At 32.0% G+C, this 65,760-nt stretch overlaps 4 protein-coding genes across 12 annotated transcripts; 3 read left to right on the forward strand and 1 right to left on the reverse strand.

The window, feature by feature from the left end:
- LOC109356740 (putative FBD-associated F-box protein At5g22720) lies at positions 9,387-35,902 on the forward strand. Of its 3 annotated transcripts, none has more exons than XM_019600240.1 (4): positions 9,387-9,545; positions 10,175-11,386; positions 11,558-11,753; positions 35,409-35,902. In XM_019600240.1, the coding sequence occupies exons 2-3, from the start codon at positions 10,286-10,288 to the stop codon at positions 11,732-11,734; spliced, it is 1,278 nt and encodes a 425-aa protein (XP_019455785.1). In that variant the 5' UTR covers positions 9,387-9,545; positions 10,175-10,285; the 3' UTR covers positions 11,735-11,753; positions 35,409-35,902. The 3 variants fall into 3 exon arrangements, with proteins under 3 accessions (XP_019455785.1, XP_019455783.1, XP_019455786.1); XM_019600238.1 differs by lacking the exon at positions 35,409-35,902 and adding an exon at positions 13,415-13,590 and having other exon boundaries at positions 11,558-11,737; XM_019600241.1 differs by lacking the exon at positions 35,409-35,902 and adding an exon at positions 12,865-13,076 and having other exon boundaries at positions 11,558-11,737.
- Positions 15,969-22,439, forward strand: LOC109356741 (putative hydrolase C777.06c). Of its 3 annotated transcripts, XM_019600242.1 has the most exons (13): positions 15,969-16,125; positions 16,530-16,532; positions 17,091-17,218; positions 17,323-17,435; positions 18,147-18,188; positions 18,720-18,775; positions 18,907-18,983; positions 20,341-20,460; positions 20,885-20,961; positions 21,072-21,135; positions 21,250-21,300; positions 21,378-21,426; positions 21,990-22,439. In XM_019600242.1, exons 1-13 carry the CDS (start codon positions 15,984-15,986, stop codon positions 22,106-22,108), a joined length of 1,041 nt encoding a protein of 346 aa, XP_019455787.1. In that variant the 5' UTR covers positions 15,969-15,983; the 3' UTR covers positions 22,109-22,439. The 3 variants fall into 3 exon arrangements, with proteins under 3 accessions (XP_019455787.1, XP_019455789.1, XP_019455788.1); XM_019600244.1 differs by lacking the exon at positions 16,530-16,532 and having other exon boundaries at positions 15,969-16,113; positions 21,990-22,437; XM_019600243.1 differs by lacking the exon at positions 16,530-16,532 and having other exon boundaries at positions 21,990-22,435.
- LOC109356739 (receptor-like serine/threonine-protein kinase ALE2) lies at positions 34,089-40,810 on the forward strand. 3 transcript variants are annotated; one of them, XM_019600237.1, is made up of 9 exons: positions 34,089-34,432; positions 36,191-36,442; positions 36,550-36,643; positions 36,816-36,847; positions 36,961-37,332; positions 37,454-37,735; positions 37,835-38,227; positions 38,709-38,952; positions 39,822-40,810. In XM_019600237.1, the coding sequence occupies exons 1-9, from the start codon at positions 34,357-34,359 to the stop codon at positions 40,462-40,464; spliced, it is 2,388 nt and encodes a 795-aa protein (XP_019455782.1). In that variant the 5' UTR covers positions 34,089-34,356; the 3' UTR covers positions 40,465-40,810. The 3 variants fall into 3 exon arrangements, with proteins under 3 accessions (XP_019455782.1, XP_019455780.1, XP_019455781.1); XM_019600235.1 differs by having other exon boundaries at positions 36,550-36,639; positions 36,740-36,847; XM_019600236.1 differs by having other exon boundaries at positions 36,194-36,442; positions 36,550-36,639; positions 36,740-36,847.
- On the reverse strand, positions 42,709-53,182 carry LOC109357175 (protein ROOT HAIR DEFECTIVE 3). 3 transcript variants are annotated; one of them, XM_019600950.1, is made up of 23 exons: positions 53,077-53,181; positions 51,471-51,620; positions 51,199-51,265; positions 51,006-51,108; positions 49,192-49,262; positions 48,959-49,022; positions 48,803-48,868; positions 48,643-48,690; positions 48,492-48,554; positions 48,323-48,379; positions 47,921-48,079; positions 47,770-47,838; positions 47,588-47,679; positions 46,882-46,960; positions 46,452-46,617; positions 46,041-46,165; positions 45,387-45,649; positions 45,206-45,302; positions 44,966-45,127; positions 44,619-44,723; positions 44,107-44,201; positions 43,824-43,920; positions 42,709-43,420 (listed from the first exon to the last, which is right to left on the reverse strand). In XM_019600950.1, the coding sequence occupies exons 1-23, from the start codon at positions 53,078-53,080 to the stop codon at positions 43,193-43,195; spliced, it is 2,430 nt and encodes an 809-aa protein (XP_019456495.1). In that variant the 5' UTR covers positions 53,081-53,181; the 3' UTR covers positions 42,709-43,192. The 3 variants fall into 3 exon arrangements, with proteins under 3 accessions (XP_019456495.1, XP_019456497.1, XP_019456498.1); XM_019600952.1 differs by having other exon boundaries at positions 43,278-43,420; positions 43,820-43,920; positions 53,077-53,182; XM_019600953.1 differs by lacking the exon at positions 43,824-43,920 and having other exon boundaries at positions 43,278-43,420; positions 53,077-53,182.

Below are 65,760 nucleotides of genomic sequence, written 5' to 3' on the forward strand. Positions count from 1 at the left end.
TATATATATATATATATATATATAATATGTGCATTAATGTCTTACTGTTAGACATTGACTTTTATCACTTTACAATTTTGAAATTTGTAGAAGTATATGTATAAGGTATATGTGGGTTAAGTCGTTTTTTTCTTTTGTACATATGCAATACGGAATTCATGACCTTGTATATATATTGTGAATTAAAATGTACATATATTTATATGTAATTGTTTTCAGCTTGAGGTTGTTGTGATGTTTGGAATTACTGATTAAAGTTAATATATATATATATATATATATTATAATGATTACGTATATGTTTTAAGATATGCATGATCATATCTGATTTGGAAATTTTTTATAATGATTTGCGTATATCTTTTTATGTTTTTCAGTGGATCTACTTTGTATTTCATTAATATTGCATCCATTTTTATACGTTGATATATATGTAACATATTTTTTTATATGGAATTATATTGTGGGATTAGATTTGTTAATCATATCAGATATCAAATCTGAAGGTTTTAATTCCAATATTATATTTTTGTAACAGACTCATATTATTTACCTTTTGTTTGGTAATTAATTTTTGAATTAATTGATGCAATATGTTGCCAATGTAACCTATATTATGGAAATTAATTAAAAGTACACAGATAAATATGAGATTATTTATGCGAATTATGTTCGACCCAAAGGAAGACACAATTTGACCAAATAATAACATATGTGTGATGATAAATATGTAACAATTATAAAGTTATTTCATGTGAGTAATAATCAGTCCAAAAAAACTATTGTTTGACATAACTAATTGTTAATATTTGATCATTATGTTGGGAGTAACACTTACAAATTAATTTCTCTATCAAAAGACTAGAAATTGATGTTGTGCTAGGTATCTTGAGATGTGTCTATTATGTGAACATGTCTTATTTTATATATATTACCTGACTTGTTTGCTTACATGGTTACAACAGTTCATGGTTTGCTGCATTGGTTGGTGGTTGATTACATTATTAAGTGGTTGCTATTGTTGAAGCATTGTTTATGTTTGGACATTGTACCCAACCATGTTTAGTCATGTATAAAATGATAATATTTTTTTATTAGAAAATTCAAAAGGACCATCATTGGAATTTGAAGTGCAGATCCTTGTGATGGTAATGATGCAATTCTATCAATATGCAGTGGATATATGTATTTGTATGTGGATATAAATAATATTTGTTTTGGATTAAGTGTTGAATCAAACTCAACTAAATAGTTTTTCTTTTGGAAAATAAAATTTTTAACATTTTAAGTGAACCTATTAAATAATAAGTCGCCAAAGTGACATCTTTTTTGTGAATTGTTCATAATAAATGTCAAACTCTAGTGCATATATGTATCCGTGCAAGTATTAATTGAGCCAAAGGAAGATTATTATTTGGCCGGATTATATATACACATGTGATAGTAAACATGTGATTACTATAAGATTGCATATGTGAATGATAATGAGTCCAAAGAAGAGTTTATTATTTGACATGTATTATGATTAATGTTTGACCATTATAAACAAGAGTACCATTAGTGATTGATATAAAATATCAAGCCTATTGTATGTTTGCATATTATGCGAATATTTGGCCAAAATTACAAACATACTTGTAGCAATAAATATGTGATAATCATATGGCTTTCCATATGAATAGTAAGTCGGTCCAATGAAAAACTTATTGTTTGACAAGACTAATTATCAATGTTTGATTACTATATTGAGTGTACACTTACAAGTTAAAATTTTTGTCTGAAGACTGAACATTAATGTTGTGTTAGGTAACTCGTGTTGTACCTCGTCATCATTTGAATTTAAGTATTAAACTTGAATGTGAGTTTAATTGCAATAATGATTGCAATTATGTTGTTCTTTTACTAGTGATGCAAATATTTCTGCTCAAATTAAGAACACATCATTGCTGAATGAGTCAAACTTTAAGGTCTGTAAGGAAACCGTAGAAATTATTCTCGACTATATGGATTTAGATTGACACTTCAGGTGGAAAAATTCATTTTTACTACAGAAATTCTCGATGAGGATAAAATTTATGAAGGAGAACACTCTAACTGAATATGCCTGATGATCATGAAACGCTCTATTCTAGATGCGTTTCAGGGCTCAATTTTTTAGGGTTAGAGTGGAAGGAAGTTCCTTGAAGAAATAGAACCATACTTTGCTAGAAATAAAAAAGGTGGAGATGGGTAACCTTTCGGCTAAACTCATCTCCGTGAAGTATAATGGCAAAGGGAATATAAGAGAGTATATTATGGAGATGTCTAATCTTCCATCAAAACTCAAGTCACTTAAGTTAGAGCTTGGTGATGACTTGCTCGTGTACTTGGTTTTGATCTCGCTTCTTGCACGCTTTGGGAAATTCAAAGTGAGTTGTAACACTTAGAAAGACAAATGGTATCTCAGTGAGTTTATACCTTACTATGTGCTAGAGAAATAGAGACTGCAGAGAGATAAGACTGAAAATGGTCATTTGACTATAACCTCTTAGAATAAGAAAACAAAGAACAATAAGGATGTTGCGAAAGGGCTATTTATGTTTTTTCTTAGAGAATGTGGAATTGTTTCGTAATACACTATGTCAGGCAAACCTAGCATGAAGGGTGTTGTTGAGTGATGAAACCGAACTCTTAAAGATATGGTGAGAAGTATGGTTAGTCAATCTTCCTTACTAGAGTCTCGTTGGGGGAGCCTTAAAGACCACAACTTACATCCTTAATAGGGTGTCAAGTAAAGCAATTAACAAAACCTCATATGAGCTTTGGAGTAATAAAAGACTAAGCTTAAAACACTTGCACATTTGATGTTGTCCAGCTGAGGCGCAATCTTATAGGCGCATGAAAGAAAACTGGACTCAAGAATAATTAGCTGCTACTTTGTTGACTATGTTGACCGCCCTCGAGGTTATAAATTTTATGTTTTAACTTCAAGACTTTTTTTGAGACGGGAAATGAAAGATTTCTTGAGGAAGTTGATTTTGGGAGGAAGAGAACATAAGGAATGTTGTCTTTGAGGAATAACCTGTCACTAATGGTGAACAAATTCTTGTGCCTATTACCATTCAAGGAACATATTCGGTAATAAAAGATAATTTTCAGAGTATTGTTCCTGACAATATTCTTGAACAAGACAACAATGAAGTTCTCCCTCAAGTACCTATGACACAAATTCAACAACCTCAAGAAGTAGAAGTATCATTAAGGAGATCCACTAGAGAGTGGTGAAGTGCAATTCATGATGATTATATTGTATTTATTTAAGAACATGAGGATGATATCAGGTTAATAGAGGATGATCCATTGAACTTCTGTCAAGTCATGAAAAGTTCTAACTCTTAAAAGTGGATTGATGCTATGAAGAATGAAATGAAGTCTATGCATGATAATGACGTTTGAGATCTTGTCAAATTACCTGAAGGTGCGAAAAATATTGGTTGCAAATGGATATTTAAAACCAAGAGGAATTCGAAGGATAATATTGACAGATATAAAGCTCGTCTAGTTGTTAAAGGATACACTTAGAAAGAAGACATTGATTATTAAAAAAACCTTTTCTCCAGTATATTCAAATGATTCTTTTTGAATAATATTGGCACTAGTAGCTCATTTTGATTTAGAGCTATATCATATGGATGTTAAGACTGCATTTCTAAATGGTGACATTAAAGAAACGATCTATATGGTGCAACCAGAAATCATTGTGTCAATTGGGTCAAAGTCTATGGTATGCAAATTAAAGAAATTCATCTATGGAATCACAAGTTTCATCAAGTTATTACATCGTACAGTTTTGAGGCAAATAAAGTTGATGATTGCGTGTAGCACAAGTTCAGTGGGACTATTGCATGAGACCAAAATATTTCTAACGAAGAATTTTAAAATGAAAGATCTTGGGGGAGCTTCTATTGTATTAGGTATTCATATACTAAGAGATCGCTCTCAAGGTATCCTAAGGTTGTCACAAAAACGCTATATAGATAAAGTCATAGATAGATTTGACATGGAAAAAAATAAATCATGGGATATCCCTATAGCTAAGGGAGACAAATTTAGTCTCGAACAGTGCTCCAAAAATGACATTGAAAGATACGAGATGCAAAAGATTATTTATGCATATACAGTATGAAGTATTATGTATGCTCAAGTTTGTACATGTCCCGACATAACATTTGTCGTGTAAGTTTTGAGAAGATATATGAGCAATTTTGTAATGCATCACTAGAAGGGAGTCAAATGTGTCATGTGTTACTTAAAGAGAATAAAAGAGTACATGTTCAATTATCGGATGTTTGAGAATTTAGAGATCATGGGTACTCTGACTCTTTTTTTTTTGTGTCTAGACAATAGACACTCCACATCTGGATATGGGTTTTATCTTGGCTGAAGGTGTTATCTCTTAGAAGTCTGCTAAACATATGCTCATAGCTCCTTCAATCATGGTTGTGAAGTTCATGGTTTGTTTTGAAACATTAGATCATGACATATGATTGCGAAAATTTTGTCATTGGCTTACATGTGGTTGATGATACTAAAATACCACCGAGAATTTGTTGTGATAGTAAGTCTGTGATTCTTTACTCCAACAATAATAGGAGTTCTGTAAAGTCAAAATTTATTGATATCAAGTTTCCGGTTGTTAAAGAAAGTATTCAAAATAGACGAATTTCCATAGAACATATAGGGACAAATTTTATGCTAGCTAATTCACCGACTAAGGGTTTGGTACCTAAAGTCTTTCATGAGCATATTGCTCATATGAGTGTTGTTCCTTAGATCACCTTAGATCACCTTAGTTCAGTGGGAGTCTATATGTTTTATGATATACTTTAGACGTCATATATAATTTTATGCATAATAAAGTTGATGGTTTATTATTCTATTTAGTATTGATAAAACCGTACCAGAACTCTTACTAGTATGGGATGGTTCTTGTACTGGATATGCACTAGATCTAGTAGAAACTGGCCAAAACTGACCGATATTCCTCAAAACCGGTGAACGGGCCGAGTTGGTACTAAACCGGTCGGTTGTGCATTTAAAAAACGAGCTTTCCACGTTCGCCGCCGCATTTGCTACGTCTGGTTGTGCATTTCATAAAACTCAATCATTTTTGTTTTTGTTTAGATTATTTTGATGGATTTTTAGATTTGAAGAATTTGGAGGGAGATAGAAGAAGAAGAAAAAGTGAGAGAAGGGAGAGAGGTTGTGGAGAAAAAATGAAAAAAATGAAAAGGAGAAAGTGAGAGAAAGAAGATAGAGGGAAATTGGGAAAGGATGAAAAGAATAAAAAGAGAGAGAAGCTGGGAAAGGATGAGAAGAAGTGAGGGAAAGAAAAAGGTTACGTTATGATATGTGTTTTATGTTTACACATGGGGATTGTGATTGGAGGAAGTGAATTTTTTTTATTATCATCTTGATTTTATTTTGCTAGAGATTAGATTATAAATTGGATTTGGTTTGGTTTTGAGGGGATTGATGAAAAACAATGTTATCATATTACAATATTTTTTACCTAAGTTATCTACACATTTTAAGAAATCAATAAATGATATAAAATAAAAATGTGTATATAGTATTAGTGAAAAAGATTTTTAAATATGAGAAAATGTATGTACTCTTAGTACAAAAGTTTTATACAATGTAAGTATATTATTCACCATATTATGGGTTTACATATATATAAATATAAGCAAATATGTCTGGTTTAACCAGCATGTGGTTTAATTACTGAACTATGGGTTGAAACACTATATCATTATATCAGTACTCTGACCGGTTTGATAACTGATACAGTTTTAATAACACGATTCTATTTTGAACGTGTATTGTAACTATTGTGTTGCAATTAAAGACTTTGGATGGATCTCACTAAAGAATAAGGAAGGACTAGCTGGAAATAGATATGTTTGAGATCACATTACATGAAATTTCCATGTCACTCATCTATATTTGATCTAATACACTAAGTATATTAATATGATGATCATCGTGGTCGAGTCACGTTTGAATGTGATGAAGGTCATGGTGATTCCATAGTTGATTTATGAGATGGACCAGATTGTATTAAGAAGAAGTCTAAATATAAATATCATACAGATGTGTGCCTAAAGAATATGTGATATAATTGTTCCAAGAAAAATATGAAGCCCAAGTGAGAGATTGTTAGAAATTCATAATTTCTAATTAAGGTGACATCATATATTTAATATAATTATATTGCCTATTTATTTTCGGTTATAAAACAAGTGATTTAATTAATGACAACTTAAAAGACTTATGAAACTGATAACGAATATGGGTTTAATGAGTGAATACCCAAACGGTTGGGCTATAGGGGATAATGAGAACTCTATAAGTTAACACATGAGGAACAATCATGGTTCCCAATACATCAAATTATAAATAGTTTTCACCTCTCCCCATTATAGAGAAAATGAAGGTCCCAAAATGAATTAAGTATTAGGTTAAGGAAGACCATCATACCAAAACTTTCTCAAAATGTATATTAAAGGAGTAGATCATAGAACATATATTCTGATATGATATTGTATCATTATTTTATATATATGTACGAGAATCATGAGATTCAAGATCCTATGATTAGTAGTTCACCAATCATAAGGAAATTCCAACAAAACACATTCTAAGTATGCTTGTACTCACAAACTCTTAAAGCATATAGTTGATGAAAATCTCAAATCAAACAAAATTTTGAATGTAGCACCATAGTGATTAGCATGAATTAGGATAAATCTCTATTTTTCACTTATCTTTCCCAATTTCTTTGGTTCAAGTATGTATGTCTTTTAATTTTATCAATATTTATTCTTGTTAGTTACACTTAGTTATCAATATTTATCAAACCATGATTGAATATATGTAAATATGATATGTTGAGATTTTCTCCAACCAAGTTTTTCTCTTAATTAATTTCTTTCCAAAACCATAAAATAACCAATAAGTTAACTCGTGACCCTATATTTTTTCTAAATTTTTATTCATAAAAAAAATATGAGTTTTATACATTGTCAATATATTATTCATATATAATCATAATTGAATATTCAAAAAAATAATTTAAATAAATTATAATTATGTATAAATCTTTTCAATAATATTACTCAATTTTTACTTTGCATGCTAAAGCTCAATAAGTGAATGTTACTTAACGTAAGTAATAGTGCAAATGTCAATTTGGAAAAGACAAAAAATTAAGAAATATGGATGAATATCAAAATTTGATAATGTTATCACTGAAATGTAGATCAAACTCTTTTTTATATTTACTTAACAACTTTTTTAGTTTGTTGAGTTTGTTTTTGTGGATCCAGTTGATTAATATGATGACTATAATATATAATAATAATTATTATTATTATTATTATTATTTAAATTCAATATCAAGCCCATTTAAGAATAATTAATTTTTTATAGTTAAGATTTATAGTGTTTTTATTTTGGATTACTTTATAATAATTTTGTCATTTTTTATTCTTTTTCTGCAATTGACCATAATTTACAAAAATGGTAATAAATTTTATTTACGTCTTGAAAAAAAAAAAAGATTTGTTGGGCAACTCAATCACCCACATTAGTTTGGATTTGACACTTTAAAATTGATTAATAGTTAGTGAGGTTCTCCCAACCTAAGTATTAGTGAGGTTATCCCAACCAAAAATGACAAAAATGTATTTTTTACGGTATAATATTTATGTACTGTTAACATAAAAATTTATCTATAGTTATTATATTATTCATTATTTATTTATTTCAATTTTATTTAAAAGTCAATCATAATTAAATATAAATAATAAATTTTACAATAATAATATAAAAAACATTTATGCTGTATTGTTTACATTTTTTTCTCCTTTTCTTAATTCAACTTGATTACAACCCATCTCCCATTCTCATCTAGAACAACAAAGAAAAAATAGAAATGAAATCCTAACGTTGTATACCTAACATGTGCCTTAAAAGTATAAAAACATAAATATATTTATTTTCCATTTTAATTTTGGTTTCAACAAGATTTTCATATATAAATAGTAAATATTTAATTTTATCCCTCATATGCTAGAACACATATTTCTTTTCCATTTTAAATTTGGTGTCAACTTTCAACAAGTTTTTTATATATAAAAATAGTAAATATTTAATTTATTCTCTCATTTTTTTGACCTAATATAATTCTTCAAACAATTTGACCTTGAAAGTTATCATACCCTAAATATTTCTTTTGTGAGTCAAGTTAATTCTTGAAAATTTTCGCTTTACTCAATTTAATCCAATTTTATATAATTAAATTGCCACATTAAGAAAATTTTAAGGTTCTAGATTGTTTGACAAAAATATCTTTAGACTATTTGATAATTTTTTGTATTGAATCCAATTATGTTGAATGAAAACTTTTAGGGGCGAAATTAATTCCTTTCTATATTAAAAACAATCCTATCACCCACTTTGATATTTTATTCATAGACATAAAAGGGTGTTTTTTTATTAATATTTTATTCAATTCTTCACGTTCTTCCAGAGGCATCCGTAATTTTGGTAAGAAAATGATAAATATTTCAATAGTAAAATTTACATTTTATAATAATAAAATACACGAGTTAATAAAGAATATAATATTTTTGTATTATTAATATAATTTTTTTATAAGATGAGTATATTATTATATATGTATATATATATATATTATTTGTATTATATTTTTATAGAGTCAATATTTGTTAAAATATATAAATGATAGATAATGCATTCTTATTTAAATAATTCTTATACTATTCATGGATAAACTAATTTCTCTAAAAATAATAATAATTTCAATAATTTTGTTTTTTTAAAGGAGTCAAAATAATCACTAAAAATTATGCAGGATGTATAATTAAACCAACTAGATAATGCATAAAGTATAGAAACTTTATCATCAAACTTATTATATATATAATTGATAATTGATTTTTTAATATAAATTTATAATTAATTAAAATTAACCAATAAGGAATTTGCAACAAATACTGATATTATTATTATTTTTTAATATGATTATTTCCTTAAAAAAAATATATGACTTAAATTAAAAAACAAATCATCAAACTTGAGTAAAATATCATTCAAATTATAAAAAGATTTAATGACTAATAACTTAATTCCTTGATGATTTTTTCTATCAACTAAAATCTCGAACAAACGTAATATACATCTAGAATACCACGTTAAGTCTCGTAAATGAATATCATTCTAAATAAAAAAATTAATTTTTTAAACCTAAATAAAAGTGTAACTTTTACTTGAAATGTAAGAAGAGAAAAATGGTAGAAATTAAAAAGAGATAAGGAAATTATTAAGAGAGAGAAAGAAACACTATGATATGAAAAATGAGACATTAAACTATTGACTAAGAAGAACTTGGTCTGAGACTCTGTATCTTCCTCTTTCAAGATTTTCAACGCTTGTAGTCATCATCAACGTGATCATCATCTAACATATAACTCAATTAGGTGAAAAATTCATATCTTTTTTCAATTTCCCATTATTATTATTTCCCATTTTTTTAATTCCTAATATGTTAGGGTGTGTTCTTTTTGTGATTTTTTCAACCATGGAATGGTAAAGTTGTGTACTTGATTATTACCCATCATCTGAAATTGTTTTTCTTAGGAATTTTATTAATGGGGTTTGGTTTTTATATAAGTTTAGCATGTTTTTTTATTGTCTTAGGATTTTGTTTGTTCTTAGGATTTGGAAATTTTGGTAAAGGTGAGATTTTGGAACATGTGTAAAAGGAGATACTAATTAGTCAATGAGGGTGCCAGCTTGTAGTTGTTGTCCCTAGCACGGTTTTAAATCTGGGTCCGCGTACTGATATGTTGAGGTTTTGAGAGTGGCCGAAATCATATTGGGATCACAATGGTGGCCACATGACCACATCGTTCACATTTAGCCGTAATTGTCTGAAACATCAGGATTTTCGGAGTTTTCAAAACCGCTACTGTAACCACTATTCAAAACCGTGGTCCTTATTTTTCAAGGGATAATTGTGGTTCTTAGATATGGATAGGAAAACATTTCTTATCCTAATATACTGATCTGTTTTTTCATATTATTTTCCATTTTCATGCTTTGCCAGATTCAACATAGAGGACTACTGCTGCTTATAATCACGGGATTATTTCGAATTTCGAGAGTGAAAATTTGACGGGGATGTGATCGACAGCTTAGTTAAGTGCTGTGAAGCGGGATGACTAAGGTTGAGTTTAGGGAATCTGGTCTAGTCGTGAAGAAGATGAAAAAAATAAATTTGGCTCCAGAAAATGTTGATTATTGTAAATCTGCAGATTACCAAGATAGACTTGGTGATTTACCAGATTGCCTTATACATCACATTTTGTCCTTTGTGGAAACAAAGGATGCAATTCGAACTTCTGTTTTATCAAAAAGGTGGAGGCATCTTTGGGCTTCAGTTACCTGCCTGAACTTTAGCAGCAAATCATTCGCTCGGCTGGTTGAATTCAAGAAATTTGTGCTGTGGGTCCTATCCCATCGCGATTCATCCCAGGTCAAAGTTCTTATTTACTCTCGCTTTGGGGTAGATTATGCAACAGATCAATATCTATTGAATAAGGTTATTGAATATGCAGCATCACATGGTGTTGAAGAAATCAGAATCAATCTTCGGGCAAAAACTTGTGGTAGTCCACCCGTTGAAATCCCTTTGGCTTTATTTGCTTGTCAATCCTTGAAAATGCTCGAGTTCAAAGATTGCCATCCTACAAATGTATCCTTCCCTTTTGGTTGCAAATCATTGGAAACATTGCATTTGGAACGTTTCTCAATGCATCCGGCTGCAGCTAACTTTTCAAATCCATTTGCAAGTTTAGCGGAACTTTTTGGTTTTACGACATTGACAACTTTGCACTTAAACAGCTTCAGTATGTGTTATACCGGGATTGACTCTCTAGATCCTTTTGGCAATTGCGTCAATTTGAAGACTTTGCACTTAAGCGAAATGTCCTTTCAGTCTGATCTGAACCCGAAGGATTTCGTGATATCTGCTCCCCAACTCAAGAACTTGAGTCTAATGTGCAACCGCTTCAAATGCAAGATTGTAGTTGCTTCACCACAGCTTACAAATTTCAGCTACTTATATTCTACACGTTGTTCCTTCCTTGAGTTTACTCTTCCTTCCATGGATGGCTTGACCATTGATATTCATGAACTACATGATCAGTTGGAAAAGTCTCCTCATAAGAAGAGGCGGGACACGTTACATGGCTTGGTCAACATGTTACGGGGACATCGCAATTCTGAAGCAGTTAAACTATCCTTCTGCACCGTTGCGGTATAGAGAAATTTGTGTTGTTTTATCCGTATCTGCACATGAGTATAGGTTTATGTGAATTGTGCATGACATATTTCTCTGAGAGTATAGGTTTATGTTTTTGAATACTTTAGTCGAATATAGTTTGGTTTCTCTAACATATTTCTATTCTTTTGAACTTTTCATTTTCAGGTTACCTGTGGGACTGCAGTCTCGTTAAAACCCGAATCTTTGTCTTTTAGTAAATTGAAATTATTGAATTTTGGAGTTGGATCGACATATAAAATCTTCATCAATAACCTTGACCATATTGCTGCCTACTTCCGCAATTGCTCTCAGCATGCAGACTTTGAGGTTGTGACTATTTAGAAGGTAATCACAAATCCCTGTCTTTTTATAATTAGATATCCTCCCCTTTATTATAATTGGTTATTCGAACTTATTTCTTATGCTAATTATATTTCAATGATTGGGTATAGTTTGTAATTAGTATATAATGGATAATACTCAATTCCATTGACTATTTCCGTGTTCTACAAGTCTTGCATTTACTTGCTCATATAGTTCTTTTGTCACTGAAGAGTTTGGACTTTGAGACAAAGACAAATATTCATCGCCTTTAATTTTTGTTTTGATTTACTAATTTTTTTATTTTTTCCTCTTCTCATGTTCATAAAGTTCGATGAATCATTTAAAATGCTCGCTATATGCATCATGTTTCCTAGTTTTTTCTCAATCTGGTAGAGAATGAGAAGATGCAACTCTTTGGGTGCTATAAACCAAACTGAAACTGAACCATACAACAACAACAATAAGAATAACAACCAAGCCTCTATCCTACTAGGTGGGTCAGCTATATGGATCGAACGATGCCATAATGCTCTATCATAAATCATGTTCATTGACAAAACATTGAGCTCTAAGTCTTTTTTTACACCAACCAATGCACACATGTTGTTCATCTCATCTTTATTACTTTTGGAATGGTGAAGTTATTTTATTTTAGAAAAAAACAATGCAGTTTATGGTTTTAACCAAACCAGATAAGAAAAGAAAGACAGAACTTAACTTCTATCAAATCCTTGACTGTTGGGTCGTTACTCTCGCAAACAAAGGGAAGAAGCATAACCCCATCCCTGTGAGCAGCATCTTGATTGCGATGCGCCAGAATGCTGCGACGAGGGAATTTTATCATGTTATTGATTTTGGTGAATGTTTAGGAGCATTAATTTAGAGATTAATGTTTTTTCAACGAACGTGACTTTTGATAGAGTATTATGGCGTCGTTTAATCCATGTAGTCAACCTCACCTAATGAACTAAAGACTTGGTTGTTGTTATTATTTCGGAGCCTTACAGTAGTAACTACTAACTAGTAATGTAGTGTTGTGTGGCTAACTGCAATAAAACTCCTTAGCTAATGGATAATGAACTCTTATAACTGTAGGTTTAAGCCAAATTTTACATATCACTAAACCTTTGTTCATTGCTCTTATGCAGTGCTTGGGGCTATATTATGATTCATTGCAGTAATGGTTATGCTCAATTTTTATTAGTTAGTGGACTATAGTAGGTATACATATTTTGTGATAGACAATGTTTTTGATGGAGAGAGGAGGGGGAAATTGTGCAACTGTAAGAGTTTGAACCCAGGTACTCACACTTTATGTCCGGTAGCTCTACCAACCGAGCTACATCACGGGGACATAATGGATATATATTTTTTGGTTGACTTGTATCAATGAGGTCATTGATAATGAAGTGTAATATCTATGCATTGTAATTGTAAAGATTCATACATAGTTAGTACATCATCCAGCATTCAATTGGATTACTTTTTTTGAAAAGCCGACGATGATTAAATATAAATGTAGATGATACAATAACTGTGTATAGAATTCATATACTATCAGTTTATACATTTTTTTTCTCTTGATAATAATTCCTTTAGTTGATTTTTTTGGAGTTTGATTATAGATTTCAATTTAAAGATCTTTCTAAATTACATTACATGATTTAAATTAGTAATATTTTTTATTTTGTTCTTTAGATTTTGAAGGACAATTTGCACAGGAGGTTTGTTGATGCTGAAGTGGAAGTTAACCCAATACTTGGATATTTATAAAGTAAACAATGATTAGTAATTGATATGTTTTGAATGGGAGAGGATTGGGGTATACTTGTATATTTTTGACGCCATGATATACAATGAAATAGAAATTTGAAGACTTCTTTCACAAAGTCTTATCTTGATTCTCATTTTATGAGCTGAAAAAAGAAGAAAAAGTGGCTGAATACATGGATCATTATTTATTTATTTTGAGTAAAGATCTATTCTACTCCCAATATTAGTTAGATATATGTTAGCATTGTGTACCAAAAGATTTGGATAAAAATACCCTTAATCTTGTGTTGTAACAAGTTTTAATGAAACAAGTGTTCTTGTAAATTAACTTCTCTCACCTCATACCCCTAAACTTCAATCCTCCTCCTCATTTGAGTGACTCTCAAATTTCAAAACCCTAATTGGAGAAAGAGCCCATAATGCAGTGGTATTCAACAGGATTTTTTTTAACAAGGTTTGCATATTGCGTTTAGAGATGGTAAAACGGGCATTGCCCGTCGGTGTGCCCGCATAGTCCGTATTTTTTTGCGGGTAGGGCATAAATTTTTTGTCCATTTGTCTGTTTCATCCGGCCCGTTTGGTCCGCCAAGTTTGCGGACATTCCTGTTGGGCATGCGGGCGGCCCATAAACATAATTTAAAGAAAAAAGTAAGAAAATTTTAGATTAGTAATGATGTAATGTGATTTTTAATCCCTAAAAAAAATTGTAATCTAATGTAATTTGTCGAACGTCATATAAAATATCAAAAAAATTATTAATTTTTTATCTTCAACTACTTTATTTAATTTAATTTCATTTATTATATGAATTTTTTATTTTTTTTAATTATTTAACAATGCATGTGGGCTGCCCGTTAACCCGTTTTAAAATGGGCAGGGCATTGAATTTTGTCCGTTAACTAATGCGAGCATGCCTGCGCCCGCTTAAATTTTTGCGGGTGCGGGCTAAATGGGTTGGGCGGCCCGTTTTGCCATCTCAAATTGTGTTTATTTCCCTCGTAGCATTGAATAGTTACCAAAATATTATTAGAAAATAATTATTATAAGTTCTAAAACACTTATGAGTCCAAGACAAATATGGTGATTACAATTGATGTAAGTTATAATAAAGAACTTGAATTCAATATATAACATTAGTTTCTTTCATTCATTTCAAAACTAGACAATGTCTGGTCTTCATGCAGTAATATTTTTTAAGCTTCCCAACAATCATCACCTTGATTGAAATCTACTCAAGAATCTTCATATTAACGAATATTCTGCTCCTCTATCCTCACGAGACTTCCTCCACATATCATGCATTCTCCAATTTGGAGTAAGCCTTTGTCAAGTATCATTGGTGATGCTACTGAGAGCCCAACTCCCAAGCTTGTAGTGCAACTTTTTGTATCACTGTCCATGGAACATGTTGTCTAACTCTCTATTATTAGGAAGTGTTTCGATATTATGGAACCTTTACACCAAAGTTAACCAACAACCTCCCTCTTTAATACTAAGCCCAACTAACCCTTAAAGCTTCATTGGAAAGTCTCAACTGATACACGCATTGTCTATTCCGATAATCATAGTTCAAAAGAACTATCATACTCCACCTTAAAGAGTATACACACAACATACACTTTGCACTAATGTTAATTAATGTTTATTCGACACCCTTACATTCAAGCCAATGTATTTTCACATTCTGCATCTCTAAAGAATGCATGTGTTACGTCGTACATCGAACCCAGCCAATGCCCAAGTGCTCTTGTGGACCAACTAGCAATTAATATCCTTTTACATGACACCGCAACAACACCATAAAGATTTAGTATTTCTCTTCTCATATGAGATGACCCTCTCCGCCAACAAGAGAGACATGGTTAGCAATTGCTTGAGTGTTTGATGCTTCATGTGAGTCCCAATCCAAAAAATGGATTTCTAGATCCAATACGGTTGTGGTACCCCCACGATCCCGCCATGTTTCCTTTTTCTTCAAATTATCTACTTTATCATTGTGTAGTGCCTTATATAGAAATTGTCCAGACAACACGTCATCCACTCTCCTTTGCCATGACCCATAGTTATTAGCTCCATTGAACCTCTCGACCATGAATATGATGTTTGGGTTAATATTCATTTACCAATTGACTCTAATACTAATTTTTGGTGCAATAGAAGCAATTGTTGTATAGTGTTTGTCACAAGTAATTAAATAAATGTCAATAAATATAAGAGAATTTGTTAGGTGTACATACTTTCTAAGAGTAGTGAGCGACTACCAAAATATTATAAGCTCTGTGATTCTAATTGGTGCCACCTATAACAAGGACTTTAATCTCAATATATAACATTGGTTCCCCTTCTTCATCCAAATACTAAAAAATATAAAATTTCATATAATAATATATTTCTTCCATTTGAAACATTTAAAAATACATGAATTTGTATAAAAACTGCATAATGATAATATTGTTGGTATTTGTTTATTTCCTTTGTGAATCCCTCGTTATCAATGGTTGTCGCTTCCATTCGTGTTTCTTCATCTCTCATCCATTTGTTTCCACACCGTTCTCCATTTTCATGGCGTTGCTCTAACCCTTCAATCTCATTCTCCACCTTTACACTTTCTCCCATCCACTCTCGTTTCCGTTCATGTAACTAACTCCTATCACTTCTATTCTTTTACTTTTCTATTAGACTGTAATATCTATCTACTGTTATTGTCTGCATAGAGATTTATATATAAAGACTTATATACAGTCTATTATTCGTTTGTATTACTCTTTTAAAATGATGATTAAAACTCATACACCGCCTATGGATATTTTGTTTTTCTCTTTCTATCATGCTTAATTAAAATGCTTACACTTTTTATATTTGAATCTACCCTATGCCTTGGATTGGAACATGTCGAAATTATTGGTCTCATTATTGTTGAAAATACACAAATGTCCTATGCTACATTTGGGTAGGCAGTTCATCACTTTTACATTATATTTATATGACTTTCTTTATGACGAATCCGGTATCTGGTAGGTGATAGGGTGAATTTCAGTAGCTTGTAACTAGGGTGAGAAAAAAAAAAGGGTTGTCCAGTACACAAGGCTACTGGGGCCTGGGGAGAGTATATGTATGTTGTCTAACCTTTGCAGGCAGAGAGACAGGATTTGAACTCGTGATATGGTCAGTGTAGGTTGTAGGTAGGGTAAATGAGAGAATTATGTAACTATGAGATGGACACTCTAAACAATTAGAAACGAATGCATTAATGGGAAGGTTATGATAACACCTAGAGTAGAAAAGACGATTGAGTATTGTCTTTGATGGTTTGGGCATGTGTAGAAAATATTTGTAGCGGCCTCAATAAGTAGAGTAAATCAGATGGAGGGTATTCCAATTGTTAGGAAAAAAATATAGCCATAACTACAAACAAACATTTAGCTTTAAATGATTTATCAATATGCAGAACTTTTGAATTTGGTAGGAGTTATAGACTTATATGACATGATGGGTCCTTTGATCCATGTAGTGGATCTCATCTTATATAAAAATGTTTGGTTACTGTTGCTTTAATTTTGGAATTTGATTAAATTCGTGTTGATTTTCCAATTCACCACAGCTTCTGCCAATGGAAATGTTGGGCTAGAATTGCCTGCTGATCAAGCAGAAGTTATATTTATAGGGACTGGAACCAGTGAAGGGGTTCCCCGAGTTAGCTGTTTGACCAATCCTCTTAAAAAATGTCTGGTACGTACTAATTCCGCGAGTAAAGTGATTGGAGTATGCAATTGAATGGTTTGAGTTTGTTGAAAATGTATGTTGAGGGAAGTTTGGTTTTATGGATGTTGCAGATCTGTTCAAAAGCTGCTGAACCGGGTAACAAGAATAGGAGACTTAACACAAGCATCCTCATTCGTCATCCAACCTCCACAGGATCACACAATATTCTTATTGATGCCGGAAAGTACGTTTTAAATTTCCATTTGTGTTGCAATTATGTTATATTAGGATGAACTTTTTTCGTTTCGTTTTGATGTTAGTCGAATTTTTTGATCGTTTTAAGTTTGTCCCGCTATAGAAATGAGAGTTTATTTTCTTTTTTTGAACTTTTCAAAACTCTTATGGAACATGGTGAACAAATGAAGTACACACTATAGATGATTTATTAAGTTACTGAGCACAGCAGGATGTTATGCCTTCAACTCGTACTCGGTCAAGTCTGTAGCTGTATGTGTTACCACTTTCTAGTATAATCTTTACATATTGAAGAAGCCAAAAATGGATACATCAACAATTGAAGAAATTTCACTGTATATCACAGTTTATGTCTAAGAAAATCCTTCAATGAATTGAAGTACTGAATTGGTAGCATGTATATGGATAAGTATGGTATGCATCTTGGTGATTGGGTCATTGTAGGATTGTGGGTGTGAATTTCTGTTATCTCTTTTGAAGATAGTCTTGCATGTGTGCATGTTAAGTCTGAGTTGTCTAGTCATGATTTCATATAAGCTGCATTTGACTTTGAAATAGTAATGCTTAAACCATGGATATACCGAAGTTTTGATAACTATGAGATGAGATTCTCGGCCATAAGTTTGGTTTCAAGGCATACATATATACGATATGTGCTTGCTGCATTTGGGTGCTGATGACCATTTTTTACTGGTTGCAGATTTTTCTATCAAAGCGCTCTCCGGTGGTTTCCTGCATTTGGGTTAGTTCACCTGTTCAATATTTAGCTGTCTTTTACGATGTCATTTGAGTTGGCTTCTTTGTTTTTCCATATTTTCTAATTCATTATACGGTAAAAGAAATGTTACACGATTAATAAAAAGGGTAGGGAACTAGGTGTTATAGAACATTTGAATGATATATGCAGATTGGGAAAAGATACTTGCACAAACTATGGTAGTATAATGGAATCTACACAATTTGGACCATTCATAAAAGGTTACAGTGGACCTGGTTGTTGTCCAGTGGCTTGCGTGGGATTATGTGAGGAGGATGTTACTGTGTTTGTGTGAGTCCGGCCAAGTATCCTTACTCATGCGAAATAAAGAAGAATTAGCAAATATTTGGAATGTGTCTTAGAAGACTTGACTTGTACATCTTTTCCCCACATAGTATTAGTAGCATTTCATTGTTGTTTTTAATGCTTTATGAAATAGACAATGTTCTTACAAGTATTCTTGTATTTTTTCTTCTTTGTTTTTTGTCTCTCTGTAACTAGTTGTATTTCTGTCAGGATAAGAACACTTGACGCGGTTATTATTACTCATTCACATGCTGATGCAATTGGAGGTCTCTGACATTAATACTTTATAATATTCTTTGGATGAATAAGATCAATATAACAAGTATAATGCTTGTTTGAAATAATAATAAGTCTTACTGGTCCTATTGATTTAACTCTGCTCATATCTTCTCACCAGGTCTCGATGATCTTAGAGATTGGACAAATAATGTTCAGCCTAATATTCCAATATACGTAGCCAAGCGTGACTTCGAGGTTCTCTCCAGTGCTTCTCTTCTAAAATCAAAATTGTCAATTTTACTTTCCACTTGCTATCTTTATGTGTATGCCTCAGTTTTAGTAAATGCTTAAGGGTGGAAAGGCCTCCTATATCTACTGTCCATATTAAAAAAATCAAATCATACTTTGCTGAAATCATGAGAAATCATCATACTTTGATGGTTTATGTTGCAAATTTGAACAAAGAGAGCCTGGCTAAACACTAACCTATTCTGAGAGGTACTGGTAAATGTTTGATGTTTTGGCCAGGACTTCCCAAGGAAGGAATATAATTTTATTTAGTTATATTCTACTCAATGCCACCAAGAAAAACCATAGGTGAAATGATTAAGAAAAACTTAGGGTCCATTTTCAAGTTAAGTTTTGGAAGGGAAGGAAGAGAAATGGAAGGCTTCAAAGCCATGAAATACACTTGTGAGATGGCTCTGAAACCTTCTCTTTCTTTCGAAAACCCAACTCGCAAATGAACCCTTAGAGATTAATGCTTTGTCAATGAACATGATTTATGATAGAGCATTTATAGCGTCGTTCTATTCATATAGTTGGTTGGCCCACCTAGTGGGATAAAGGCTTGGTTGTTGTTGTACATTCTACTTAATGCTAATGAATCTCTGCATTTTCTTCCTAATTAACACCACATAAACTAATTTTGAATTGAAAGTGAAAAAAATTAAATAGTAAATAGGAGGTATTTTGGTTAAAATTTGAGAAGGATAAAATAGGTGGATTTTTTTATGCACACCTTTGCTAACTTACAGAAAAAAGCATTTGTACTGAGACCTAAAATAGCTTTCTGTTTTCAGAAATCTTTTTCTTAGCAAATGAAATCTTTTTCTTCTGGTATAGTCTGAAGGACAGAAATTTTTGTTTTGGATCATCCTGTCAAGTGTCTCCGTAGGTGACGTCTTTTCTAATATCATGATGCAACAATTTTTTCACTATGTGATATTCTGAAATCGTACCCGAGAAGGAAGCTGCCCATTCTGCATTCTAGTCATTATTGTCTCTTGAGAATCTACTGCACTTTTAAGATCATTGCCATTATTTAGATCACTGCAGTAGGAAAAATAATGAATTCTTTATGCAAACTTTTGAACCTCATTCTTCTCAGCTCGATTTCTTGAAGTTTACTTCTCGTCATCTGTGCTGCGAATGTGAAATTCCTCTTGATATCAGTCATAGCTTTATTCTGGAGGGAAAGAGAGAATTAAAAGCTTTGTAGCTTCCCCTTTTAATGATCACCTGACCCGTTCACCATTTTTACTTGAACGAGTAACTATCGAGATATGTTTCCTTGTGATTTTATCAATGTATTCATTACTGAAATATGCAGGTGATGACGAAGACCCATTATTATTTAGTAGATACAAGTGTTATCATACCTGGTGCTGCAGTGTCAGAGTTGCAATTCAATATCATATCTGAAGAACCATTTGTTGTGCATGGATTGAAGGTCAATACTATTAAACAGTATTTAAAGTTTGAATTGGGTGCTTTAATTACTTTTTTCTGTTCACTAAATCTATTATCTTTGTTGGGCATCGCCTGCCTTACTGTCTCGGGAATGGTTTAAATATTTGTTGAGCTACTCCTCCCATTGCCAATTGGTTTTGAGATGGAACTTTAACATGGTATCAAAGCCATAGCCCAACCTCTCTCCAGTTGTCATGGTCATGGACCAAAAAATGCCTTTTAATTATGGGTCAAAGTAACCCTTTGCCTGGTCAGACTGACTTCTGTGAAGTGGGCTTGTTCAGAAGTAATCTCGTTGTCTCGAGAATGGTTTAAATATCTGTTGGGTTACTCATCTCATTGACAATTGGTTTTGAGATGAAACCTTAACAATCTCATTTTCTTTTGTTATTATTGTTCTTCAGCTGACCCCCTTACCAGTGTGGCATGGCAAAGGTTATCGGTCTCTTGGTTTTCGATTTGGTAATATATGTTACATTAGGTAATGTTTCTAACTTAATTAGTAGTGTAAAAAGAGTCTGATTCTATTATAATTCATTGTAGCTTTTACTGAAGTATATGTAAGAGCTGATCTTGTGTCTAATTTTGCAGTGATGTTAGTGATATTCCTGAAGAAACTTATCCACTTTTGATGGACTGTGAAATTCTAATCATGGTGATTCAACCTTTCCATCTTTCTATCATGCCACAAACATGCTTCATTTTTTCACGAAAAAACTAAAAGTATGATGTACAATTTCTCTTTCGCTCATAAGGTGTGATTCTACAGGATGCTTTGAGGCCGGATCGCTCTACCGCAACACATTTTGGACTTCCGAGGGTAATTAATATTACTATCTTTGACATTTGTTAAACTTTTCTTGGACAAATGAAGTTTATTCTGATCTTCCATTTCAGGCCTTAGAGGAAGTGCGAAAAATTCGACCCAAGAGGACACTTTTCACTGGTGAGTTTAGCTTACACCTCCTTTTTAGCATAAAGCTTCCTCTAGTTTTCTGCCTTGTTTTTCTTGATGCAACACAAAACTTCACTTCATTGTTCACATTTAGGAATCATGATGAATCACTCTAAGCTCACACATGCACACATATTTGAATGGTCAAAATTAAAAAATAAATGCGTGTAACTTTTTAAGTGACTATGCAACTATTAAATAACTTTTAATCTTTGTTATCCATTATGATTGTATCGTTAAGATTCATTATTCTCATTTCTCACAACAAAATGTTCCAACCAGAATAACTCTCACATATATACATATATGTGTGTCTAGAGTTTAAGTTCTTCTTCCATCAATAGCAAAATGTTTCATAAAGAGGGTGCGTTTACTGCAACAGTAAGGTATCAAATTCTAGAAATAGCTTCTCCGCTTGCAGAGAGTAAGGTTACGTACATCTACCCTCTCCAGACCCCCCACTAAGTGGGAGCCTTGTGCACTAAGGTATCACCATTTTTAGTAAAATGTTTCATAAAATTAAGTTTTGATTTCTCCTTATTGGCAATTTGAAGGTATGATGCATTTGATGGATCATGAAGAAGTGAATAACTATCTTTCAACACTAATGGAGTCTGAGGGCCTTGATGTACAGCTGAGTTATGATGGGCTTCGTGTACCAATCAAACTCTAGATTGTATACAGCTTTTACAAAAATATCATTCTTTCCTCATAGAAAACTAATTTTATTAAATAAACATTTAAATGAATGTGATTACAAGTTCTTTAACTGATAACAAACGGGTGATTGATTCAAGTGATACATGTTTGTTTTCCCTTAAGCAAAAGTACGAGTTCAAGTCTTGCATGTGGAGAAAACTCATGCTAGGAGAGTTAGCCACATTATATTGTGAATGTTCCAGACTCTGAACAACATGATTGTCTCATGTGGAGGATACTTGTGGCTAAAAAAAAGTTCTTTGACAACAAATCAAGTTCATTATGCAGCTTGCAGTATCTATTCTACCAAGAAATATTAATACTATATTTGAGAAATTGAGTGTGAAGGGTTATGGATTTTTTAAGTAGTAAAAGGATGTGAACTATCTTTTCCTTGTTCAAGTGAAAGTGGATGAAATGAAATTAACTTTAAAGTCAAATATTGTCAATTTTTTAGAGTTTAATATATGTGTATCATCTGTGTAAAGATTTTTACATTGATTTAGATTATTTTTATCTGACAGTTAATAATGACTAATATATAAGTGATGAATGATATGTTGATAGAGGAAAAAGCAGTTGCACCATCAGTATATATATATTAAATATTTTTTTATTAATATTTTCATCCTTTAATGTGTCCATGGCTTACAAGGGTAGATGGTACTTTTATTACTTTTTAGGGCATTCCGTTGGATCTACCCCAATTTGGAAGTGAAAGAATTTGGGGGTTAGGAGGGTGGATTTATTCCCTCTTTTCTATTCAAAGCATATATCAGTTCAGATTTTTACACGCAATGAAAGAGTTAGTAGTTTTTTTTTTGGGAACGTTTAATAGTTGTTGTTAGAGTAAATTACCTAGGGTTACTTTAGTTTTAATGAAGTTATATAAATCATTTTTTTACTTTTTACCTATACAAAAAACCTCTATTTTATATACATATATTATATTAACTATCCTGTATGAGAAATAAATGTCATTTTAAATAAAAAATGATGATAATTGTAATTAAGTTAAACAAAATATGATATATTATGGAGATAAATTCAAATAGTATACCAGTGAATACATTTTCTTTACTTTTTGTACAAAACAATAATTTTAAATAGATATTGTTTAAATCACTCTTATAATATATTGTAAGAAAACACAAAATAATGAAAATGTATTGACTCATATAATATTTGGACTTGTTTCGACAACAATTTATATTTTGTTTAACTTAATTATACTTATTACTATTTTTGTTTAAAAGATCACACTTATTTCTTATGCATGGATAATGAGTGTAATAATGTATATAATTTAGGGGTTTTTTGTATGTGTAAAAAATGGAGGGATAATTTATATAATTTCATCAAAATTTAGGGGATGTAAATGTAATTTACTATTTTTTTTTTAATGTAGTTGATACTTGATAGTGTAAAATTAACTATATCAATAATTTCATAAAGACCATTTAAAGTTTTTTTGGGTGTAATTTAGGATATTATCTCATTCAATGAGTAATGAATTAATTTTTTTAGAATGTGTAGCTGTTTTTTTAATAAAAATACTATCAAAAATCTAACTCTTGACATTTTACTCTAGTTGGTGATCTAAGAAAGTCTTATACAACTAAACTAATACCTTATTAGTTAAAACCATCTTTTTAAGTTATGATGTTATCCTTTGGTTTTTGGAGATTACTTTCTAGTAATTGTTGCAATGATTAAAGTTAGCTACATGTACTAGTGATATTGGTACCCCAATCATATTAGAATAACTGTAAAAAAAAATCAACTCATATTAACTCAATTAATACTCTTATCTAACTCATATGCCTCGGAATCTCTCTTCTGTGTTGCTTCACATTTCTCTTTCTTTATTTAATTCACATTATCTTGTTTGGATAACTCATTTGTAATTGAGTTTGTAGATGTATAAGATTTATCTTGTTTCCTGTTATTTAAGTTGATAATTTTTGTCCTCGAAATTTATGTTATTATTAGACTTTTTATAAAAAATTGTGCACATTGTTTTTTATTAAGACTTCAAGAGTACATTTCCCATTATTATTTTCACAACTCAACAACACAAATTGGAAATGCCAAGAAAAGTTTTTTATATGAAAAGTTCATAAAAAACAAAACCAACAAAAAAGTCTATTGTGTAATTCTTGAGTGTTTATGCTTACTTACTTATCTGATGAAAATCTGCACCTATTCTCACAACCCCAGAAATAGAAATAAGACCTTTTATGGAAATGAAATCCTAAAATCTAGAAATAAAGTTCAGATAAAAAATATCATGTTTAGCTCAGAAAGAGTGAAAACTGAGAAGTTTTGACCCAAAGAAAGGGGAACAAGTTCCTATGAAAGTTTGTTATTATTAGGCTAGATATAATAACAATGTGAATTGAATAAAAAAAGAGGAATGTGAAGCAACATAGAAGAGATTCAGAAATATAAAGATTAGATGTGACTTAATAGTGTTAACTAAGTTAATGTAGAATTAGAATTATTTATAAGTGTCTTAATATGATTGAGCTCAAGTACTAACGTCCCAAAAATTACTCCAATAGCAATGCCTAAAAATGGGTAAAAACAAATTTGACTAATATAATATGAACATATTTTCCTTATATTCAATTTTTTTTCGGGATATCACGTTAAGTAACCTAAATTACGGAAAAATCAACAATTGTTACCTAATGGTAACCAAAAACCATGTGGAGTAATTCTTTCTCGAAAATAACTGAAAATGTTTGTATGAAAACAAAGCAGAATCAAATCTTATCTAAACTGAAAATATATAAAGTAAACTGATTTATTCAGCATATTAAAAGTATTATACACGGATACCCTCTTCAAAAGCAAAATAGAAATGGAAATGATTGCTAGTGACTAGCTCCAATGTTAGCGGGTGCGCTAGGACACTCGTTGGGGTCCTCCTCCGTCTCAGAATCAGAGGAGAGGTCTACTACCTCAATGAAGTCTTTTATACAAACTAACTCCATACAATCCTCCTCTTCGGCTTCCAGTTCCTTTTCTTCGGCCTCCATCTCCTCTTCCGGGTCATTGGACGAACCCTGCAACCCACTTCCCGCTTTGCATCTGCTTGAAGATCGGACATCGCCTATTGAGCAGCTCTCCTCCCCGGTAAGAAATTGAGCGCATCGTCCCAACTCCGTCTCCTAATAGTTGGCTCTACAGTAGTGGGTCCGTGAGGAATTACAGACTGAATGGATGGTGCAGCAGGTGCTAGTCTACGAGTAGGTAAAGTGAAAGAAGCATCCAAGTCCGCATTATGTAAGGGGAAGCGCATCGTAGAGCCATCACAAACCATCTCCAGCTCTAAGGCATAAGGGCCTGTGTAGGTGTATCGGTGTCCATCACTACTTCATGTCCCCTCCTGGAACATCAAGAGTCGGTAGCTCCAAATCCTCGCGGCACGGTCCACCTGAACGAGAATGCGAACCGAAGATAAGGAGAAAGAAAAGGGAGTAAGATATCTAATGAATATTATTCATTGACGGCGTTGAATTACACAAAATATCACATCCAGATAGACACACATAATATACACAATATATTTCGCATACATAAATGCAGATGATGAATGATATTATATCTCAAACTATGCGAATCAATTTGGGAACCAGACACAATCATCTGAGCCATGGTATACACTTCACACCTAAGCTATGACTATTGCGTAAGCAATCAAACAATCAAAAACAGTCAAAATTATTGTATGTCTCTCGCTCAAGCGAGAGATTGTCGCTCAAGTGACGAACTCATCAAAACAAACTTAATTCTCTGCCTGGCTCTTGCCCAAGCGAGGAACTGTCGCTCAAGCGACAAATCCATTAAAAATTGGTCGAAATCCATGTCTGGTCCTCGCCCGGGCGAGTGACTGTCGCCTAGGCGCCAAAACCTCCCAGAACAGGAAAAACACACTACCTGGCCCTCACCCAAGCGAGGGGAGTCTAGTTGCCAGAACTACTTCCTCGCCCTTTTGGGCCACCAGATCGAAAATTTACATTGTTTCCGATCCCTACGTGTTTTAGTTTCTCGAGTGGTGTTCCTTCATGGATAACTACCACAATTCTTAATATTTTAATCTATCCTAGGGCATACAACTTAAGAAATCATGCGTACTTAATCTAGGCACACAATCATTTGGTTAAGTACGAGTTTCTAAAAAGAAAAACAAATATAACTCCCAACTTTTGAGGTAGTTGGGAGATCCGAGTGTCATATTCAGACACCACTATATCATAATGTATTCTCCCTCACCTTGGGTTGTAGAGTGATTGATCTCCTTTAAGTGAATTGGTAGTTTGTCCGACTTCAAATGCCTTGAAATTAAACACAAAAACCAATTAGTGATTTACGAGTTAAATCTTTTACTGGCTAACTTTAAGGTAAAGACATCATGTAATCTATTTTAAGACATGTGAGACTTTCATCTATCCGTTCCAAGATTCATATTCTTGAACCATTCTTTTTCCTTGGAAGTCTCTTTCATGATTCCCATCGTGTTCATGGTCATTTCAACACCTTCTTTCCAAGAATTGATCTCATACTCAAAATGACATTTTAAATCAAAACATCCTTTGATTTCATATTCATCCTCTTTCATCAAAATCAACAACATGCATATACTTAAACACTAAAAAAACCCCATGAACAACCAAATATTATGGTTTCAAAATAACGATTTTCTAAATTCACGATTTTCTAAATTCCATGGTTGAAAATGTTCGTAACATGCGTATAAACACCATACTAAAATCTCGTAAATAATTAACGGTTAGATTCTAAGAGATAAAGAACGAAAAAGAATGAATGCTTACCTTAGAGTTTTTTTAGAATCAAAGTGAAGAAGAAGAAGAGTGAAATGGCAAGGGTTTCTCTAAGTTAGAGGGGACTCTTTTAAAGATAATGAATCTGATTTAGGGAAGGGAAAACCAAAGGTTTTCAAAATAGTACATTGTGTAATGGGTAGATGAAGTGTTTAATGAGTTTTGTGTAATAGATGAGTATTTTTGTTTGCTTGCCAAGCAAGTTTCACTCATGAAAGTGAAGTGACCTCTTTGGTGAAACATTCGTGATTAAACAATGCCCGAGTATTGTCGGCTAATACTCGGGTGGATATTAGAAATCTTTCGATTTCGGCTTACGATCAGAACTTTGAAACACTGAATTCAGAGTGAAAAATATTTAGAAATGCGTCATGGACAAACTTGAGGTCTATCTTGACTCGAAGTAATATTTCGAAGCCAACGGCGCACTCATAATTTGATTTTGAGCTACATAACTTAAAAACACGTTATTGGGCCGAATTTGGGCCCGACAGCAGCTCAAAAACTTTATGTCACAAAAATTTACCACAAAATAGGAATCCACAAAAAAAGACTAACACTCAACTATGATTTAGCCTAAATCATTACCGATTAATTTCTAAACTAATTCTTATTGAAATAAATAATTAATACAACATACATCGAAAATTCATGTGTTATAACTATGTCTAAGTTTAGTACTTGTTGGAAACGAGACTAACACAGACCGGATCAACCCAAATTTTCATTAAAAAAGTTTAGTACTTGTTGGAAACAAGACTAACACTCCAAACCCAATATGGTAGCAAATATAGAAACACCAATAAAGTTATAAACTTTTTTAATGAAAATTTGCAATAAGGAAGCAAGTGCTCAAAACTTGAATATCAATTTCAAACAATAATATTAGAGAAAATAATATATTTATTGAAGTTTTATATATTATCAATTTATCATCTATCATTCATTTTAACTATAATTGACTATTCAAAAAATAGTATAAATAAATAATGAATAATGTACTCATTTTATATAATTTTTTATACTAATATATATTACACTCATAATATTAATCTAGAGTATTGAACTTTTGTTGGGAGCATTAGCTCTTGTTTCTCATCCTTAGTACTGGACAACCGGATGGGGATCACCTGTCCCAGACGGTGTATCATTCTGATTGATATTGGACATGGAGTGATACACCGTTTAGAACATGTGATCTTCATTCATGGACCACCACCATCGTTTCATACATAAAAATAGACATTTCATGATATTGTATGTTTTTATTTTATTTTTAAAGAAGAAGCCATACAATGTTAAATACAAGAAATGGATCATGAAATTGTTTGTGGTGATCTCTTGACAACCTTGGACAATCCAACAGATGGTGAAATTCATGATACCTTACATATAGTATACCAAATTCAATTACGATATGTCATGCATCGATCGAGTTCGTCGTAAAGGAAATCTTATAATAGTAACATAAATAGTATACATTGACTTGGTATGAAAAACATATGCATGTATATAGAAAATGTATTTTACTATAAGGTACTAATATTAATTCTCTTTTTTCCTAGAAAAATGACACTCTTGGAATTATATTTGTAGATGAGTTCATATGACTTAAACACTTACCTACATCTAAGCTCTAATGTGGATGTAATTGGTGTATAGAATGTTTTGATTGCTAGTTAAAATTGACTTTTAACCTCAATTATGAACTAAAAGTTGAATCCAACGATGTTAAAAACATAAAGAGTCGATGGTTCAACAACTGAAATCTTAAATCGACAAACAACTCAATTATGTTTAAGAATCAATGTCTAAAGTTATCAAACAACCTCACTTACTAACTTTTCATAAAGATGACTTCAAAGAATTTGGTGTACATCAATTTTTTTTTGAAGTGTCTCATATATTTAGTTGGATGGATATCTATTGAACTCTCTACCATCTTGTTCAGCTTCTTAATCGGTATGTGGGGGTGAACAATTGATGTGCTATTAATATGTGTCACTTCATGTGCCATGAGTTGTCATTAGTTGAAAAATGTATTTGAATTAATAGCACATGAAGTGACACATATTAATAACACATCAAGTAACACAAATTGTGAGATATAAGATGTAATTAGGTAAGTGACATACGACAAAAAAGATATTGATAATTTAAATTTCTGAAATACTTTCTATTGAAATTTAATTATGGTTTTTTTATAAGTAAATTTTGTTAATGAACAAGAAAGAAGTACAACTTAAAGACCAATATACAAAACAACTAAATAAGAGAGATATTATGAAGGACCACTCTTATAAAGCCCACCCCATAAAAATAAAATGAAAGAGAACAAAACTAAAACCCTAAAAATAGAGAAGATACATTAACAATAGCACTCTGAACTAAGGATCATATTAGAATTTCATTCGAACCAAGATATATTTGAGACTTGTGTCTTCCTCTAATTCAAATCTAGGAGTGGGATTTAATATCATCCAAGAGCTTCTCCAAATGTACTTCCTTATTGTTGAAGATCACAACATCCTACTATTCTAACGAGACCAGATTCCAACCATTCAAATTACCGAAAAAACTTATGTAATCCTGCTTGAAAGGGTGAACGTGTTGTAGAAAGTGTTCGTTACCATTAGTTTTGGATACATAATACTCATAGCAGTGCATCTATAAGTTTCTAAGTACACACCATAAATACTATTACGGATCCTCTTCAAGATAAATAAGTTATTGTTTTTCTTTTATTTTTAAAGATACACATGTCATTTTATTATAAACAAATACATAAAAATGTCATAACATATAAATTGTTTTTATATTTAATATCATCTGTTTTTTTTTTCAATATAGAAGAGAATCCTTATTCCATAAATACATCATTCTATCTCCATTTCTAACATAACCAACATAACTTTTTACATGTTTGATCCAAATAGGGTAAGTTCCTAGTTAATAATTTTTCTACTCCCACCACCAAGTTAATTGAATTGGAAGTTTGGAACCGTAGAATCCAAAATTACTATTACCAACAAATTGGTAGCATAATTTTGGTGAAGACAAACGGAAATACAATTGTTAAGGTGTTCGTCTAGTAATATAAGATTTCGTTAGATTCTTAAAATGATCAAAAAGTCAAGATTTAATTCTTAAGAATAATACTTGTTGTGAGGGGTCGTCAAATACTCTAAAATAAATTAGTTCATTAAGAGATGAGAGAATACTTTTGATAGGAAATAAAAATTAGATTTGAAAAGTCAAACGTGGAAATCGGTCTGACAAAAATATCACATTTTTAGACATCATATTTCAGAAAAATGTGCTTTAAATTTATTTTTTTAACAAATGCCACCTTAGTATAAATTGTCGGAAGAAAAAAATATAGATTTTTGAAGGTTAGGTTGAAGAGTATAATATTTATGTAAAATGTAAATATTTATATACAATTAGTATATTATCTATAATTCATTTGTATTATTCTAAAAATTAACGATGACTCAATATAAGTAATAAATGATGTATTGACAATGTATAAAACTTGTACAGTTTCAGTAGTATTTTTTTATCTATTTTGAGTTGGTAGAAACATTGAGTGAATTAAGTGATTTATTATGATTCAAATGCTAACTTAGACTTTGTCATTTTTGAATTGGATAGCAAAATGACCGACACTAGTGAAAGAGATTGTGTATGACCGACACTATATCTTAAAAAACCAAGCTACCAAATCTTGTAGTGTCTATGGTGGGACACTTCATCAAATCGATTACATTGTGTTTTTTTAATTTTTTTATTGGTACGTTCTTATATATTAAGGCTTGCAAAAATGTTATACTTCTATACTAAAAATGATTTTCTACTAATTTTAATTCTCAATATTAAAATTTGAGACCTCAATATTGTTAGTAATTTTTATATCCACATTATACTCAATTGAGATTGTGTTGATCTCCATAATCATATCAACTAATAATTAACTTGTAATATTGAGTATGAATAATGCCGTCCTATTGGAATATAAAGTAGTGCATTAGATTATATCATACTATATTTGAGTATATTAGGTTATATCAAATTCAAAAATATTTTTTAATTATAAGATATTCACACCATAACTATGGTAATATAAGATGCATTGCCCACAATTGTAACAACCAAAATCATAATACAATCATAACTCCAATTTAAAATAAAAGTTTTAACAATATTGTTAGGACTAGGAATCTAGGATAATGATAATTAAATGGAAACTTATTGTCATTTATTAAAAAGAAGTATTATTGCATTTTGTGTTTAACTATTTATAACATAATGAATACTTTCTATTTAAATAAAAAATAATAATTTTGTCGTCTTATCTTTAGCTCTGAAAGCTTGTGATAAGAAAACCCTTACATTTTTTTTAATAATATTAGGTAATTACTTGTGTCATTTGCATGTTAAGTAAACTAAGAGAAATTATAGATTCTTTTTGGTGTTTAGTTGACACATTATTGATGATGAATAATGTTATAATGACTATGTAGTGAGTAGTGAGAGTCTGACCTAGACAAAATTCTTATCAATTTGATGCTTATGGAACAATTAAAATGTCCAATTTTGGCAGTGTGACATGTTAATTGACATTAATAGCAATATCTAAGGAAAATAACATAATCATGTCGAACATAAAAATATCAAAGAAAAATCTTTAGCTGTCCTTATTAGTAAAAGAACCTATGCAGATATTTTTAGAATATTAAATATTATTCGTTGTTCATATCTTAATTTTCATTGAATGTAAAATAAAAATAATACACACAAATAGTGAGACTTAGTGTATAGATATCAAACTCTAACTCCATACAAAAATAAGTAAATTATGATTTGATTTGTCATAAAGTTATATTTAGGGATGATCCTACCCGTTTACTCAGTTTGGCCCGATCATAATCGGACTCAAATAGATTGGGTTTTATTGGGTCTAGGTCAAATTTGGGTTCAAAAGTTAGACACAAACAATATTTAGAGTCAGGTAGGAGACAGACATGACTCCTCTCATGGTCACTTATTTATCTTATCATGTTTGTATATATTTCTATTCAATATATATAAAATAATGACATCTCTTTTGTTGAAAATACCACTGATTCTTAAAAAAAAATTACCATATATACATGATTAACAATATATATATGTCAAATTACATATCCATAATAACAAGTAAAATATTTAAAAGATTTTATCTAAAAGATATATACATTATATTTAATCGGTTCTAGAATTGAGTTCAGGTTCGAAAGTTGTCATAATAGATATTTAGGATGAGGTTAGCTTCAGGTTTAAGACCGAGCCTAAATTCAAAAAAATAATTTTACAGTAGGATAAAATACAAACCTTACTTGACTGGTCTAGCTATATCCATCTTTGGTTTGATGCCATTATTTGTTTTGTGATAATCTTTTGTCACTATCATGTGAGTAATATCCAACAACATATTGATGGTTCATCAGCATAAAAAATGGATATTTTCTATTTTAATTATAAAGACTATTATTCCCTTGTGTGCACTTGATCTTGTTTCGTTTAGTATAACTTTTATTGAAAGTTTAATTTAGAGATAATTTCAACAACTACATAGTAATGGCTACTTGGTACAGTATTGATATGACAAATTTAATGTGGTAACCAATAGGATGAATTTCATTAAATAATTTATAGTGATAATTGAGAGAAACATATAAATTTGGTGAACACAATATTTTAAAAAATGTATTTATGTTATATTCATATCCAATATCGATATGTATACAATACCTATATGTATAGTTATATATATATATATATATACTTAAGAAATATCTCTTGTTTTTCTTTTATTTATTCCAATACTTTTGACAATTTTTAAAATATATTTCTCTCCCCTATATTCAATATATGTGCCATCAAACAATAATTTGGTAAATATACTTTTGATTTGTAGACTTTGTAGTAGAGAATAAAATATTTGATCACATTTATCAGAATATAACTTATCTCTTTCAACTACTAAAAGTATAATATATGTATTATCTTATTTAGTTTTAGATATATTTTTGTAAAAAATAATTTATTATGATACATATAATGATTTTATTGGCTAGAGGAGATAACTTATATCCTTGTAAATACATTATTCTCATTGTATAAAATGGAGACTTTTTTCAATTGTACCAAAAATATTTTGATTAATAATCTTGCATACAAACAAGAATAGGGTATGGTATAGATATAAACTATACTATCTTGTTATGACCAGAAAAATGAGAAAAAGATATTACATTGAATCTTATTACATAGATAAAAGTTTTTACGTGGTTCTAGTTATCTTTTACTTTCAAATTTCACAATAAAAGTAATATAAATAAACAATGTATATAAATATTTACATACAATATATATATATATATATTACATTTTTTAGCAAAAAAAATTGATATCTAAATCTTATTATATCTTAAATTTTAAAAGTTTACAATATATACGTAGAAAAAAAATGTATGCGCTAATAGGATATGAGTTTTATATGCTGTTGCATCATTTAATATTCATATTCAATCATAATTGTCTCTTTAAAAGAAGTAATATAAATAAATAACAAATAATACAATAATTATATATAATCTTTAGATTCACAATGCATAGATATTATACTCTTTCAGTTATTTTGGGTTGTACCATAAGCTTGTGGTATTAAGTATTTGTGATTCACATCATCATGTGCCTTAGTCTATGATATCTAATCCCAATACCGGATCATGTTTTGGGTGAATTATTTGTTACGTATACACAAAACAAAGTCAAGCTTTCATCTATTATTTCAACAAAAATACATTACTTTATGCCCTTTATTTATAAGCATAATAACTCTCAATCAATCAAGTACATTAACACATGTCTCCAATAGGAACACTCGTCCATTATCCCGACTCATGTCCTAAATCATGTCTCGCACTAATAATAAAGTAAAAAATAGAAAAAGTAATAAACAACTTAATTTTTATTGACATAACATATTTTAATTAATATGGAACTCGATTTGAGACATGGTTTGAAACATTAGATTGTTGTTACTCCAACCCCACTAACTCTCATACTTGAGAGTTATTGTGCTTAGCTACTTTACACTTTAAAGTGAACTAGGGTGTTGCTTTTTGTGTTCTTAGATTCTTTGTCAAAGAACAATGAAACCTATCCTTATACAATTCTAAATCACATGTCTTTCAACTCCTAGAAGATCTCTAGTTCTAAAAAAAGGAAGGAAATTTTTTTCAGCATATGTTGTTGTTTCAACAAAATTCTCTTAACATTAAGTTGAGACTTTTTCATATTTGATCTACTATTTCTTTTGGTGGATATGGGTTTGAAGCTTATTTTTCTGTTAATTTTGCTACATTTAGTTGACAGTACTCAACAGCTTCATGAAAATGCAGGTATGACCATAATTCAGGTTTTATGTGATTGTTTTAACAAAGGAAATGTATGATTCAATTATGCAGCTGTTAAACTATTGATATAAGAAAAAAAAAAATGTATTCGCTGACCGCATCATCCACCATTCATATTTAATTATTATCGGCTCTTCAAAATAAGTAATCTAAATGAATGGTGGATGATGTACTGATTGTGCAATGTTGTTAAGAATTCATGTTTGATTGAGAAAATGAAGACATTGGAAACTCATTCTAAACTTACTATGAGTGTGCTATAGTGGTTATATATATAGTTTAGAAGTTGTTACAGTGTACACATAGTACTATACCTATTTTGATGTCTATAATTATTGCTCATAATGTTGTATCATGATTTTGTACAAGTTCACTTCCTCACTATGGAGTTCAAATATACATTTCTATTCCTAAGGTCTTGTGAACAATTTACTTCACCAAATTTTGGGTCTAGCCATGTTATTGGTAAATTCAAATTTGATATATCTGGTATATATTAGAGACTAGTAAGAAGCATGAATATATTGAGACATGTAGAGAACAAATAAGGCAACAACAAAATGATGCGTTAGATTACTGGGTAGAGAACAAAATGAATATATCAACTATAAGACCTGTAATGTTATATGAGACTGAATTTTGGGTGATAATATGTCAAGAAGAGAATAGACTTTATATAGCAGAGATGAAAATGATGTATTAGATTATTGGACACACTAGACAAGGTAAGATTAGAAATGAATGCATTTGGTAGAAAGTTGTAGAAAAGATAGTAGAATCGCACCTTAGATGGTTTGGACATGTGTGGAGGAGACTGCTATAAGCCCCATAAAGAGAGTATATCAAAAGGAGGCTACTCCAATTCCTAGAGAAAGAGAGAGACCAAAAAAAATCATAAGAAAATGATTAAGAAAGACTTACAAATCAATGCTTTATTGATGAACAATAATTTATGATAGAGCATTCTGCCATCGATTGATCTATGTAGCCGACCCACCTAGTTAACTAAAGGCTTGGTAGTTGTTGTTGATGAGGTTAAATATTAAAAATGCCTAGTTACTTCTGTATCAAGGTCCAAATGAAATCCCAACTGGCCATAGCTGTTGTTCAAACTTCATGATAACAGAAAAAGTATCAGATAAATTAATTGAGCACTTAATCTGAGTAATTTAGCTTTCCATGTAACTAGTTATACCCTCAGGACATGAATAAGGACTATACAATCAATGATATAGATTAAATGGATAATCATTTGAAGCACCTCCACAAAACAATCCCTTAATCTATATACAAATGGATGCAGCTGGGGTATTTTGTATTAACTTATTTTATAGTTGATAACCTCCAATAGTGTTTTAGATTGTGGTTGAAGTCATGGTTGCGGTTACTACGATTGTGGTTATTATAGTCGTTGCAATGTGGATTGCGGTCGTTGTGGTGTGAATTATTTTTTTATTAAAAAAATATTTTTGAATTCGATGTGGCCTGATGCAGTCCAATGCAACCTAAATGCGGTCCAATGTGGCCCAAATGCAGCCTGATGCGGCCCAAATGCGGTCTGATATAGTCCAATGCGGCCATATCATGGTGATTCAGCGTCACACCACAATGTGGTTGTGGTGTTCACCACAATGCGGTTGCGGTCGCATCATGTGATGTGATCCACAGTTTGAATCACTAACCTCCAACATAGGAAATTCCATTCCCTTAATGATCCTAAACTAACATTTACTTTTTCACCAGTAGCCCCTAATCTGCACCATTCCAAAGGCAGAAGCCATTTTAGTATTGCACTTTCACCATCAAAACCATCTTCTGAAGTTCCTACAAGTATTGCTTTTCCACCTTCCAAGTCAATTCCAAAAACTTCTTCAAAAGAATGGACACATAGTTCTGTGGACTCTCCAATATCACATCATAAGCATCACTATATCAGTAGAATGTTCAAACACTCAACTCCAGCACCAATGCAGCCTCCTACGTACACCAATCAAGGTTTGAAAGAGCTTAAATAAAATTCTTACACAAGTATATTACCCTTGTTGTCATTAAAATATCCAAGTTAATTTCATTTCTTCTGTAAACTTGTCATGAAAATGTAGGTCCTTCAGTCTTCCAATCACAATCACCTTTCTTTTCGCCAAAGAGCCGGGATTTCCATGCACCTGCACCATCACCAGCAGTTTTATCAGGCAAGTTGATTAGGACAAAATGCTGATTTTTGTCTAAGCTTTTAATTGTAATCATATATTTAGCCTACTTTAGTTGTTGATTATATCATTTTTTCATTAGTGCCTTCTCCTTCACCGAAAATTTCACCTCTAAGTTCATCACTAAAGAAGATAAAGGCTCCACCACCAGCATATGCTTTGGTTATTCCACCTCCACCTCCTAATAAGGGTAATCTAAACTAAAACCTTGCAACTATATTAGCTTATAGGGTCATTTAAGGTACATTTTTGAAGTTGTTCTTTCTTTTTCAATAATCTCGAAAATGTTATATGATGTTGTAGATTGCTTATCAATGACTTGCTCAGAGCCCTTGACATATACACCTCCCGGATCTCCGTGTGGTTGTGTGTGGCCCCTTCAAGTTAAACTCTGTATTAACATTGCAATATACAAGTTTTTTCCTTTGGTTTCAAAGCTTGCTGAGGAAGTTGCAGCCAGTGTTTTGTTAAACCATAGCCAAGTTCGCATCGTTGGAGCCGATGTAGCTAAACAGCAACTAGAGAAAACCAATGTTCTTATTAACATGGTACCTAAAGGAGTAAAATTTGATCATACCACAGCATTTTTAATATCTAAGAAGTTCTGGCACAGGGAGATTCTCATAGATGATTCCCTCTTTGGTGCTTATGAAGTACTCTATGTTCAATATCCAGGTAATACATTGATAATGATTTTGTCAAGATTTTTATGCTATAAGTTAATTTATGCAGTATACTTGGATTCACTAGTAAAATTTTCTCCATCAAGATTTAACCTTTTGGATAACACATGCAGGTCTTCCACCAACTCCATCAAGTGTTTCTAGTATGGATGACGGGCCAAATCCGGGCCGAAACAACAACGGTGCTATGATGAAACCCTTGGGAGTAGATGTCTCAAGGAAGAAAAAAGAAGGGAGTAATGGAAGAATTGTTTTTGTAATTGTACTATCATCTATCACTGCTTTTGTTCTATTCATTGGACTTGTCTGGCTTTGTCTATTGAAATGCGGTTCCCGTGTTCTTAAATCGGAACAAGCTCCAGAAGTTTTAATCTCATCCTCTTCCAAAATATCAGGTTAGTCCAATTACCAACTCTGTCTATTTTTTCTTTACTATTCGATTGTTCGCTCGTTCCAGTTCGCCGTAAATATGTAACTAAGTTTCCACTTAGCAGGGTCTGCTATGTCTCTGAATCATGGCATCATGCCAAGGTCTGCATCACTGTCCTTCAATTCTGGAACAATGACATATACAGGGTCTGCAAAAACATTTACTCTGAATGATATAGAGAAAGCAACAAATAACTTTGACTCTTCAAGAATATTAGGAGAAGGTGGATTTGGACTTGTTTACAAAGGTATTCTAAATGATGGGAGGAATGTAGCAGTGAAGATTCTCAAAAGAGATGATCAGCGCGGCGGCCGCGAATTCTTAGCAGAAGTTGAGATGCTTAGCCGCCTGCACCATAGAAATTTAGTTAAATTGTTTGGTATATGCACTGAGAAAAAGACTCATTGCCTAGTCTATGAGCTTGTTCCTAATGGAAGTGTTGAGTCACACTTACATGGTAAGTAGAAGAACTGTTAAACAATTTCATCAATACTTTTTGGATTCAAAACTCAAAAGCATAATTACATGGTTCATGGTACCATTTCAGTGCGCAGTACCTGGTTTTATGTGGTTCATCACTATTAAATTATTCTTACAAACATTCATTTATATGGTACCCCGTACGTGGTATACTCGACATATATGCTAAATAAGGGAACCATGTAACTATGCTAAAAAATTATAGTTATTTCTACAATGAAATACACGATCAACCAACATTAAACAAATTTTGAAGAGTAAAAAAGAAACAGTTCGATCCTTTTATTTTGATTTCTCCAACTGAGAGATCCATGAATTGAGATCCTAATGCATATTAGATACAAATGGTTCAACGTGAGTAAGAGTATCCAAGAACATTTGGAGCATTTCATTTTTGAGCGGAATAGCCATTTTCAAGTAGTGTTTGATCGACTTTCAAGTGCTGTCTATTTTTCCAGGTGCTGATAAGGAAACTGATCCACTTGATTGGGATGCTAGGATGAAGATTGCAATTGGTGGAGCTAGAGGATTGGCTTATTTACATGAAGATTCAAATCCATGTGTCATACATAGAGACTTCAAGTCCAGCAACATCTTGTTAGAACATGATTTTACACCAAAAGTCTCAGATTTTGGATTGGCTAGAACAGCATTGGATGAGGGAAACAAACATATATCCACACATGTTATGGGAACATTTGGGTAATAAATCCTTTTTCATCCTTTCTTGTTGATAATGTGATAAAGGTGATAGTTAAACATGGCTACATGTTTCATTTTGTAAGTCTCGTAAATTTTTTGGGAAATGCATATAACAACAATTAGACCTTTATCTCACTAGGTCGGTCGGCTACATAGATCGAACTACACCATAATACTCTATTGTATATCATGTTCATCGACAAAACATTGATCTCTAAGTCCTTCTTTATTATTTTCCCTATGTTTTTTCTTTTCTTCATCTAGGAAAGAGGGAAATGTATATTGGTCCCAAAATTTAAGTTTGTAAATGGGTACCTGAACATATAAAAAAAATTACAGTTAAGTCCATTATACACATCTCAGTTCAGGTTCCCAAAAAATATATGGACTTATTTGAAATTTTCCATAAAGTTTAAGGACCTGAAAATGTAGCACTAGAATAATTATCCAATGAAATCATTAAAACACAATGGTTGAAATGTGTATGAAGTACTCAATAGAAGTTTTTGTAACTTTACAAATTCAATTACAAACTTTTCAGAAACTAATGAATTTTCTCAAAAAGTTCATACCATGGTTACATGGTACAAGTACAAGATACCAGTGCACCGTACACGGTTAGATGCAGTTTATCACTTCTTTACATTATTATTATATAAGACTTATTTTATGATGAGCTTGGTACGTGGTACGTTGAATTCGTACGAACTATGCAGTACGTAGAGTAAATGAGTGAACCATGCAAGTATGGTTCTTTCCTACAATATACTCATTTCATTCTAGTATCTTTGGTGTTTACTTTCCCATTTCTATGCATCCATTGTTCAAGATGAAAATTGAATTCATCTCAATGGCATCTCATTTTGCAGCTACTTAGCTCCTGAATATGCAATGACTGGCCATCTTCTTGTAAAAAGTGATGTCTACAGCTATGGAGTTGTACTCCTAGAGCTTCTAACCGGAAGAAAGCCAGTGGATTTGTCACAACCACCCGGTCAAGAAAATCTCGTTACTTGGGCTCGTCCACTTCTCGCAAGCAAAGAAGGTTTAGATATGATCATAGACCCATATGTAAAAGACAGCATATCTGATGATACTTTGGTTAAAGTTGCAGCAATTGCTTCCATGTGTGTGCAACCCGAAGTCTCTCAACGTCCGTTCATGGGCGAAGTTGTTCAAGCCTTGAAGCTTGTATGCAGTGAGTTTGATGAACCAAGCTATATAAGATCAGTTAGTTTTCAAGAAGAGGGTCTTATAAGTGATGCAGAAGGGATACATAGAGAGGATTTATTAGAGTACCATAAACCATCATCTGGATATCAATCAGGTGAAGAAAATGTATCGTTATCGGCGTCCGAGTTGCTTAGTACTTCAGGCCAGGAATTTGAGTCCTTTAGGAAGCATTCTGCCTCAGGATCTCTGGTAATTGGGAAGAAAAGACAGTTCTGGCAGAAGTTGAGAAGTTTGTCTAGAGGTAGCACCAGTGACTATGGATTTTCAACTAAACTTTGATTACAGCCTAAATACAGTTTTTGATATGAGATGATTTCTGTTTATAGGACAATTTGTTGTCTATGTCCTACAATCCTGTAATATGGTGTCTAATTGGTGAAGAAACGTCATCTCTCGTCATTAATTGTTCAATATTTATATCAAGTGAACAATCAGAATCCGTGACACATGGTTGTGGTACACTTTGTGAAATAACTGATATTGTTATTTTGGACTTATTTGTTGATCATATGAAAAGTCGGCGTTAGATTATCTTAAATATAGCAGACAATGCTTAGTTTTTACTAGCATGTATCAAAACAAAAATTAATGAACCTTATATTAATAATGGTAGATTCTACTACAATTTGTTTTATGTATTTATCTCTTATAACATGAACCAATCTTGTTAATAAGACTCCATATGCTTCAACCAAATAGTCCTACTCCATGACATAATATCTCAAGAGACACCATATTCATGAAATAATACATTACTCAACCCCTGGTTTTTGAGCATCTAAGACATGTCTTTAGTATGAAAGTTAGCTACATAGAGCATTATATTGAAGCCCTCATTCAATGAATTGCACATCACAGTGGCTACATCTCAAATCACTCTCTAACAAACCATTTAGAACTTGATTTATACTTTTTCCAGGAGCAAGTCCTAAAGAAAATCATTGAGATTCACTCATTTTATTTTCACCAATTGTAGGAACAAAACCAGGCTTCATAGTTGTTCTTCCATGAGTTTGCAGCATGGTGGAAAGGAGTTAGTTTTTTTTTTGTACGGGCCCTCATCCTTTTTGGGATGCATAATCCCTTTTGGATATGTGACTGCTCTCCCAACAAGTGTCGCTCCTAAGAATCGAACTTGATCATTTGGTCATCCTAGGATATAGCATAATCCCTTTGGGATATGTCACTGCTCTCCAAACTAGTGTTACTCCTAGGATCAATGCATAAATATTAAACTTTTCAAGCTATAAATTGTATTCCTTTTCACTATCCTTCCCATTTTTTATTATGATCAACATAGGTAGAAAAAATATAATTTTATTATTAGTTTTCACTTTAAATTAATGGAATTTAATATCTCATATATGTTTTACATATTTAACAACACTAATATATGTTTTAGATAAATAAGCCTTTATGCTCTCTTAACACTAATATTTTTGAAGTTACTTTGTTTCATAATAATGCTCTAACACAATACCTTTCTATGTAGAAGCATAAAGCCAACCCTAAAAGTGGCTATAGGAAAATAATATCTTCCAAGGCTATGGCTTGGAGAAACCAAGATCCAAAGGATACCCTGGGACCAAAAATAGCTAGCTGAGAGTACTCAAAGGGCCCTCATTGGCTAGGTTGGTTATAGAGTAGCTTGGTAGTAATATCGAGCCGAGAAGTGGTCAGGTGATAATATTCGACAACTCATTTAAGCAATCAATGTTATCAAAAGACAACTTAAGTCATGCTTGCTTAAAGAAGCATGTCAAACATACTAGTATCTCGTCTTTAATAATGGATAAAAATCGTAGCATATAACTCTCGTTTGAGGTTTTATGAGTGAAACACGATAAAAATACTTATGTCAAATTCTCTATCCCTTTCTCTTTCACTTTACAGCTTTTGCATTTTGTTCATTATGATAGGCTGTTTCAAAAGATAAATGCTCAATTGACCCAAATTACCATGTTTAGATAATCAAACATTCTCTTGAATACAATTTCTCATTTTCATCAATCATTTGCAACTGTCCATAAATGAAATAACATAATGAATCTCTACATTTTAACAAGCCCCTGATTCAACAGACAGATTTTATTTAAGATAAATAATCCAAATGTTTAATGACTTAATCTGTCTCTTTGTTAGAACAAAAGGGCTCTAATGAACATGTAATAATAAGATCACTATTTTTTTACACTATCAAATATATCTCTTCACCTTTTAATAAAGAACTAATTTCTTACAGAGTACGTAATTGTCCCTCCCAACAAGTATAGCTCACAAGAATTGACTCTCGACCTTTTAATTGTTCTAGGAATCCAGTGGGGTCTTACAACACTAGATCAATGTCTTGATATAAAATCACTATTTTAAGTAAATGATAATGGTCCACAAGAAACTCAAACTCTTAAGTCATTTTTTTACCATTGTTCAAGAAAATAAAAGTAATCCAGAAAAGAAAATCTTAATTGAATCAGCACCCTTTTGTGTGGTACATTTTCAGCACCTTGTTAAGAAATACCAAGCTAAGAAATAAAAATAAGCACCTTTCATGTTAAGTGAACCAGCAGTTCCCATTACAAGTACCAAACATCCAAAAAAGCATGTAGTAAATCTTAAAAATCTGATATAATACACTGAGTCAAATTAATAAATTTTCAAAGAGAAAACAATGATAACAACAACCAAGTCTTAGTTCTATTAGGTGGGTCCGACACTCGGAACACCGATAAACACAAACAAAATTGATTGCAAAAACAGCATAATCATCGAAGACGGTGAAAGAGAAGAGGCTAACTTCAACTAATTGAAGCACCTAATTTAGAGAAGACAACTATTTTAAGGAGGACTAGCAAGGAAATAAAACATTACCCCCTATATATGGCACTTGCACAAAAACCAATGCCTTTGAATATCTTGAATGCTCAGCAACAAAACCCAGCATTCAGGTAGCAGAAACCACCATATTCCAAAAGAAGAAATTGCTCTTCAACAAGATGAATCTCTTCACTTACTCATATTTTGATGGGTTAGAATATTCCTTTTCATTGTCCAATGAAGTTACATTAGATGAAGCAGTTGATGACACAGCATTGCCTGTAAGAGCATTATGATTGTTTTTTGATTGGTTTCTCTGGGGATTGTTATTTGCAGGATTCTGTCCCTCCTCTGCAAGTTTTTTCATAAGGTTCATGATAGTTGGAATAAATTTGCTAGTCAAGGATATGATTCCAGGAAGCTGAAAGCAAAACGGAAGATATAAGGAATGTATAGTTACATCAAAATATAGAATGAAACACTTAACAAAAAACGGGCGGCCCGGTACACGACGCTCCAAGTTAGTAGGGTCTGGGGAGGGTAGGTGTACGCAGCCTTACCCCCGCAAGCAAAGAGGTTGTTTTAGGATTTGAACTTGCGACCTCATGGTCACTAAGCAACAATCTTACCATTGCGTCAAGCTCGATAATTCAGCTAAACGACTATTTATGCTTTTCAATAATTGAAGCCTACTGAGTATGCCTAGAAACTCATTTGCTGAACTTACCATTATGGTTACATATGGCATCCAAACTCAATAAACAGGAAAGAGAGACACAATAATAATTATATACTTTGGGGAGTGAACAACAAATTATACTCACAGCTCCATTGCGGAATTCACCCGAAACGTCAAGCTGCATCCACAGGGCTTTAAGAAGAAGATAACCAACAAAGATGAGACCCAAATACAAGGGATTTCTGCCAATGAGAATACCAAACATGGGTCAGACCAGATAAATAGTAGGACACAAGCAAAGAGTTTATGTCCTTAAAATGCACATTCAATAGTTTGCAGATTTATGAGCAAGTGAAAGGGCCTTATTCTTGAAAGAGAAATAGAAAGAAAGAAAATAGACATCAGATGAGTACACAGTTGAAATGCACCTTAGAAGTGTCATAAACTCATTAAATCCCAGAATAACCAAAGCAAGTATTGCCCATGGAGGAGGTAACCAGTTGTTATTACGCTTGTTGGCCTCCTGAAAACGAAAAAAGCATTACATCGATAAGTAAAACTAAAAACATTTTCCGACCAAAACAAAAGTCAAACACCTAAAAATTCATCCATCAGTGATTTTTATCAAACTAAGTATAGAAAATCATTATGCATAGATTAGACATGAAACTTAAACAAGGACAAAAAGAGGAAAATAATTTGGATCATGCATGCCAACAACTCAATAAATATAGGCAACATTCAAAGTAAAAATATATAGCCTTGCCTCATTTCTTTTATACAATTAAACCAGATGGCTTCAGCTACAAGTTTAAATTGATAATATTCAAAAGAAAGCCATAGGATTTGGATTGCTATTAACTTTTTCAAAGTAGATTTTTCTTTTTACATAAACATAGATAAAACTTTAAATCTATAAAGAAAATGTGTAACAGCATGCCTGTGCAGAAATGGCCTGTGAGACACTGTACTCTGTCTCGGTCTTGAATTGTCTCCACAAAGATTTGCACTGGACAGGTGTGATCAATGTATTAGAGGACGGAACCTGCGTAGAAAATTTGGTTACAGAACAGGTCAGTGCCCAAGATATAAAATAATCTCAAACCATAAGAACACAGGAACCAAAAAAATAGCATGTAGGGTTTAAAATATATATTAATCAATTAACATGTCAACACTTTTAGAGAATAACCATTAATCGATGCCAACCTGGTCACTCACCTACCAAAATGGGCAAACAATTCAATACTTCATCAAATACAATTGAGCAAGAACAATAAAATGCACCTGTTCCCAGGTGCTAGAAGCTAGAGGGTCAACCATTGTCATGCTCTTATTAACAGCACTGTTTGATGAATCCACCAATGCAACTGCTAATGTTTTCTCAATATTATCAGTATCATCATCGGCCAAACGAATCACAGCCATAACAGATAGCAGCTTCAAAGACTGCAAAGAGTTATGTTTGGTTAAAATGGTATCAAAATGCAATAAAAACACAGAAAATAATATACGATCATTTCATACAGCTGAGCGAGCAGTCTTGGTGATGGCACGAATATCTTCCTTCCCCGTCCAAACACGAGGCATTGAATCAGAATCGTGGCTAAACAACATTGTAAACCTGGTTTGAAATACAAGGTAAGTGCCTTTAAAGTAAAAGTTGAAGAAGTAAAAAGTCAACTTGGATATTGCAAAAGGTTTACACCTGTCTTTCATACGGATTAGAACTCTTCCAGCTTCTTCCTTAGCCTTTCCTTCTACCACACCCTGTGCATAATCTTCTAAACTCAAAATCATTTTTTGTCTTGTGTCTTCGTTCATATCGAACCCAGACAGTGCACTAGAGAACCCCAAAACAGCTGATTCAGTCTCACGCCTAAGAAGGTTCCTTATTGATGGCCAAGTATCACTATTAGCTCCATCCAGAAGAGCTTCAACAGGTCCAGACAAGGATTCTTTCAGTTTTTCCTGCAACGATACTACTATCAGAAAACTTCCCAGGAAGCTAGTCTTTCAATTATAGAAACAAACCAACCTGCATAATTAAGCAAAATCTCACGAAACTACCTAAATCATTGCAGTCACTAGGCATGAGAAGGATGTAATACTTCTGACTCACTGTTATTTAATAGGCAAAATATTGACCACATACATTATACCGATCTATCCCTTTTCCCCTGGATGACTGTATTTCTCGTAGGATACTCTTACATAGTTCTAATATCATATTACCATAATAAGAATTTCAACACTGATCTTTAGGCACAAACATTTCTGATCTGGAATCTGAACATCGTAATTGTGCTTGAAGACAATCACTTAAAGATTCATAAGATGTGAATGATCAATGATGCAATACCTCATATGATGAAGTAAGTTCCGAAATTTTAGCTGCACGTACAGATTCAACATGTGCATCAATATCACGCTGCAGTTTCTCCCTTACTTTAGATGTATCCCAGCTTGCTTGTTCAATAACAACATCTGAAAGGATAATAAATCAGTTTGATGTTGTAATTCCGTTGAGCAAGTAAGATTCATACTTGCAATAAAATAATATCAAGTCTAGCTTGTGGGGCAGTAGACTTTTGGGATGGAACCAAATCCTAGCAATTCTGCTCTAAACACAAAATTAACCGTCGTAAACAATCCATTGAATGTTTATCCACATGCCTTAAACACGCCTTTTTCCTTTCTAAGTGTTCATTACATGTTTGAGACATTAACTTCTATTTATTCTCTAATTAAAAGAACAATTACTTTTTATTACCTGCACAAGCTTTATCAAATTGAGCCATACAAGACTCGATGCAATTATTAGCAGCTTCAGAAAATCCTTCCCCTCTTTCTAAAGCCTTGTCAAATGTCTCCTTGAATTTATCCAAGGTTCCAGACCTTATATGTCCCAGTGCAGATTGGAATGCAGGTTGAACAAGCTAATCAATTGAAAAAGCATTAAGTACAAATATAAACAGCATGAATTGACACAAAATCTTCAAAAGCTTTTTTCGCTCTTTCTCTTTTTCTCTTTTTTAAGCGAGGGGTGAATGATCCAGTATCTAAAATATTCACTTTTTTTCAATAATAAGCACTTTCTTTTGCTTCTCTCTCTTTCAATAATAGTGAATGCATTCATGTCTATCAAAAAGAAGGAGGTTGAACAATTACAATAGCAGAAGAGCCAGACTAAGAAAAATTACTTGCAACAATTTTTCTTGAAGTTGCTTTTGTTTTGCAGATCTAACACCTTCATCAAAATAAATCGCTTCAGCATCATACCTAGATTAAAAGGAAATAGAATATCTCAATAAACCTTCAGTCTACATCAACTCACCCTTACATGATGTTTCAACAACATGCAACATTAACACAGCAAACTTTTTAAGATTCAATCTAATGCTACAGTTTAGTGGAAGATTACACATAGCATCACAACAATGAAAAAGGCTTTCAACATGCAAAATGGCGAGGTTAAAAAACGATGACACCATTTTCAATAATTTAAGGATTGGAAGAGAAACCAAAAAGCATTAGCCGGTAACATGAAACCCCGACAGAACTAAAGACTGGAATAAAATCAAGAACTAAAAAATGGAAACATGCCATTCCTATGAATTCCATCAATAAAATGAATATCCATATCCTTCTTCCCACCACCTTGAACAATAAAAGACGTCCATGTATTCATGGCACCTACTTAAGTAAAACGTTGACATAAAAACATATTTAAAATAAAACGGGGGAAATCATGCTACTTGAGTGAGAAGATCTGAGATAAAATATAGTGAATTTTTTTCAAAACCTAACAGAGTTAGAGGAAAGCTTATAACATAGAATAAGGTTATGTGGTATATAAAAAACAAGCCACTAACAATATATATGTCACATAAATTGAACTATACTTACTCTGACAAATACACATCAAGAAGTGAATTGAGCTTTTTCCCAAATCCCAGGATAGGGCCAGATTGCACAGTTTCTTCCAATTGACACCACTCCTGAGTGGTAGTTGAAAGCAATTTTCATCACCTTAGTAAATAAGAATGTCAAAATATGTTGGAGGATTATACATAAAGGAATGTTAATACCTCGTTTGCAGCAAAAGCGGCATATTTCTCATTGGCAATTTCTTCGCATCGTACAGTGGCAACCATGACCTACAAGTAGGTTGGACCTTAACTGGTTAATAAAATCAATATACATGTAAACAAAAGCAGCAACATTGCAGCATATATTTACCTTATGTGCAGGAAGGTCAAGGTCTTTGTTCTCCTTGATGACTCTCCATATCTGCTGAGAACTAAATGAAAAGCCAGAAGCAGGAACTACTCCACGCCGGTCCCCAGCAAGCCCACCAGGAGCGATGGAATGATGGAATCGTTGCCTCAAACTGGCGACCTACATTTAAAATAAATCAGAAGAGCAGAAAACATATGCAAATTAGAGAATGAGAGATTTCATTAAACAGAGTATTTGTTTTCCATTATGAAACCAAAATAGTATCATAATGTATATATGGCCAAGGCAAACAGTCACAGGTGCGGATAAGTCGATGCACACAAAAATGCGACCAGATAACTTGTCATTTAACACAATTTCCATAGCAAGTAAACCAAAAGGAAACTGGTGCACAATTGATACCTGCTCTTTAAATTGTTCTTCCTTTTCTTCATAACTGGAAAGAGCGACAACTTCAACCTGTTCAGTTGTTGCCAAGTGCAAAATAATTACTACAAACTGCCAATAAAATTCTGCTACACACAAGAGAATATCAGTAAGATTAGTTTTGCCTAAGGACTGATGAACTTGCATTGAAAAATTCACTAAGTGGGGTTTCCATGTGAGCCTGTGGTTTAGGAACAGAGTCCCATATCTGCAGAGAGAAAAAGTTAACCAACAAAAGTTAGCAAAATTATATAACATTTCAATATCATATGAAGATGAAAGTACTGTATTATTACCTTCTGAATATCTTCTCGCAAAACAGGTTCTAAATTTTCAAGTGGTGTCTATAGAAGGAAAGGTTAATGACATCAGTAACAAATGAAAATACAAAGACATTGAAAATGAATACAAGGAAAATATTTGGAAAAGCCAATAAATAGCATTTTGCTTACACACCCTTGTTTTATCACGTATGACAAACAACAATGTTGTTTTGCGTGGACTAAACAATCTCATCATAACCTGAAAGCAAAAAAGAGGAGGCAATTAAATACACGACAAGTTTTCATGATTTAAGATAACTGCTTGTATCAATAGGCTGACAAAAGATACCTGAAAGACAGTTTTCAAAAGCGGCTTATTTGCAGCTTGCTCACGGCCAATGTCATGGCACCACCTTTACAAACATTGCAGAGGAAGAAAAAATTAGTTGCAGTAGCCAGCGAGAAAGAATAAACAACCGGAGAACCATTAAAAAATAAGTACAAGCAACTAGGCAGCCTTTAAACTCTCAGAATTAGCCGGTATTAACAATGAGGAAGAAGAGAGGGGGAGGGGAGACTCACATATTTATTAGCACTATATCTGAGACAGCAAGAGCAAATAGAGCACTCTGCTTTTCGAATGCAGTATCATCCTGAGAGAAAGACAGTTTCAATATATGAGGGGACAACCAAAGGGAAAGCTATTCATTTGTCATCCTTTGTACTAATTTTTGCAAATGACATAGAATTTGGTGATTTAAAATAATCAAAAGTCGTAATTATTAATTATCCCTAACCATCATTGTGTAAACACATGACTAGAAATATTATGGATCTTTTTTTTTGTCAAAATCTAAGAACACACATTGAGTTCAGGGGAGAGAACTGAGCCTGTCATTTAATATTTGCCAATGAAAAAGAAAAGAAAATATGAATTTAGGAAGTCCACATTTTCTCATGATAAACATCTTTTGTTCCATAGGGGCTACAGACACACTAGCATATATACATTCCAAATATTTAAAATGTAAGTTATCATTTTTGGATATTGGCAATAGAACCTAAATCATGATCACAGTTATTATCAAAGTTAAGGATGTTGAGATAATTAGAAGATTGTGTATTTGATTGAGTTTACATACATGATTATGAAATCATATCTTGTAATTATCTCTCTGACTTTATTTCCACAAAGTTAAGGGATTTATTTATGTAGTATTGTAATATAAATAGAAAATGTTGAGTGCACAAATCGCTCAAGCAATTCAGATAAATCATTCATCCTTTTCAAGTTGGTATCAGAGCGGTATTATCCTCCACGACCGATTCCGTCACTATTCCATCGCCGAGGTGTCGAAAATTCGGAAATCCAATTAGTCACCTCCCTCTGTTGTGGCACTTGAGGAGAGCACATATATGTAGTCTTACCCCAGCAAGCAACGACGGAGAGGTTGTTTACAAAATTTGAACTCGTGAATGGTCAACCTTACCATTGCGGCAAGGCACACCCTCTTTATATCTCCTACTGCTAGAAATCATATTCATTCTTTCCTCTCAACCTCACAATTCCAAGTTCCACACAACAACCATCCAAATAAACAAACATCAACATGCTCAAATAGAACACTTCTCTTTCTTCCTTTTTATATATATTTTTTCGTTTCTTTTCCGACTGACGATCATTTTGGTAGTGTCTTTTCTCCCACTAATGAATTATATTATAATGATTTCTTGTTTTTCAATCGATGATCATTCTGATGGTAAATTAAGCATGATATTAGCTTCTACCATGAATGGTTAAGCTTTGTTGCCTTATAATATTTGAAGATTGCAGTTGTTATTAATAGTTTAGAGCATTTGTTCCAGCAATATTAGACTACCTTCATTATAGCTATCGTTCCACCATCTTCATTACAGATTTTGGAAACGTTTATAACACCTTCCCAACAATATTTGTGGAGCCCATATAATTTTTTTTTGGTTATTTTTCCTTTTTAAAGGTATTGTTTGTAACAAACTTAAAGCTTACTAAGCTTTAGCTTGAGGGAGTGTGTTAAAATATATGGCTATCATCTTATAGAAAATATCTAGAGAATATTTGGATCAAGATAAACCTCATGTTATCATGATTATATCTTAGATTAGTTAAGAATATCTTATAACATCTCTTAGGATTGAGGTTGTTTTACCTTATCTTTTATAATTTTTTTCCTTATTTAATTAAGAATCTAGTATTAAAATAATTAGGGGTTAGTGTTATCTCTTTTTTTATTTTATCATTCAACAATAGTATTTATACAACTTACTATTTTGAGCATTACATTTTCTCCTTCTATACCTAAATGGCTCAACCCTTTAATTTCAACAAAGAGATAAAAATGAAGAGAGAAAAACACCTCTCCGCGTTCTCTTCCATCTGTACCCTCCAAATCCATCACTATTGTACAAGGCTCTATCCCAGCACATCTAGCCATCCAGATTCCTTTGGTTGTTTGAGACCTGAAAACAAGCATATATCATCAAGTCACCACCCTTCTAGTGGATCAAGGTTTATGTGATTTGTGAGAATTGCAAGATGCAAGAACATACCTTCCCTTAAAAGCATCCATCTCTCTGAAGTTAGTACCAAATAAATTATTTAATAGCGTGCTCTTGCCTGCCATGGAAAAGAAAGACTTAGATAAACAAATACAAGAGAACAGATTATTATTAAACAGAATATGAAGTAAGAAATACAAAATATCTTGATTACATATGAATCCTTAAGTGCAAGGAGTGGTAAAACTAAAAGCAAATACAAAATCCAAATAGCCTATGAAGGTAAAAAGCAACAATAAGATTGTAGAAGCAAGAAATCATACCACTACTTTGTGGACCCATAATAGAAACTACAGCATAAGAAAGCCCACATTCAGCCAACTTTACTCCTTTCATAAAAGTTTCAACGCCGGCAACATTGAATATACCGTCCCCATCAATAAGGTGAGTCGAATAACTGCTATCACTACTCTCTGGACAAGAAGACAGACAAAGTTAGTTACGGGAAAAAACAATAAAAGCAGAAGACTTCCAACAATGTTCAGGTATAAACACAAATTGAGATCAACAAGAAAAGCATAAATTTAAACTTGGTTCCAGCATTGGGCTGTCATATCAATAGGAAAAATCAAATCTTAGTTGATCATTGATCCGAAGTATAAAAAATGTGCTTCATTCTCATTTCTCATTACAAATAGAAAACTCCATACTTGTTTTCTGGTTCTACATTCCATTCATCAATTCAAGCCCAACACTTCAACTAGCATTGAAACACCTGAGAAGAGATGCTAATCTCCACAGTCCATACCATAGCACTATTACATTACACAAACTTCTAATTGCCATTTTCTTATTAAGTTTATTTTTCCAAGTTGTAATCATCAAACAGAAAAAGCTACAATCTAAACCTTGTCCATGATCCAACAAAAATTTTATTCGGTCCAGCACCTCACTATCCAGAAATCACTTTGGACTTTAACTCAGTGTTGTGAGAATCGGACCAGACCGAACAGTCCGACCGCTGACCGGACTTGAAAATAGCATTGGTTTGCAGTCTTAACCGAATGAGTGTTAGACCGCTTTGAACCGGGGAAAATCCAGTCCGAAGGTGTTAAACCCGGTTAAACCGGATTAACCCAGAAAGTAAACTGGGTGGTTCACTTAAAAATAAGAAATATGGAACACTACTCTAATATTTTGTTTTACTACGGTCCAAAAAAAGATAAAGGGGTATTACTTCAATATAATTGTACATAATTATTAATTATATAAAGTTTTACATTTATATATAACTATATATTTATAGATAAAAATTATTAATATGGTCCCGGTTTGACGTCTAGCTTGGATTTCACAATATTGCTTTAAGTAATATGAGTTAAGCTGGCATTGGAACCATTTAAAGGGGCAAAGGTTTCTCAATGCTTATTTTTCCATTAGAGACCAGGGATGCAACCAATGGTAAAGCAGAAAAACAACAACAATCAAGCTTTTACCCGACTAAGTGGGTCGGCTATATGAATTGAATGACATCGTAATGTTTTATCATCTAATAGTATAGCTATTTCATAAAACATACATTATGGATCAAAATGTAAGAATTAATCACATCAGACAAATTCCCATAAATCCAGAACAGATAATAACTTTAAAAAAATGAGAATTTTATTAATAATAACAATAACAGAAATAAGAGATAGAAAAAAGGAAGACGAAAATGAACGGTAGCAAGTGTAATTGGAAATTTCCGTTAATACCCATAAACTATGTAACATAAAAGATTAAAACTTGATAGGAATGGAGAAATTTGAAACCAAAAAACAAACAAAAAAAAACAACAAGTGAATAAGCTTTTGATGAGTAAATGATAGAGAATGCGTGAAGGAGATCAATGAATAGGGAATTAAAATTGGAATAGAGAAGCGTTACCCATTAGGATCGTGGGATTGAAATTGGAATTCAGGAAATTTGGATCGGAAGAGGGAAAATGAAAGAATGGGATCGCATTAGCAACAGTGGTAGTGCATTGCAACACTTTCGGCTGTGCTTTTTGTTTCTATTTCTATTCTTGGCCGAATAGTATGACATAATCTTTCAATATTATTTTTTTTGTGTAAAAGTTTTTAAAACATTTTTAAACTTTATGTGATTTGTAACTAAATTTATTAACTATTTTTTCATTCTAATTAATAGTAAAATTAATGTTTACATACATATAATTTTAGATATCAATGTAGAACATGCTCATGCTCATCTATCAAAAAATGATCATATTTGAAAGCTTGATTGGGAAAAATTTAAGCACTCCTTTGAGGTCATCATAATGCTACAATCGAATGCCTAGAAGCTTCATTTGGAATACATGTTTATCTAACCTTACATCATGTGTGTTAAATCTAATTTTATTGTTAATAATTTAAACTTCATACCAATTTCATTAATAGTTAAAGTTTAAAGAGTAATTATGAAGAAAAATAGTTTACGATATATAATTGCAAAACACATAAAATTTAAGGGAGTTTTGTGAATTATTCCCATTGTTTTTTCTATCCTCGTACATTATAATAAGAGAGAATCTTATTTGAACTTGGAACTTAAAATAGAGAAAAAATGTATATACTAACAATATAATATTTCTATACATTATTAGTTCATTATTAATAATGAATTAATGATATATTAATTGTATAGATGTATTTAGATTGACATCGCATAAATATTATATTCCTTAAAATAGAATAGCTCTTTATTATATTATATTGTAAATAAAATAGAAAAAATATTATATTGTAAATTTTCTTCATAAACAACTCAAACATACTAAACAAGGTGTCTAGAAGACTCTTCTGGATTTCATGATAACTAAAATGATTCAATTTTTATGAGCAACATTTGTTGAGAAATATAGTCACACACCTAGAAATACCACTTCCTTACTTATGGGAAAACCATTCATATAATACCCAAAAAAAAACTCAAACCAAAATAGTGTGTAAAGGGAAACACTGAAATCATTGTTTAATGATAAACAAACATTAACCTCTTAAAACAACTATTCATTTATAAATATTATTTTGTTGGAGTCTTACCATGTCTACTTATAACAATTGGTTTTTAACTAATTATTTAAATTTTAATAAATGAGTCTCATCACTTCTTTACTTATGGCTAATGAAAATGTTTTTTTAACAAAGTAACATAATTAAACAAGAAGTTTAGGTAACTTGATAGAATATAATGTTCATCACAATGTTGCTTTTCTTAAATCCTTAATTTTGTCCATAAATGTATTAAAACATTTAAATAATAGAATGAGTTGAGAACCAAACAAAAATTGGGAAAAAAATACTACTATTCCACCATAAAATCAGAAATTTTCCACTCAATTGGGCTTTCAAAATAGGAGGCTTCACACCCGATTAAGGTTATGAAACTCAAGCTAGACATCAAACTGGAAGAACTCATGTATAGGTTTTAACCGGGTTGACCATCCGGTCATACCGGACGATATTATAATATCATATATAATTATATATAATATATATATTATATAATTAATTAAAATAAGTGAATAGCATACTTATCAATATCATGTTTTGCATAATGCATACACATAAATCAAAATAAAAGTGCACCAACCAAGTTTAAGTCTTACATAATTAAAATTATAAATCAAAATACAACTATCTCATATAGAGATTAAATATTCTAATTCATCAAAATATCATTATCTTCATTAGATCCTAAATTGACATTGTTGGTTAGAGATGTATTTTGAGTGTAACCATCTTCATGTTCTTGAGGAAAATAGTCCAAATTAAACTCTCCAAATATTTCGTCCTTCAACCATACCTACAAATTAGAATATACATTAGATTAATTTGTATAATAATTTGAAAATTGTTGCACATTATAATATGTTCAAAACAAACCTTCGTCATCATTTGTTAAATCAAGTATCGGATTTGACAAATCATAATAGAACATTTTTTCTATTTCATCATAATCAATCAATGGAGTTTCTTCTTCTTCTTCAATAATCCAAAACTCAATATTCTCCATACTCTTGTAGTCAACATGATCAAGTGTTCTTCTTTTATTAATCGCCCTATAATTATAAGAAATATGATATATCAATACAAAATAGAAGTTAAGTAACAAATATTAAAAATTAAGTTAAAAACAAACCTATCTTTTAAGCTCAAGTTATAGTGCACATAGACTAGATCATTCAATCTTTTGTGCTCTAATTTATTCTTGTTCCTTGTGTGTATTCTTTCAAATACACTCCAATTTATTTCACAACCAGAAGAAGAAGTTATTTGACTCAAAATCTTAATAGCTAATTGAGATATCATAGGTGCACTAAATCCAATTTGGGACCACCATTGATCTAAAAAGTATCACAACAAATTAGTAGTTTAGTAGGTCATTAAAGTGTTATAATCTTACACAATATTTCAATAAATTGATAAATTAAAATCTTACCTGGTCGCAAGTGTTTAACTGTTTCAATTGTCATTGTATTGCTAAAACTCCAAACTTTATCATGGTAGATGTAACTTTGTTTGAAAAACTCAGTCTTGTTTGTGGTAACTTTTGCTTGTAAAACATCAAGCCAACCTTGTTGAACTTTTGGCTTGATACAAAAGTTATCCTTATCATAGTAGAATATTGGATTCAAAAAGTATGCAGCACAATGAAATTTTGTTCTAAGTTAATTTCTAACAATTTATCCCATCTTTGCTTTATAATTCTTGTATAAGGCTTATACAAAGACTTTTTGTTCATGAACACATTCTTAATAGTTTTCCTTGCTCTACACATCCCTTCATATACATAAGGTAGAGAAGGCATGTCATTAGCATCAACAATTCTTAATAAGCGGATTAATGGAGCCACAATATTGACAATAATTGCATAATCATTCCAAAACCTTGTATTCATCACAACCTCCACAAATCTATTTGTTTTCTTGTCCCTGTAATATCTAGAATCAATGAAGTCTTTACTGGTGACCAAAGCTTGCAAATCATGTTTGTGTTCATGAATGTTTTTCAGTGCAATGAAGGTTGTTGCAAAACGAGTTGCCCAGGACGTATGATTTCTTTCCACCCTAGTCTTTTCCTTAACCATGCTAACAAAAACCCATGATTGTACACAAACTTTGTTATATCAGAGACACTCTTAGCTAATGTACTCACATGCTCCATTTTATCAATGTCTCCTAGAACCAAATTTAAACAATGTGCAGCACAAGGAGACCAAAATATACATGGAAACTTATCACTTAACATAGCTCATGCGGCTTTATAATGTGCACCAAATATAAACACCAAATAGAAACACTCAATGGGCATGTGAGCTCATGGGTGTGCTAGGATTTATAATCCTTATTCTCTAATGATATATTGGTAGTCGCTCAACGCTCTCGGGGACGTAGGAATAATTGGCTGAACCTCATTAACAAATTCTCTTGATTCTTCTCTTATATTTATTCTATGCCTTTTATTTGATTGTTTGTGTCCAACGCTACGCAACGATCGCTTTTTTTGCACCAACAACCATCAGCCATGATGGTACAACCAGTTTCTTTCCAAAAGTTCCTAAAATTCTCAACTAATAACTCAACCTCTTTCTTCATTTCATGCAACAAATTAGATCTAATAGCATAATAACTAGGACCTTTATAACTAGGACCAATTACACCAATTGCATCTATCATAGGTTGATAGTAAACATAATTCGAACAGTTGAACGGGATGCAACAATCATAAAAGAATCGAGCAACTGCCAAATCAGCTTTATGAATAACATCCTTACCTGAAAAGCCCACTCTGATTGAAGGTTGAGCTCCTGCCGTAGTTCTTGGAGCAAAGCCCAAAGTGTTTGTCTTACCCTTGTCTGTAGTTGGTATTGGCGGATTCACATTTCCTTCAAGTTGTGTAACATTTTCCTCATCTAAATCTTCTTCCCTTCAAATTTGATTAGCTCCTCGTTTTCTACTACCACATCTCTCTTTTCTCTAGCAAGATGTTGTTTAATTCGATGTATTCCTCCACCCTTGTAACACTTTGAACAATACATACATTTTATACTTTTCTTTACATCAACATCTTGCACTAATTGGCAATGGTCCCATGTTGGATCAGATTTTGCTCTAACAGATTGAGTAGTAGGAGTTACTACTTGATTTGTATTTGGAGAACTTGCATATGATATTATATATGAAATGATAATCATTTACCAAATTAACATAAACAATAGGGTATGACATTTTTAACTTAAGCACTCTGAATTATAGCATGCAAGCAATTAAATAATTCACATGTACCGCCACTACAAATCATATATATGTTTGTTTGCAGAAATAATTGAAAACTGAAACCTCTTAATGAAATAATTGAAAACTGCACATACCTATTAGGCTATTAATGAAATAATTGAAACCTAACCTATGATAGTAATTGATAGAGGCATGTCTAACCATGACCACTTTCAAAGAGATGTTATCATACTACTATATTAGTCAGATAAAATATAAGATGGACACCCATAACTATAAAGTCAATTGAATAAAAACCACCTAAACTAATGTTCCTGCTTCCTAGAATATTCAAATGGTTCAGTTTTAGTCCAAAAAAGATAAACTGTCACAAAACCACCTAAAAATAAGCTATCACAAAACCACCTACGCAGTTTCCAACCTTTAGTCTAAAGATTCTCTAATAAAGCAGATTAAATAGAACATAAAATTTGAGTATTTGGTTTCAAATCTTTAATCTATGCCATACATCATTTGAATACCAAGAAATACAGAACATAACCATATAATATAATAGTTGCACTGAACTTAAGCTATTAAAAGTGAGATGCAGAAGGTGAACCTAAATAGTGAAAAAAACCTGCAACACAGTGAGAAGGTGAAGGAAGAAGACAACAACGTGAAGGATGAAGATGATGATGGTGAAGAAGACGACAACGTGTAGGATGAAGATGACGATGGTGAAGAAGAAGACAGTGACGTGAAGAAGACGGTGATGTGAAGGATGAAGACAACAATGGTGAAGAAGAAGACCGCAACGGTGAAGGGTGGCGGCTAGCAGCGGCTAGGTTTGAGACTCTCTAATTTTTTACTGTTGCAACTTGCAAGGTAAGTGTGTAGGGCCTAATTTTTAATTTCTATTTTATTTCATCTAGCCAACCGGTTTAACCAACCGGGTTATTCCGGTTTTACCCGGTCTAACCCGGTTGGACCAGTTTTTCCACGGGCCAAAACGGCTTGGAATGGCATCCCAGTTTTATGGGTGTACGAGACCGTCTATGTATGCGGGTAATAGTTGGATCGGTCGGACTGTCCGGTCCCAATAACCTTGCACCCAACACATCTTGAAAGACCAAAATCATTCATTTATAGCTTAACTCATTTGAGCAAAAGCATGCAGCTTTATTACATAGCATGTTTTAAATTGTGATTACAATTTTGGTTACTGCAATTGTGGTTATTGTAGTTGTTGTGATGCGGAGTACGGTTGTTGCAGTTTGAATCAATGTGATCTGATACGACCCGATGTGGTTGTGTTGCGGCCTGATGTAGTCTAATGCAGTTGCAATCGCATTATTATGATTCAATGTTACACCGCAATCGCATCATTATAGTCTCATAAGTTAATGCGGTCCGCAATTTGAAACATTGATCCATCATTGTAACCTCATTTTTCACATACTACACAATGAAAAACACTATCACTTATTCTTTAAGAGTGTAATATTCATGCATTATGAGTATAAAAAATTTATACATAATCACTACATCATTCATTTGGATTACTTTTTCAAATGGTCAATGATTATTAAATATAAATAATAGTATATAAAACACATACATTATCGATACATATATTTTTTTTCTAATTCCATAATAGTTATTACTCTTGTATAACCACAAGAATCTCAATCCAAATATCCACTTACAATCATGTATACACACAAACTTAACATCATGTCCATACTAAATAATCAGTAACAATATTGCACTTAACATAAATTAAACATATAATTAAAGAACAAATTAGGAGTCTAAACTATTAACAAAAAACAATTTAACACAGATTTTGCTTTAATCAGCTAGTAGTAATTGGTGTACTCCTTTGTACCTAATCATGGCCAAGTCCTCAAATTGAAACCCTTTAATTAATCACAATAATAACGACATCTAGGTTTGACGAACTTACTCTAGGCTTGAGAAGTCCATCAAGCACAAAGATTAATACTTAGAGCTGGGTTTTAGAGGTTGTAAAAGCTTTATATTGAAGATCCCAACCAAGATTAAATTTGTTTTCCTGTTGGTTTAATTAGAATGAAGGCGGTATATAGAAAATGGTTATATGAATATGTGTGAAGCTTGATGAACTTGGCTAGAACTCGAACCTGTGACCCAAACTAGAGATAAGACGATCCTCAAAATTTATCAATGTGGGATATTTCCAAGGGATAACCACCAAGCGATCCTCCCTCCCACTTAGAATCCACATTATGCTTATAGGCAATAATCCTCCGAACCCTAGGAAGGATTGTTGTCATGCAAGCTCCATCGACCATGCACTTAGCCATGAAATTCTCAAATGAATCTCAAGTAACCATCGTCAAGAGAAATAGAGTGTTTTCATGCAAGCTCTACTATGAAAGCCTTCAGATAGACAAGAAAAGGAGGCAAGTATAAAAACCACCTATGCCCAATTAGACCTCCTAGATCATCTCTCTAGTCGGATTCATATTATAGGTCGGATAAGACTTCCATACTCCCTCGATTTTTAACTTCTTTAAATTGAAGTTTTAATAAGCTTATGACTTGTCCTGTTTGGCATTTTTAATATCCCAAAATAAAATGTAACCAATGCCTTTGGAGCATATTATTAATATCACAAATGTTAGGAATATATTCTAAGTGTTAACCCTCTCGGTTTTGATGAATCAAATTAATTAAGTAAGATTTTATTGAATTGTATGAACTTCCAAATTTGTTTACTTTAAAGTTTGCAAAATATCAAACAAATACAACTAAATATTAAATTTTATTGAACATTGTCTCTACATCATTGTATATCCTTAATTAAACCGATAGAAGTTTATTTTTAAAGTTATTTAAAAATTGATATTGTCTATATTCAAGACTTGTTTGCACTTTAAGATTCGCCAAACCACATAACTAGAATACTCCTACTCGCACATGGATGTGTCACCTCAATGAAGTTTAGAATCAATAATTCAAGTCGACAGCCATGTCGAATCAAGATGAAGTAAAATCATCGTCAACATCTCTAAAGACATGATTGAGTTTAAAATAAAAAGCATAAAGGAATTATCCATTAGATAAAGCTCATGTGGTCCATCTGCTTTTGAATAAAGCAAAAATGTTATATTGCTGCAAAAGAAAAGTTCTTACTAGAGGAACTAAATAAGTTTATTGGTCGCCACTTTTTGAGATTGCTCCATCAGACTCATCCATCAACTATGAAGAATTAAATGTTTACACATAATAACTATGAAACGTTAATAACAATGTCGAAGGACAAGAGATAATCAAGATGGAGAGTATACAAAACTCAACGAATATTAATTTCAAAAGAAGTTCTATCAAGACTTCAACGACTACATTAAATGTTTTATCTATAAATAAGCTTAACGTTGAAGGAAAAAATATACAACACAAAAATAAGGTAGAATAATATGAAACACATTCAAAACTCCACTATATTTCAAACATTATGTTCATCTTTTATTCAATAGTAATTGTGTTCAATCACTTCCTATTAAATTCACAATCTTCCTCTTACATATTTATTCTTTTATTTGAGTATCATTGAAAGACTTGCAAGTTGTAATTTTTAGCATAAACCATTGTTTAGTGTTGATCTTGAAGAGACTATGTGTGCAAATAGTACTCGAGTTGTTAAGCCTCAAGATAAAGTAATGTTGTAATCAATGTTGGATTATAATTGAATCTTAGTGTTGGCAAGAAACTAAATTTAGCCTATAATATTGGGTGAAGTAGTATAAAATATGTGTTAAATATTTTATTTCTCAACTCCTTTTATTTAAGTTTTTATACTTACTTTTTGGGGGTTATTGAAATATGTATTGTATTAGTCTTATATTGTCTGGTATTACAATAGAGTACAATGATCAATGTTATATATTGAACTCAAGTCCTTTGTTATATTGTGCACCAAATGGAAACACCACATGGACACCGAGACCATGAGTGTGTTAGAGCTTGCAATCCTTATTCTCTAATAATATCTTAGTAGTCGCTCAGTACTCCAGGGATGTAGGCACAATTGGTCGAACCCTGTTAATAAATTTTCTTGTCTTCTTCTTTTCTATTTATTCTATGCCCTTTATTTGATTGTTTGTGACCAACACTTAGTAACTATCGCTTCCGTCGGATGAACATTTGGTATTAGAGCCAATTGGTATATGGATCTTAGCCTAGACGCCATATTATGGCAAAGAAAAGTGAAGAATGTGATGGCTGGACAAGGTCTGTCAAAGACATTACGTGGTGATAAAGTAGATAAATTGAAAGAGAAGGAAACACAACGAGAATATGGTGGAGACTAATATCTCTGTTGAATCTAGAACCATAGAAGTCCATGCATTGGAGTGGGACGAGGGTGAAGATATGAACTCAAGTGTTGAGTGAGGCTCTAAAGCAGGTGCTATAAATATCTCTCTAAATGTTGGAGACGATGATCTCACTTTAGATGAGAAGTAGAATATCCTAATAACGTATTCACAACATCATGGTAAATGGTATTAATTGATAGCGTTTCCACAAAAGCATAGAGACACTGGAAGACTTTGATGTAGGATTTAACATGTACATTGGCTTGATGCAAGGTGTAATACAGACATTGGTAAAGATGCAAAGTGTGACATAAACATTAACTTGGATGAAAAGGTGTGACACATGCATTGGTTGGCATTGACGCAATGTGTATATTGTGGGTATACTCCTTATGATGAAGTCTGATAGTTCTTTTGAACTATGATTGTCGGAGTAGACAATGGTGGTAGCGGTTGAGGCTTTCCAAGGAATCTTCAATGTTCAATTTGACTAAGTATTCAAAAGGGTGGTTGTTGGTGAACTTTAGTATAGAAGTTATGTAATATCGAAATACTTCCTAGCAGTAGATGGTTAGGAGGCATTTTCCATTATATAACGATAGAGGGAGCTGCACTACAAGTTTGAAAAATTAGGCTATTGTTAACATCGTCAATGATACTCGTAAAAGCTTGTGAGGGGAACACACTCTTATGTGGAGGAGTTGTTAAAGAGAATTATACATTGCACGAAGTGGAGCAGGATATTCACTAAGGTGGAGATTCTTGTGTAGATTTCCTAATGAATGAGATATTCGTCTATTTCAATCGAAGTGGAGATTGTTGAGATACTTGAAATATGTATTGTATTTGTCCCATATTTCCTAGTATCGAAATAGAGTAGAGTGACCACTGTTATATATTGAACTCAGTTTCTTATTATAATGTGCACCAAATAGAAAAACTTCATGAAAACTTGGGCTCATGGGTATGCTAAAGTTTGTAATCCTTATTATCTAATGAAATCTTAGTAGTCGCTTAGTGCTCCCGGGAACTTAGTGACAATTGGCTGACCCTGTTAATATTATTTTTTTGTCTTCTTATATTCTATATAATTTATTTGATTGCTTGTGATCACTATTGAGCAATGATCGCTTTCATTACACCAACATTTTCTAATATGTGGAATTTTGTATTGAATACCAAGTTTTTTCTTTAGACATATTTCATTCAGACGAGTTAATCAGCTGAAAACCTCTTCTACTAAAAAATAGATGAGCCAGTCATCTGAATTGTTAAACTGTTCTTTTAATCATTTTTAAACATGTCCAAAGTTTTAATTATTAACTGGACAACATAATTCAAATATTCTTGTTATGTTACATTAGATTATTTCACATATGGTAGCCTTAACCGATTTATTAATGAAATCATAGTTAGTTTAAGTGTTATCATTTTAGTTCTGGTTATTTATGAGTTATTAACAACACTTATAAAATTCTGACATATTAAAGAACTGTATGGTAAGGAGAAAAAATAAATTTCATTAATCCTTCAAATCAGTGTTGTTAAAACCGTATTGGTTATCAAACCGATCAGGGTACTGGTATACTGGTACAGTGGTTCAGTAATTAAACCGCATGCCGGTTAAACCGGATATACCTACTTATATTTATATATATAAACCTATAACAAAAAAATTTCAAATAGGTAGATACTCAAATTTATAATCCATATTTATAATCTACTCAAAATTCACATAAATAAACAACTTTAAGTCTTTAACAAATTCAAAGTCTAAATTAAAAAACATATATCAATCCAAAAGTATCACTTAACAACCACAAAATATAAATAAATGACATAACTTCACAACTCACTCTATAAAACAAATAAATTTGGAGTTTTAACATTTAACACCAATGAATCAAAGTTATCTTATATGAATATTATATTTTTCTACCAAATCTTATCTTCAGACAGTACTCCAAGATTACACAAATGTCACTGAGATTACACACGAATGTTAGCAACCAAAATGTGTAATCTAAGTATGTTTTAGAAGCATGTGCCTTGAAGTGTTGAAGAAGAGTTGGAAAGATGGGTCACCTTGTAATGGTTTTTAAGTTTTTTAAAAAAAATATATATATATGTATAAACCAACCGGTTTAGTAAAATACCGGTCGATTCACCAGTTTTGACCGATTTTGATACTTGGCTGGTTCAACACCTATACCGTACCGGTTAGGGGTCCGGTTTACCGATTTTCCGGTTGAACCGGTCGGTACGGTACGGTTTTAATAACTATGCTTCAAACCCCTGGAGAGGAAATCCCTATAAAAAAACAAACAAAAACTAGGAAATGAGAAAGTTCATCTTCTTTAAACCCAATTGAAGTTGTTAATAGACCAAGTGCTTATGATCCCTTTGTATCCATTCCAAGCCAAAAAACTCAGATTATGAAGACAAATATGGGATTATGAGTTTAAGAATTCGTTTGCGAGTTGTGTTTTGGAAGATAAAGAAAAGAAATGAAAAATTTTAGAGTCATAAAATATATTTGTAATATGATTCTCAAGTCTTCATTTTCTATTTTTCCATCTAAAATTCAATTCCCAAATGAACTCTAAGGCTATGTTGGGAGCTATGAGGGAAAATGGAGGAGGGTGATCAAGGGGCAAGAATGGGGAGGAAAGGAAAAAGAAAAAAACAATCATCTCCCTTGTTTGAGAGTGCGAAATTTAGATGGGACAGAAGTAAAATAATGATAATGACAAAAATTCCTTAAAAACACAATTAACAATGAGAAATCTATTTACTATTTAACAAAAAAAACTCATACACATACATGTGTCATTACCTCATTGATTTGACACATCATCTATCACATGTGTCATTACCTCATTTAATCTATGTTTTCCCTCCAAAAAAATTCTTGCCAACAAACCTCATTCATATACATATGTCATCACCTCATTGAATTGCATCATCATCTATTACATGTGTCATGACCTCATTGAATCTATGTTTTTTCCCTCCAAAAATTATCTTCTACACATACATGTGTCATCACCTGAATTGTCACATCATATATGATATGTGTCATGACCTCATTATTATATATGAAGAAGAATACTATCAATACTTCAAAATGATTTACATTATTATTATTACACATTATTTTTATAATCTTAATACATAATATTAAACTTCCAAAAAGTTAACATGGTTAAATAATATTTTGCATAAATCATTTAATATTTTAGCTATAAAAAAGTTAACTATCTACAATTCAAAATGATTTACATTATTATTATAATCTGAATACATAACGTGTATAAATGCTTCAAATATTAAACTTCCAAAAAGTTAACATGGCTAAATTAACAATTGCATAAAAAAGTTAACCTATAACGTGGTTAAATAATATTTTGCATAAATCATTTAATATTTTGGCTATTGTTAACGTGTTAACTATCAATAATTCAAAATGATTTACATTATTATTATTATTACACATTATTATTACAATCTGAATACATAACGTGTTCAAAATATTAAATGATTATTATTATTATAATCTGAATACATAAAGTGTTCAAAATATTAAATGCTTCAAATATTAAACTTCTCAAAAGTTAATGTGGTTAAATTAACATTGGTTACCTATAAAATTGTATAGGAAATTTACAATTGTTAACGTGCATAATAATTGTATATGAAAAAATTAACATTTTCAAAATATTAAATTCTAATAATGATAATGATAATTGCTAGCTTTAAAAATATTAACTTTTAATTTCCGCAATCTCCTTTTATTTTCATACTTATTCATCTTCCCCTCTCTTAGTTAGTGTACGAGAAAAACAATATTGTATTATCCTATGTTGTTCACAATTTGCTTTACTTTTAGAAATTTGCTTTACTAGAAAGACGATTTCTAAGAAATAATATGTCAATATTAATTAAATTAAATTGAGAGATGTTAATCCATTTTCCTCCTTAGCC

Source organism: Lupinus angustifolius, chromosome LG09, assembly GCF_001865875.1.
Source record: "Lupinus angustifolius cultivar Tanjil chromosome LG09, LupAngTanjil_v1.0, whole genome shotgun sequence".
Taxonomy (NCBI): Eukaryota; Viridiplantae; Streptophyta; class Magnoliopsida; order Fabales; family Fabaceae; genus Lupinus; species Lupinus angustifolius.

What these genes read in the sequence shown, in the direction of transcription:
- LOC109356740 (XM_019600240.1), top strand. Translation starts at nt 10,286, where the DNA reads ATGACTAAGGTTGAGTTTAGGGAATCTGGTCTAGTCGTGAAGAAGATG. An exon ending in TATCCTTCTGCACCGTTGCG is followed by an intron (nt 11,387 to 11,557) that starts GTATAGAGAAAT and finishes TTTCATTTTCAG; the next exon opens with GTTACCTGTGGGACTGCAGT.
- LOC109357175 (XM_019600950.1), bottom strand. An exon ending in CCAAGACTGCTCGCTCAGCT is followed by an intron (nt 45,128 to 45,205) that starts GTATGAAATGAT and finishes AACTCTTTGCAG; the next exon opens with TCTTTGAAGCTGCTATCTGT. An exon ending in CTTCTAGCACCTGGGAACAG is followed by an intron (nt 44,724 to 44,965) that starts GTGCATTTTATT and finishes TTTTCTACGCAG; the next exon opens with GTTCCGTCCTCTAATACATT.
- LOC109356739 (XM_019600235.1), top strand. Translation starts at nt 34,357, where the DNA reads ATGGGTTTGAAGCTTATTTTTCTGTTAATTTTGCTACATTTAGTTGAC. An exon ending in TCCTACGTACACCAATCAAG is followed by an intron (nt 36,443 to 36,549) that starts GTTTGAAAGAGC and finishes ATGAAAATGTAG; the next exon opens with GTCCTTCAGTCTTCCAATCA. An exon ending in ACCTCCACCTCCTAATAAGG is followed by an intron (nt 36,848 to 36,960) that starts GTAATCTAAACT and finishes ATGATGTTGTAG; the next exon opens with ATTGCTTATCAATGACTTGC.
- LOC109356741 (XM_019600242.1), top strand. Translation starts at nt 15,984, where the DNA reads ATGGTTGTCGCTTCCATTCGTGTTTCTTCATCTCTCATCCATTTGTTT. An exon ending in GGTAATATATGTTACATTAG is followed by an intron (nt 20,962 to 21,071) that starts GTAATGTTTCTA and finishes CTAATTTTGCAG; the next exon opens with TGATGTTAGTGATATTCCTG. An exon ending in CAAGAGGACACTTTTCACTG is followed by an intron (nt 21,427 to 21,989) that starts GTGAGTTTAGCT and finishes GGCAATTTGAAG; the next exon opens with GTATGATGCATTTGATGGAT.